The 70,861-nt window shown below is 44.0% G+C and overlaps 2 protein-coding genes and 1 long non-coding RNA gene across 5 annotated transcripts; 1 reads left to right on the forward strand and 2 right to left on the reverse strand.

Moving 5' to 3' along the window:
* The first annotated feature begins 5,963 nt into the window (after positions 1–5,963).
* Positions 5,964–46,621, forward strand: APOO (apolipoprotein O). 3 transcript variants are annotated; one of them, XM_071550023.1, is made up of 9 exons: positions 5,964–6,003; positions 10,544–10,651; positions 14,750–14,869; positions 17,538–17,592; positions 18,615–18,710; positions 21,007–21,098; positions 27,808–27,915; positions 42,951–43,046; positions 45,851–46,621. In XM_071550023.1, the coding sequence occupies exons 1-8, from the start codon at positions 5,995–5,997 to the stop codon at positions 43,017–43,019; spliced, it is 657 nt and encodes a 218-aa protein (XP_071406124.1). In that variant the 5' UTR covers positions 5,964–5,994; the 3' UTR covers positions 43,020–43,046; positions 45,851–46,621. The 3 variants fall into 3 exon arrangements, with proteins under 3 accessions (XP_071406124.1, XP_071406182.1, XP_071406244.1); XM_071550143.1 differs by lacking the exon at positions 5,964–6,003 and adding an exon at positions 8,708–8,825; XM_071550081.1 differs by lacking the exon at positions 45,851–46,621 and having other exon boundaries at positions 42,951–43,051.
* A 6,692-nt stretch (positions 46,622–53,313) lies between these two features.
* Positions 53,314–58,799, reverse strand: LOC139678532 (uncharacterized). Its single transcript, XR_011699046.1, has 3 exons — positions 58,556–58,799; positions 54,137–54,224; positions 53,314–53,577 (listed from the first exon to the last, which is right to left on the reverse strand). It is a non-coding gene; the product is annotated as an uncharacterized lncRNA (long non-coding RNA).
* A 5,287-nt stretch (positions 58,800–64,086) lies between these two features.
* On the reverse strand, positions 64,087–66,825 carry SAT1 (spermidine/spermine N1-acetyltransferase 1). Its single transcript, XM_071550281.1, has 6 exons — positions 66,581–66,825; positions 66,421–66,472; positions 66,256–66,339; positions 65,025–65,126; positions 64,896–64,936; positions 64,087–64,607 (listed from the first exon to the last, which is right to left on the reverse strand). Exons 1-6 carry the CDS (start codon positions 66,644–66,646, stop codon positions 64,437–64,439), a joined length of 516 nt encoding a protein of 171 aa, XP_071406382.1. The 5' UTR covers positions 66,647–66,825; the 3' UTR covers positions 64,087–64,436.
* Positions 66,826–70,861: the final 4,036 nt, after the last annotated feature.

Below are 70,861 nucleotides of genomic sequence, written 5' to 3' on the forward strand. Positions count from 1 at the left end.
CACCTACATCAAAGCTAAGATATTTGTATTGTTCTTTTCTGTAAAGGTTTTCACATTCTTTTTATATAGTCATATCAGTAATTTTAAAGATTAACTTTTACATTAAAGAAAAATTGCACTGAAGATGCTGGAGATAATAAAATTATTTGAATTAAAAAATTTTCTGAAACAACCATTTGTTCTTCAGATATTTATATCTATGTTACATAATTGCATCAGTAATTGCTGTATAGCCACTGAATATAAAGGTATAACAAAAATATGTATTTGTAATACACGCACCATTGTATATACAGAAACAATTGGAATTTTCTATTCACAGACCAAATTAAAAAAAGAATGTATTTGAAATATTCTTATGTCTGTCCTCTGCAAAACTGGGAAATAGTCACTCCTACCTCCAGCCTGGGACTTAGACTTGGTTGGGACCCAACCAGAGCAGACACTGTTACTCACCTTGATGCCATCACTCCTTCTGAATGCTCTCCTGTCATTTTCAGGTTTGAACATTTTCTTCCTATAACTCCTTAAGAATTAATAAAAATGCATCAAGAAATGAGACTACTTTGCTCACAACCCATTCACTCTCCACATGCTCACAAAACCACCATAAAATGCTGCAAAATGGATTTCCCACCAACCCTTGCCTCGCCCTGGCTGCTTCTATTCCACAAATAAAACTGACTGTGCAAAGCATAGTGCAGAAAGAGGCCCTTTAGTGTTCCTCACTCACTGGTCACTTATGTACATTTTAGGTATAACTCTTCCTTGCTAAAGAGGGAAGCTTTATATCCAAATCTGTGTCCTGGGTTGAGGTGGCAAATTGCCAACTGTCCAGGACAGAGTGAAAAGGGTCCCTCCTCCCCCCAACCAACCAAGGGAAAAAGAAGAGGGAGAGAGTGAAAAAAACCCACTTCTAAAGCAGGTTTATGCTGAAACCAATTACATGTATTTATACACAAAAGAGAAAAATAAGAGGAAACTACAATATAACACACACTTACACAAGTTACATATATATAACAAGGAATAACTTCCCACTCCCCAATTACTACAAAGCAAAGTCTATTGCACTAGATCTGTAAGTACTCTGAGAGACACATAGCAAGAAACAGAAAGAGTAACAACAAAAATGTTTCTACTTTCCTGAACGCAAACAAAATGCAAGCAGAGGCAGCAGGGGCAGAAGCAAGGCCTGCTTCAAGACAAAAGCTGGATCACGTCTGGCTTGTACCTCGGCCATGGCAGAACTGACTAAGCCACTCCCACACACTGGATTTTACACCCTTTGAGATGATGTAGCATGGTATGGAATACAATATTATTGGCTGGAAGAAGTCAGCTGTTAGCTAGCTCAGCCCAGCTCAGGTCATCTGACAATTTCAGGCCTAATCTGAATTTTAAAGACTAACTTCTTGGCCTACTTGGCTAAACCCATAACAATCTGTAATAAAATATCATTGTTTTCTGTTATCCCGTGTTTGGGTACTAAAGCTCATCTCATACTGTTCATGAAAATTCTGCTACTCTGCTAACTTGAAAGCAGCCTGTTGAGAAGCATTGCCCAGTTCTGCAAGGCAGTAGTTAAACATCCCCATTAGTATGGAAAATACTTTTTCCTGCCATAGCTGCTTCTAGCAGGCCTATAAAGAGACTGCAGTAAAGAAATGTAGGAATTTTCTTTAAGAATGAGCAACAAAAATTACCATCACAAAGAAAATATAAGCTTATACAAGGGTGCTTATCTCACCTCTCTGCCCACAATGCTTCTCCTGATCAACTGTTGCTACCATATTCTTCAGCTGCTTTACCTTTTGCATAAAAATTATTTTAATAATGTTTTAAAAATTATTTTAATAATGTTTTCCAGAACTAATAAGGTGTTATTATCCATATTTTAAAATGAATATTGACTCTTCTAAATTGTTACAGTATTTTTGTAACATGAAAAAAATCATAAAGAGAGGATCCATGTTATTTTCTTGGTGTTGTTCTGTGTTTCATTTGGAGGGTAGGCTTCTCTCTCAGTGGCAAGGAGGAGAAGGTGGTGAATGGTTGGACACAATGACCTTAAAGGTATTTTCCAACCTAATGATTCTATGATAGAGTTGCAGTTCCAAGTGAAATTCAGGTGCCCTGAATGCTCTGATGGAGCCCCGTCCTGTCCATCTTGAGGCAGGAGAGGCTGTTACGAAGTTTCAAAAGTTATGCAGCCTGAATCAACACAAGTCCTGATAGAACAGCCCCCTAACAGAACTGTGATGGCAAGTGTGTGGCACAGCCTATGGGAACCTCCCTTTTCCATACATAACAGTAAATCTACACAGAGAGTACACACTAATGTTTACAAGTATCAGGGTAATTTTTCACTGCTACCTAAAAACTGTCAGTATTTGGTAAAAGCAAGGCACTTGATTGCATTGAAATGTGGTGTTATGTGACCAAGATAGTAAGTATGAGGATAAATACCTTTTAAAATGTTAACAAGCACCAAGATCCACGTAACTGGTCAGAAAATGATGAGGTGAACATAACATGTCACCTGATTAGATGGACTTACTCTTTTCTTGCTAATATGTTTGTGGCCTTGGCGATGGGTGCTGTGGAAAATCATTAAACACAAAACCATGTGGAAACCCCTGACCAGAAAATCAGAAGAAACAAAGCGGCCGTTTATTTGCTCACCATATGAGAACAGATTTCCCATGATTTAAATGAGAACAGAGTATTGTCTTAGTTTATCTTATCACACAGTTATTTAGGTTGGAAAAGACCCTTAAGATCATCGTGTCCAACCTTTGGCTGATCCCCTCCTTGTCAACTAGACCATGGCACTAAGTGCCACATCCACTTGTTTGTTGAACACCTTCAGGGATGGTGACTCCACCACCTCCCTGGGCAGTCTGTTCCAGGTCCATTATCTGACAGGAATTTAATATTCATCTCCCACTTAGTTACATGACAGCATGGGATGTATACAAGACCCTTCCTCACAGCAGATATGAGTGAAAAAACTTGTACCCATCCAAACTCACTCAAGTGAGCTGGGAGATGCCACAGGTGATGCAGAGACCAAGGAGTGTAAAAAACACAGGGAAAAGGGTACTTGCTTTTTTGTTTTGGCTACCTGGTGATTACTAGCAAATCTCATAAGCACAGCCCACCCTCCCACTACCAGCCTCATAACAGAACTAACAATTATAATTGCCCTTTTCAACTGATCCACCTTCACCATCATCCTAACCAGAGCCACAACCCTACTAACCACATCCTACATCCTATTCATACTTGTCGTAACGCAGCGAGGAGTACCACCAACCTATCCATCTATCCAAAATTCAAACACATGAGAACATCTACTAATAACTCTCCACATTCTACCATCCCTCCTCCTAGTCCTAAAACCAGATCTAATTTCAGGAATCCCCTCATGCAGGCATAGTTTAAAGCCAAACATTAGATGTTTTTAATGAGATTAGAAAGGCACAGAACCCAATCCATACACGAGCCCCATTGTGCTGGGTTTGGCTGGGGAAAAGTTAATTTTCTTCACAGTGGCTGGTATGGGGCTGTGTTTTGGATTTGTGCTGAAAACAGTGTTGGTAATACAGAGATGTTTTTGTTACTGATGAGCAATGCTTACACAGAGCCAAGGCCTTTGCTGCTTTTTCTGTTGTCCCCGGGCAGGAGACTGGGGGTGCATGGGAGGTTGGGAAGAGACATGGCTGGGACAGGTGACCCCAACTGGCCACAGGGATATTGTGTGCCACATGACATCATGCTCAGTGTATAAAGCTGGAGGGAGGAAGAGGGTACATTTGCAGGGATAGTGTTTCTCTTCCCCAGATCTCTGTTATGTGTGATGGGGCCCTGCTCTCCTGGAGATGACTGAACTCCTGTCTGCCCATAGGTAGCTGTGAATTAATTCCTTGTTTTGCTTTGCTTGTGTGTGCAGCTTTTGCCTTCCCTGTTACACTGTCTTTATCTCAACCCAAGAGTTTTCTCACTTTTACCCTTCCGATTCTCTCACTGTTCCTGCTGGTGGGGGAGTGGAGTGAGCAAGTGGGTGCGTGGTGCGTAGCTGCCAGTTGGGCTTGAACCACAGCAGTGGTTTGCATGCTGAGCATGATGCCATGTGGTTGGAATATCCCTTTGGTCCATGGGGGTCACCTGTCCCGCCTGTGTCTTCTCCCAAATTCTCATTCACCTCCAACTTCTTTGAAAAGCAGCAAAGGCCTTGGCTCTATGCAAGCACTACTCAACAATAACAAAAACATCTCTGTATTATCAACACTGTTTCCAGCACAAATCCAAAACACAGCCCCATATCAGCCACTGTGGAGAAAATTAACTCTACCCCAGCCAAAACCAGCACATCCAACCAAATTATACTGGCAGTGAGACAGAAGGGCAGTAAAGCTGGTGAAGGGTCTGGAGCACAAGTCCTGTGAGGAGCAGCTGAGGGGGCTGAGGTTGTTTAGCCTGGAGAAGAGAAGGCTCAGGGGAGACTTAATTGCTCCCTACAACTGCCTGAAAGGAGGGTGTATCTGGGTAGAGGTCAGTCTCTTCTCCCAGTCCAGTAAGAGCACAGAGTCTTAAGCTGCACCAGGGGAGGTTTAGGTTGGACATCAGTATGAAACTCTTTACTGAAAGGGTGATTAGACATTGGAATGGGCTGCCCATAGGGTGGTCCCGTGGTGTAAAGGAGAGCACTCTGGACTCTGAATCCCAAGGTCCTGAGTTCCAGTCTCAGTGGGGACCGTCCCCTGGCAGTTCAATGCCTCCCTGCCATCCCATCCCATCCCATCCCATCCCGTCACATCTCGGATGCTCAGCAGGGTCAGCCCCGGTCAGTACCGGGTGCTGTGACAGTCCTGAGGACTTCCCTGTCACTGTCCAAGCTCGCTCGGCTGTGGCAGATGGACCTGAGGACTTGAACGGTGGGGCCAGTTCTGTGCATGCTGTGCCTCACCTAAAAAATCCACTGTGCAGGCTGGAAGGGCACACCCATGTGGGGAGAGCCCTTCCCAAATTTTCGCTTGCCAAGTCTGGCCATACATACGTACATATATACATGGGCTGCCCAGGGAGGTGGGGAGTCGCCGTCCCTGGAAGTGTTTAAGGAATGACTGCACGTGGCACTGAGTGCCATGGTCTGGCTGATAAGGTTCGTAGTAGGTTGGACTCTATGACTTGAGAGGTCTTTTCCAACCCAATTGATTTTGTGACCACTGAGCACCCGAATCCTCCTTGCAAACCCTGCTCGGCCCGCGCTGGGCCGGCGGCGGGGCTGGCGGGGGTGTGTGCGGCGCTTCGGCATTGCCCCACCTGCGTCCCGAGGAGACACCCCTGCACTGCAGTCACCGGCAATCCCAAGCCGGGACATTCCCCGTTCCTCCGGGCCATTCCCCGTTCCTCTGGGCCATTCCCGGTCCCTCCGGGCCATTCCCCGTCCCGCCGGGCCATTCCCGGTCCTCCGGGCCATTCCCGGTCCCTCCGGTCCATTCCCCGCTCCCTCCGGGCCATCCCCGTTCCTCCGGGCCATTCCCGGTTCCTCCGGGCCATTCCCGGTCCCTCCGAGCCATTCCCCGCTCCTCCGAGCCATTTCCCGGTCCCGCCGGGCCATTCCCGGTCCCTCCGGGCCATTCCCCGTTCCCTCCGGGCCATTCCCGGTCCCTCGGGGCCATTCCCGATCCCTCCGGGCCATTCCCGGTCCCGCCGGGCCATTCCCTGTTCCTCGGAGCCATTCCCGGTCCCTCCGGGCCATTCCTGGTCCCGCCGGGCCATTCCCCGTCCCTCCGGGCCATTCCCGATCCCTCCGGGCCATTCCCGGTCCCTCGGGGCCATTCCCCGTCCCTCCGGGCCATTCCCGGTCCCTCCGGGCTATTCCCGGTCCCGCCGGCCGGCGGCGGCACCAGGCGCGCGCTGCCCGCCCTCCCCGTGACGTCACGCCACCATGACGTCATCGCTCGTCCCCGCCCGCCCGGCGCCGCCATGTTCAAGGTGAGGGAATCGGGGATCATCCCCCAGTCCGTCCGTGCATCCATTCATCCATTCCCCGGCCCTGCTGCGCCGGCAGCGCCCGGGGCATCGATCCCGCGGAGGGGCGGCCGCACCGGGAGCTCCCGGCCCTGGGGGTCCCCGTTCCGCCCGCGGGGCTCGGTCCCTGCACCCTTCACAGGCTCCCGGTTCTGCTGTGGCTGCGGCCGCCCGATCGCTCCTTCCAGCGCCCCGGAGCCGCCTGTGGCGCGGGAGGAGCCGCGCTCCGGGGTGCGGGCGGCGCGGAGGGGCCGCAGGGCCGGGCATGGAGCGCGTTCCGTGTCCGGAGCTGCCGGGGCCGGGACTGCGGCACCCACTGCGGGTCGCGCAGGTGTCCCCTGAAAGTCACCTAAAAATGACAGCTCGGTTGTGGGAGGTCTCCCTTTAGTGCGTGAGGGTTGGCAGTGAAACCTGCGAAAAACACGATCTGCGGCTTTTTGTCTGAAAGGCCTTTGGCTCCTGTCAGAGGAGCCCCAAACAGACCCTTCAGGCCGAGGCGAGCGGTGTGTTCCGCTCGGGGGCTTGTCACGGCTGCTCCAGAAGCAGGAGGGCTTTTTAAAAAAAATTGTAATGCTCGATCTTGGTTCTCCTGGGTACTATTTTCTGTGTCAAATGTTGCTAGTCTGTATCATAGAATCATAGAGTCAATTGCGTTGGAAAAGACCTCCGAGATCATCAAGTCTAACCCTTAGTCCAACTCCAGTCCATTTACCAGATCATGGCACTCAGTGCCACGGCCAACCTCACCTTAAAAACCTCCAGGGATGGTGAATCCACCACCTCTCTGGGCAGCCCATTCCAATCCCTGAGCACTCTCTCTGCAAAGAATTTTTTTCTGATATCCAACTTAAATTTCCCCTGGCAGAGCTTGAGCCCATCGTGCCCCCTTGTCCTATTGCTGAGTGCCTGGGAGAAGAGACCAACCCCCACCTGGCCAGAACTTCCCTTCAGGGAGTTCTAGACAATGATGAGGTCACCTCTGAGCCTCCTCAACATACGAAATGCACTAATGTATCCTAAATATACTAATGTAACTAAAACACAAGTTCCATCATAACATGAGGAGAAGCTTCTTTCCCTGGAAGGCGGGAGAGCTCTGGAACAGGCTGCCCAGGGAGGTCATGGAGTCTCCCTCCTCAGAGACATTCAAAACCCACCTGGAAGTGTTCCCATGTCACCTGCTCCAGGTGATCCTGCCTTGGCAGTGGGGTTGGACTGGGTGATCTCCAGAAGTCCCTTCCAACACCAACATGTCTGTGATTCTGTGACACTGATCTGCTGAGCAGCCTTGCACCTGCTCTGCTCTTCCCCCAGCTTCTTTTTTCTTCTTGTGCATTGATGTTGTGACAGTTGCTGGAATTATTTGTGAGAATTTTATCTTACAATCACTGACAATTCCCTGATTGATATTGAATTGTCATTAAAGGGGTTATGTGGGTTCAGGCATCCTGCCTTATACTATTACTTTTATACATTGAGGTTAGGCAGATTTAGGTGCTTCAGGCCAACCTCATTTTATGCCTCTAAGAGCAAAAGGGGAAGGTGGCTTTTCATCCTTGATATTTGTGCTTCAGGAACAGGAGTACTCACGAGTTTGGGTTTTGGTTTTATGTTTTTATAGTTGGAGTTAAGAAATAAGAGGAGGAATAGGAAAAGAAGATTAAAATGCAGTGGCTTCATACAACAGGACAAATATCAGCCTTCTCAGAAGTGTGCTCAAGGGGTTTTTTTCTCTGCTGTTTTTCCTTTTCCTCCTGTTTTGACAGTGACAGTAACAGTAATAAGTAAATTGAGAAACCACAGACTAGAGGAAAGAAAAGTTCTACTTAATCTTTAGCTCTTTGTTCCCCTGTTTGTTTGAGAATGAATATGGGATTTATGCTTCCCATTATTCTTTTAGTTAAGAACTTTGAGAAAGAGACTAAAGCAAGACAATAGAAGATGAAATATCACAGCCCTTTTTTCCCTCCTGCTTTCTGATAGAATTTGCTTCTTTTGTGTCTGAAGATGAAGTTGAATTTTGTGGCTAGAGCAAGGAGTGAATGTAGCACCTTTTTTACTTACAGCCACTGCAGAGCTTTGCCAAGAGGAAGGAATGTCAGGTCTGCTCTGTTGATACCAACAGAGTAGTTGATACCAACAGAGTAGTTGTAAGACAGGCAGGTTGAAGATACATCTCAGTCAGTCAAAATGCTTTACTAAACCAATTGGTTTAGTAATGTATGGTTAGTACAGAATTAAGAAATGAGATCCTAAAGGGAATTTTGGAAACAGAAAGTGCAGTGGTTGATCTTTCATACTCCCAAATAAATATTTCCATGTGTGCAGTACTTGAGCACCAGTTCTGTCTGTCCCATAAAGCAGCTGATAGAGAGGACCATGACAGTCTGTCCTGACCAGCACATTTAAGAAGAGATGCAACTTTCACTTTTAGTGGTTAAGTTTATTTTGTTAAAAAGTAAAAAAAGTGGAAAAGGTGTGCATTTCAGTATCTCCATAGTATAAATGGTTGACGTTTTCAGTCTGAGTAGTTCTGTGATCACTGATACCTGTTTGTGTAACCAAAGTGCTTCCATTCTTGTGGTCTGCTGTTTGTGTCTTTATATAAAAATTTCAAATATTTAAAGCATTTGGAATTACTGTTTCTACTGTTGACAGCACCATTGACACTGTTTGAAAACATATTTCAGAATGAAAATGCATTTAGATTTTTGCCTTTTCAGTGACAGAACAATTTTGCAGTGAAAAAGGAAAGATTGAGGAAATAAACTCTACAGTTATTAATGGTTAGTAGTGTTTGTGCTTTTGTCTTGGCTAATGGAATTATGTGAAAAGTGTTTTAAGCAAACACTATTAGAGATTATTCTTGTCTTTCCTTGGCTGTGAAACAGCTGATCCAGTCATTGTGGTGTTTCATTTATAGTGCTGTAGTAATGCATCTGTAAATTCACATGAGGAAAAACTTCCATTTTGAGCAAGTTTTTCCATACCCTTTGAGCCCTCAGATCCCTTCCATCTTCCTGAAAAGCAATCTTGTGACCTGGCTCTTGTGTGCTGTTTCTCTGCACACAAATGAGAAGGAAGTTTGAGGAGCCTCTTCGTTACATTTAATAAACGTTCCATCTGCAAATGCTTATTTGTATACAGTAAGCTGATGTGGTCTGGATAATTTTAAGGCTATTTTCTAACAGTTCTGCAATGGTCACGAAGTTGCAGAGCAGTTGTCCTGTGACGAGGCCAGTTATCATCATCACAGCATGAGGGATGTTTTGGTCTGACCAAGGCCACACAAGCAGCTTGGTCTGTGCAAAGGACCCTCCTGTTTCTGAAAAGGTGCAGGGTTTGCTGCCTCCTCCTTTTTTCACCCCCCTTCCCTGGCCACACAGTTCCTCTCAGTCTGTTTCCTGGATGGGTTCAGCTTGCTAAGCCTGCACAAAGCTCTCCAGTTCTCCATCAGGACTGATCTTTTGCCAGACTGGTGAGGTGAAATTGCCTCATGGTGGGAGCATCGGGCCACCCGAGCTAGGGCAGGGTGAGCAGCAGGACTGCTGGGAGCCGGTGCTGGAGCAGAGCCAGGTGTTTCCAGTCTGGTGTTACATCCATTCACCTATAACCTGATACAGCAAAGCACAGGCTGTTGTAACTGCACTTTCCCTGAGCAGTAACAGGAATATGAGACACTGAGAGCTTTCCCATTTCAGTTATTGTTTCTGGAGTTACATTTTGCTGTTAATAAGGATAAACAGTTGTTGGAAGATGCTCACTGAGCATTCTGGATTTACTATGCAGTTATGGTTTTTATCTTCTGTTTGTTAAGTTGAAGCAGACTTTGCCATTAAGAAATACAGTTTAGTGCAGATCCTGAACATTGGGACAATTCTATCCACCTTACTGATGGTGGTTGTGTTGTGTGACTGGATTGAATCTGCAGTATTCAAGAACAGTTGTCAAGTAATTCAAGTTTCTAACAGAAAAGTAGAAGACATTCCTGAAATTCTTAGAAAGCAGTGATTGTGCTCTGATATTTTCACCTGTAGGTCTCATTCTTTTCCTCAAATCCAGCTGCAAATATTAACTATAAATAAAATGCTGAACTTCTGGGTACTGACTGAAAAAAAAGAGGTGTTATGGGCATTCACAAAATTGTTTATAATATGAATATAATATTAGTATTTATACTGAGAAAGTTAATAAAAGTTTCGTTTCAAATGAGAGAAAACAAGATGTTTTTGTGAGATGAAAACTGGTGAGATTGGCATTTATATTTACTGTCTCCTTTATCCTTAGGCTTTGCCAAACACCATCTGAATAATTTAGGTGTTACCATTTGTGTGCCTTAGATTGTGTACTGCTAACCCCCCTTTCTCCTAATTTCTAAACATCTCAATATATCACCTTTTACCATGTGTGGAGGTGCATAAACATTGTCTCCATGGGTGTGTTCAGATGTGTTGCCATTTTATTGGCTCCTAACCATGTCCTTGTCTTCCTGTGACGTTTCCAGGTAATTCGGCTGGGGGCCACCCCCGTCAGCCTGAGCTTGCTCTCTCTCCAGGTTTATGCTGCTTCCTCAGAGAAAACTTCCAAAAAGGAGTTGCTGAAAATCGAGGAGGTGAGTGTGGGTAGAGCCTTAGTGCTCTTCTATCTAAGGAATTCTGCAAGACATTATATTTTGTTGTGTGAAAGCCTTTAGGTGCATCTCTCCACCTTTTGTATTTTTGCCTTTGTCCTGGGTTGAGCTGGCAAAATGTCAACTGTCCAGGACAGGGTGAAGAGGGTTCCTCCTCCCCCCAACCAGCCAAGGGAAAAGAAGAGGGAGAGAAAGAAAAACCCTCAAAACCAGGTTTATGCTGAAACTCACTGCATGTATTTATACAGAAAAGAGAAAACTAAGAGGAAACTACAATATAACACACACTTACACAAGTTATATATAACAAGGAATAACCTCCCACTCCCCAATTAATACAAAGCCCATTACTCTAAATTCATAAGCACTCCAAAAGACACTCAGCAAGAAAGAGAAAGTATAAGAACAAAATATTTCTACTTCCCTGAATGCAAACAAAATGGAAGCAGAGGCAACAGGAGCAGGGCCTAGCATAGTAGAGGAGCTGCTAGATGTCCTCCTCTTAGTGCAGCCATGCTGGAACTAACCAAGCCACTCCCACACACTGGATTTTACACCCTTTGAGATGATGTAGTATGTTATGGAATACAATATTATTGGCTGGAAGAAGTCAGCTGTTGGCTAGCTCAGCTCAGCTCAAGTCAACTGACAATCTCAGGCTTAATCTGAACTTTAAAGCCTAACTTCTCGGCCTACTTGGCTAAACCCATAACAGCCTTTAAGTTTGGTTCCCAGTTTTCCATAATAGAGAGGTCTATGTAGTTCTGCTTCTTTTACCTGGGGGTTGCATTTGATGTTCTTCACTTGACAGCATCAGGCTTGTTTGTAAGATCCTTTTCCTATGTTAAAGCCTTCTGTTCTTCATTCAGAAATTATGTTTTTGTGTTTGTAGATTTGCTTGTGGTCATATTTCAAATCCACAGGAATATTTTCTTTGCTTTTTATCTGGGTAACACCACTTGTTTTTTTTTTACTTTAAGTACTGTTGGCAAATTCTAATAAAATTTCTTTTATATTCTCTACTAAATCAGAAAATGTTTTATTTCTAAAAATGTCCTCTTTCTTTTATGATCAAAATTCTTGTCTGGCAATGTTTTGAATCTGCTATAGTAACTTACAGAATTTTTTCAGTTTTCCTTTCTTTACAGTATTTGGACTTAAGCAACAAAAAATACAATAAGTAGTGGCAGTAAATACCTGTTACCTTTTTATTCTCCAAGATGTTGCAAACATCTTGTTTATATCATAAGTAGCACTCCAAAACACCCTGTCAAACTGTAGGCTCACCAGTGTTGTTGCATAGGCTTTTAAAAGCCTCCAGCATTAAAAAAAATGAAGTAGTTCATAACTAAATGCAGCTTTATAGCCACATTTTGTGTAGTTGTTTAAAAGTTTTAAGCACTTCAGTCCAAACTAAAGTGTTATTACATAAGGAGTGAAACTGAATGTGCTGGTTTAAAGGTAAACCAGCAGGAGAAATGAAACCAGCTCAGGAGAGATTATAAATCAGGGTTACAATTTAATAAAAATATTACAATAAATACAATGACACAAAGAGAAATTGCTTTTAACTGACAGAACCCAGTAGTATAACCTGGTGCCCTGGGGCACAAACACAAAGGGGTTTGTTAGCCCCTGTGCTGAACCCCACATGGTTCCCCTGAATCCAAAGCAAAAGGAGGTAAAAAACCTGTTGGTGCAGATGATGGTCGTAGTCTGGTGAAGAGTGATGTTTACAGTCTGATTGAGAGTGGTGGTCTCCTCCTGTCGAGGTTCTGGTCCTCCTCTGGGTCCAACAAGTGGTTCTCCTAGTCACAAAACCCTCAAGATTATACTTCTTCAGGTCCAGCTAGGACCACCCAGTACCTCCCCCAGGGCGGGGAATTGTACAATGGGTGATCTCAGTGTGTGTCATGGGGTATTTGGGATCACTGATGGCCCATTAGCAGACACGCCCCCTCTGGCTGGGTGTGCAGGTGCTAACAACTCCCTAGAGGGGGGTTATCACAGCTCTTATCTCACAGGTGTCTTTCACACCCAGCTCACATCCCCAGGGGTCAGGTGTGCCCTGGGCAGCTGCTGCAAATGGTCCATTGTTCTTGGGAAATGAATAGGGGGTGTAGAATACATAGCTTTGGTCACACCCACACAGTGATAAACTGGTCCCACCTGCTGAACTAGGACACTGAATTAAACTTATTTTTGCATATACTTCAGTCTTTTGGAGGTGTGTGAGTGGGCGGCTCACCTGTGCATTGTGGGGGCATTGATAATTGCAGAGCTCTGCTGGGGGCATCAGTAACTGCAGAGCTCTGCTGGGGACATCAGTAACTGCAGAGCTCTGCTGGGGACATTGATATTTGCAGAGCTCTGCAGGCTTCACCCCCCCGCGGTGACCTCGGTGTGGCTGGCGGGTGCCTGCCCCTCCCTGCTGTGAGTCAGTGCAGGGGCAGCGTGTGCAGGTCCTTGTGTGCCGAGTAATTGCCTTGCCTGTCAGCTCCAGCAAGGCAGAGTGTGCAAGCCGTGGAGTTCTGGCTGCCTTTCTTGCCATTCACAGAGCATTAGTTTGGATCTTGACTGTGTCAGCTGTCCAGTTGCATAAAATTTATGGGACTTTCCTTACTGCTAAGGCTTCTGTTCTTGTGCCAGACGTGGCTGTGAGGTTGTCCAACAGGATCCAGGTTCAACTGGTGACTGTGACTTCAGGGATGACCAGAGCTGGTAGGGAAATGACACTGAAAATGCTTGTCTTGTAAAGTGTTACAGGAAATCCAGCTACACAAGTTACTGAATTAGTGGACATATTCTATGTCATTATATATTTTGCTATGGTTAGCAGCTTTTTTATTAGGATAGAGATAGAATTCTTTTACAGATTATCATGAAGGGAAGTTCTGGCCAGGTGGGGTTGGTCTCTTCTCCCAGGCACTCAGCAATAGGACAAGGGGGCACAGGCTCAAGCTCTGCCAGGGCAAATTGAAGTTGGGTATGAGAAAAAAATTCTTTCTAGAGAGAGTAATCAGGCATTGGAATGGGCTGCCCAGAGAGGGGGTGGATTCCCCATCCCTGGAGGTTTTTAAGGTGAGATTGGCCGTGGTGCTGAGTGCCATGATCTGGTAAAGGGAGTGGAGTTGGACCAAGGGTTGGACTTGATGATCTCAGAGGTCTTTTCCAACCCAATCTATTCTATGATTCTATGAAAAGAGGGCTAGCTACACTTGAATGCAGCAGTATTTGTAAACATCAGTTTGTAATAAATTACTAAATGGACTATAAATATAGTGTGAAGTATAAGCTTTTTATACTAAACATCAGCATGGTGTATAAACTGCTAGAGATTGTAATAGATTTTGGGTTGATCTGAACTTTGCTGTGCATCTTCAACAGTATAGGTGTTAGTCTTTTTTTCTCTTTTTAATGCAATATGATTTTAAATATGCTTAAGTAATTTTAATAAATGTCATACTAAACCCTAAAGAGGGTGGTTTAGTATTTATTGTGTGAAGGTGCCCATTGTTGGTTACAGTTCCTCTCCCTCAGCCCCGGGGTGCTGTTAGTGCTGTCAGTTGCTGATGTGGTTAATGACCACAGCATAGAGATGTTGTACCATTTTCCTGCTCAGTAACAAACAGATACATTTGTATCGGATGTTACCTTTGTTAGAAGCTGCTCAGGCTCTTTGATGGTGTCTTGTGTGAATACAGAAAACCACGGCTTGTGATTTCTCGTACATTTACTATGTTAACTGGGAGCCAGAAGTGCTGATTAAGGCGAGAAACATTTTTCACAATCATGTTTTGTGTTCTTATTAAACTAGTTTAATATTAATTTATAACTTGTGACTTGGATCATATAGCAGCTATGAATGAATTGCATAGCAGTTAGAATTCTGTCACCTTCATCATAATTATGTACTGTATAATTAAACTTTGCTCATAATGGTTGTCTCACACCTGTGTGAATTTTTATTATGCATTGTTTATGTAGTAAGCACAGTGTTAGGTATTCTGTTCATGCCCTCAAGACCTACTTACACAATTAAACCTTTGGTTTTAACCTCTTGTTTGCTGATATTCACAGCTGTCACTCTACTCCTCTCCAGCTCGTGAGACTAAATATGTGGAGACTCCACAAACTGAATTGGAAGAGGGGGTTTCCCGTCTGCGGCGTGCTATGGAGCCATATACAGCCTGGTGTCAGGTATAATGGTTATATCACATCTGAGAGTGGCTCAGGGATAGGGATCAAGCTGGGATTGGCATTTTTTTTTCCAGAGATAGAATTAACAGGTAGCAGCACAGTAAAAGTTGATAGCTGTGAAAGCATTTGTCAAAAATGCTGCATTACTTAAAGTTTTCTGCATTAGTTAAAGTTTTCCACAGTTCAAGTCATAATGTCTACTCCATTCTCACACAAACCCAGTTGTTTCTTTCTACTAATTTGCTGCACTAAACCCCTGCATTTTTTAATTTTGTCTCCCTTCAAGAGAATTAAAATTGACTAAAGCATAGAATTTTTATCTGAAATTAACTTTATGCTTAAATATATCTAGGGATATCTGGATTTGGTACTGTCCTGTGGTGGAGGAAGGCAGTAGAGTGATAATCAAGTTTGCAGTTTCCATGCTTAAGGAGAAAGCCTTAAATTATCAAGTGTTGTGTTTTGGAGCAGCACTACTGAGTTACCCTCACTGCAACTGACAAAACACAACTTTGCAAAAAATAAATCAGTATTTGCTGAACTGGCAGTGGTAAACCCAGTCTCCAGACCTTACCCCAAAACTTTTCTCATACATATTTTATTAGGTAGCTTGTTTATAGTAAACAGTCATTAAATACAAAAAATAGTCTCTGGAGCACAGAGGAAAACCAAGATCTTTGTAATTAAGGCCTAAATTGTTGGTATTAGATTGCAAAGTTGTAGGATGACTTTCTTGCTCTTTCCTGGCACAGCAAATGTTGAGGCTCACTTGTGAAGCAAGGGAGGGCATCTTTGCCATCTGGTTGCCTCTTGGCAACTTTAGGCAGTTCTCTACTTTGGCCTCTGGCTGTTGTGAATCCTCGTAAGCTGCAAACTGTTTGTCCAGTTCTCCATAGAAAGCCAAGCTGTTCAGATCAGGGTGTCCTTTCTGCCTGGAGGGTTCATGTGGTGGTTCTGACCTCCTTTGGCAGAAATGAAACTTTTTTCCAGAGGTACTCAGTGTTACTCAGTGTAGTGATGTGTTTCTAAAGTGCCGCCAGCAGGAGCACTGGCTGCAGTTTGGAAGGTGGAGGGGGGTTTTCCACGGGGTAATTTGAGGTGTGACCTCCCAGAACACTTGGGTTCTGTTCTGGTAACCTTAACCTTAATCTCAAATGAAATTTGAGAGCAGCTGGGCTGCCCACTAGGACTGACTGCAGGTAAGCCTTGAGCCTTGTTTTATGTCTTGCTGGCCTGTTGTCATCCTATTTGTTTGGGGTTTTTTTGTCTGTGTGGTGATCATTTACATAAGATGTGCTCCTCTGCTCACACACAACAAGCCACTTCCTGGCAGTGGTTACTGACTCATTTTATGAGGTGGGCATGTCAGCTTCATGGGTTTGGGGTAGTTTTGTTTGCTTAACTGTAGTCATAGGTAGCTTTGGTTTTACACCACCCCCACCCTCTGCTATGCTGAAGAAAATAATAGTGAAGTGTGTCTCAGTTGCCTTTAAAATGAAAAACATAACCCAGGATAATGAGAATAAAATCAGTTGTGTTCATAGATCTGTTTCACTTTTTCAAAATTACTTAACTATAGTGAAAATTCAGTTCAAAACTCAGGTGTAGAAATGAGCCAGTGACAGAAGCTGTTCAGCTGTTACAGAAGATCAGTCTTAGTCTCTGGGGTCTTTAGAGCAAGTTCTTTTTAAATTGGCTTTTAATAAGACCAACATCCATTTAGGGTTACGTCACATGTCACGTGCTGACACTTTTATTTTCATGACAGATTGGGTTTGTTCACTTCACTCTTGCCAGTGAGGAAATGAAAGTTCTAAAAGTATTATCCCCATGCAGAATCCTAAACAAATGCTGTCACTTCTGCACAGATGCATCATAGGTGGAATTGTGAGAGCATTCTCTGCTTTTTTGGGGCATACAGGTTTATGAATTTGTGCCTAAATTATAGACAGCCTTACACTGTCTCTCTGAAGGATTATTAATATAAATAAGAATTAACAGTGTTCTTTTTATTGAGATTTTTTCCCTCTTTTTATAAAAGACAGTATGAATTCTTTTACTTCTTACATATTCTCAGTCTGAAAAAGATCTATAACTAGTCTGTGGGGTTGATGCAGAGCTCTTTGATTTACTTTGGGCATTGTATGGACATCTCATTTTCCAAGTCCCCTCAAAAGTGCAGTTTGATGAGTCTAAGACAGCCTCCTGGAAAGTGGAATTCATCACCTTGCAGAGAGCCTCATACCCCTGTGAAGTGCAGGGAAGGATTTATGGCAGTGTTGGACTTCTTTTCTTTGCATCACCTCAAGTATTTTTGCAATATCAATGCACGCTGAGAAACCTGAGCTAAGTCTTGAGTTTCAGCTACCTGACCTTAATAAAATATTGAGGTTGAGTTCTGCATTTTAAAGTATTAGATTTCATCTGTGTCCAAAGGCTGCTTTGGGAGAATCCATAAGTTATGCCAAATGTAACGTTGAGCAAGTGTAGCCCTACAAGGGAAGGGAATAAAAAGTGGGAATAAAAGAAGTTATTTTAGTGACCCAGCACTTTTTTCTTTCGTGTTTTGAGTTTGTTTTTTTCTTTTTTTGTCAGGTCAGTTACAGTTTATAGTTAATATTTTACTTACTTGGTATCTATTTACTGTTGTTCTCTTTTTTTTTTTTAGGATCTTTATGCCAAAGCTATGCCCAATTTAGAAAAAGCTGTTGAGCATGGTAGAGGTAAATCAGCTTAGTTTTCTTAACTAGCAATTTAAAATGCAGGACTGTACTATATCCTCTGTTAAAAGGGAATTCCAATAATCATCATTATATGTATAATTTCTAATGCATTTGGGACTACTTTATTTGCACTATGTATCTGTTTAAATTTCCTTTGTGACTTATGACACTGTATTTCTAAAGAATTAAAATCTAAGCATCTGAGTTTATCAGTGTCACTAAAAATTAGTTATACAGGAAAAAAGGGAAAAACCCTCGTAATTTATTCCCAGACAGTAGAATTTGCATGACCCAGCCTGGTAGCTGAAACTTCCTGTAATGATTATAACTTGTTGCAAATGTTAGGTCTTTTGTTTGTAATGTTTATCCTTTTCATTTTGGTTTACTTCCATGGATCTCCAAAGAATTTTGAATTAATCCAAAAGAACTTGTATTTGTTCTTATTTTTGTAAGTGTCCTTTCATAATGAGGCTTACCAGGACTGAGCAGGAATGCTGTGTGGAGCTCATTTCAGATACTACACCTCTTTTCCCTCATCTTAGCAGTCTCAGTCTTTTGAAGTCATTTGTATGGAAGATTTTTCATAGTTTTCCATTCCCCACTGCACTCAGATCTTGGAGTGAACTTTGTTTATGCTGTGTCTTTCCATTGTGCTGTGATTTGTGTTTTGTACAACGTTTTACTGAAACTAATTCTTGTTAACATGCAACTGTAAAACTCCACTTTGCAAAGGTTTTTAGCACTAATTTGAAAAAGATATGACTGAGATGCAAAAGAGCAAAGCTTTGAAAATGGGTAAATACAATCCAATAGAATACAATGTTCAGTTTCATTCACGTGTCACTAGAGAACATCTCAAAGGCTTTGAATTTTATGCCAGCAAGTCTAAAATGGGCATGATAGTTAAATGTGTTTTGATAACTCTTTGTGTTTTGTAACAATTACCAGTGTGTATTGATGATTCCTTATCACAAACACACTTTCACATTACATTAAAGCACTTTGTTCTGACTTCTTTTCAGAGGGCTATGAATTTCTCCAAAAACCCCCTGCTGGATTTTATCCAAGACTTGGTGTGATAGGTTTTGCTGGAATTATTGGATTGTTTCTTGCCAGAGGTAAGTGGGAACCTTTTGAACTGACATGTTATGATTTGGGAGAAGTCATTTATTTGTAGATTTTAATTTTCAATTGTGAAATGAGATCTGACTTAAATGTACAAGTGTGTTTCTACAATGTTCCTCCAATTATAAAGAAACTTCATCAATAACCATCCAATATTGTTTTATGAATGCTGTATTTGTTAACAGAATCTAGTCTGATATTTCCCTGTTCTAGCTTAGTGTGACAAAAATGAGAAAGGATTCATTTGTTGGTTTTTGACCAAAAAATCAATTATTTAAGTTCTTGATCACATATGTTAGTGTAGAAAACCACAGAGGAATGAATTATGGTAAAATACAGAAGTTCCTGAACTCTGGCAAGTGTCCAGTCAGTTGCATATTCCAGTTCCTTGTGTGTCCAGGCACAGAACTGCAGGGGTGATACTCACACTTGTGAACTCTGTATTAGAGATACCTGCACAGTTTGCTCTATAGAAAAGGGATACAGGTAGTTTCTTCACACCTGTTGAAGAAATGTTTATGCTTTCATAGACAGAAACAGTTTAAAAAATGTTATTTGTGAAAAAGTATTTTGTGTTTGTGTTGGGAGATTGATAATACAGTGAAATGAAATAACACAAGAAGAAAACTTGTAGGTAACAACTGTGAAGTTGTAGAATTTAAATACTAGTTAGGCCTTGCTTTGGATAAAAATACACCTTTGTGGAGCCTGAATGTATTGAAAAAAGTGTAAGTGTGTGCTTGGCTACATAGAAATAGAAAGTATTCTGTGAATATATACACTCCTCAAAATATTTCATTTTCTAGTGAAGATGGTGAAAGCAGTAGTTTGGTTTTTAACTTGCATATTTTTTAATGAAATCAAGGCCCCCAACTTTACCCATCTGAAGTTCTTTCTGTTCAAATTCCTGCTTCTCAAGCTGTGTGATCATGAATGAGATCAGCTTCCATCCTTTAGGACTGTTGCAAAATGGGGGCAGAAGGGGAAAGTGCAATCTTGGGGCTGGAACTGAAAGCTCAGAGGATCCTAAATTCAATAAAAATAAAAATACCTCATAATAAAAATGGTTTGTGAGCAGCAATAATTTGAAAACTTTTTGTCTGGTTATGCTTTACAATACTGAGTGTTATTTCCAGAAAGTATTCAAACTGTAGAAGGAAGTGCCCCTTAATTTTGATGCTACAGAAAGTTAGAAACAAATGTCCTGGGGCTTTTTATCACTTTCCCCCTTGGACTCACTGGAAAAACTGACCTCTTGAAAGGTACAGATAAAACCCTCCAGGTCTGACCATAACACTTGAAGATACAGCTGCCCATTAAGTGGAAAATGTGGTATTAGAGGTTTAATCATGTGAATATTGTGCAGTCATCCAGCTTGGTTTAAAGTGCCATCAAAGATAATTAGTTTCAACCTTGTTTTGCATATGGAGTCATGCACCTCACTCCTAGTGTCTTTATTGCTACAAAACAATGATTTAACAAGATTTGATGGCAAGGTACGTGGGGTTAGTTACTGCACAGAGAACAGGGTCAGCAAACTGTCTGGGGAGGATCCTCCTCTTGGGTCACAAGATTCAGAGACAACCTCCTTGCTTTCCAGACTCCTGTCCAGAGGGGTCGAGGTGCAGCTGGGTCCTGTCCGAGTCCCAGACTTGGGCAGCAGTTTATATCTGAAGGATTACATGTGCACAATCAGTCTAAGATACAACCTTAATGAAGCTGACAAAGTTTAGCAAACTGTTAGTTGCTCACTGAGGATTCGTTGCAGCAAGGAATCTCTCAGTGTCCAGGAGTGAGGGATCTCTGCAGCAGGTGTGACCTTGAGAGTGGTCCCCCCAGGGGAGAGCCTGTTGTGCAGCAGCTGCCGTGCAGGAGAGCTCAGAGGACTCCTGGGCTGCTCACTGACTATGGGGTAAGATCACAGAATCACAGTCCTGTTTGCACACTGACTGCAGGGGAGAGTTTCTGTCACCTTTGGCTTGAGCTGAACGTTGCCCCGCCCCTAAGCCCACCTTGGGCTGGATGCAGCCTTGACCAGAGGCATCCATATAGTTAGTTACAAGGTCATTTTCACCATGGAGAGATGTTAATAATATTGTCTTAAAAGGGTTAGAAGAATAATTATTGGTTAGAGTAGTCGTGTTTCTTAAGAAAACAGTAGGACTTGACAGAAAATATGCTAAACTATATCTAAGAAAATTGTTTATAAATAAAATGTTAGGGCCATTCAGCTGTCTTGGTTAAGGTATACTCTAACAATGTGTTTGGGTTTTTTTTGTTATGAAACAGGCTCAAAAATAAAGAAGTTGGTGTACCCTGCAGGTCTCATGGGTATCGCTACCTCCATGTATTACCCTCAGCAAGCGGCTGCCATTGCAAAGGTCAGTGATGACACCTTTCCTTGGAGAAGGGACTTTTACTTTGATCATTGCCTCCTAGCTTCAGATTTACTGGTAATCCATTTATAAAACCCATGTCAGTGTTCTTGGCACTTAACAGAATTAGAGTTATTTTGTCAGAGCACATACAGTCTGGGCTGAAGTCAGACATTCTGTTCCTTTTAGTGACATTTTTTTCCCAACATCTGCAGGAGTCTCTTCAGTTTGAGGAATATAATTTCCTTTCTAAATCTCTACCCTCAAATAGTATTAACATAAATATGCCTAGTGAGTACAGTTTCTGTGTTTACTTGCAATGCTAAGGAAACCTGAAATGTCTTGAGAGCAGATGAAAAGAAAGGGGAAAAAGATTCTATGGAGAAATCATAGGAACATTTTGAGATAAACATTATGGATATTTTCTGGGGTTTGTTGATTAGGGTTTTAAGAAAGGTAGCAATGCACATTCTAGAAGGGGGTAAGAATGCTGCTGCATAATTATTGGGTGGCTTTCCTTTTTATGGATTTGTTGGTTTCCTTTGAAAGAAAGAACTGAAGAGACCAGGTAATTGCTTGCAGCCCCTACTGATGTCTCAGATCACGTGCCTTGCTGTCCACGCTTAGTTGTACTGGCAGATTTCTCAGTTCTCCAACACTGTTTCAAATCCTGCTTTTAACCACTCCCAGTACACCTGTCTTAGTGTGTCAGAAATGCTTTATGTTTCAGCCTTTGGTAAATTTGCATCCAGTTATTGGCCACTTGTGAATGACTCTGAGGTATCAGAACGATAATAGGATATTCTCAAGAACTTGTGATGTTCTTTGAAAACTGGAAGGTCACTGATTTAGGGAGAGTCAAAGCTGCTGTGGTTGAGCTCTGCCAGCAGGGTGATACTCTGATCTCTCATGGAATCTTTTTTTAGTGCATCCAGGATTCAGATGCTCTAAATGCAGATAATTCTGTTGACTTATTCTCAGACAGTGAAAATTATGCAAGTGGCAGGAAAAAAAATCAAAATTTAAGAAGCTTAGACATTTTTGTTGGACATTTTTGTTGTATTAAAATTCTAGTTGCCTTCTGAACAAAGAAGTGGGAAGTGATTGAACGCTGTTCAAACTGGTGTTACTGTTTTGAGAGAAGCTCAGTTCAGTCTTAACTGTGGATTTGCTACTAACAGCTTCACAATACCTTGTTTATTTTATGGGAACTTTGAAGTGCATGGTTGCCCTTTGATTAATTCACAGTTCTTAGTTTGACTGTAATGAAAAATCTGATATGTGATTGGAACAGGTTTAGCTTTGTTGACTTGGTCAGGACACTAGACATATGAATTTGAAAACTTCAGTGAGGAGAGTGATATCCTCAGTACTGTTTTGGTTCCTCTAATCTCTCTTGTGCTTTTCTTTTCTTAAAAAAACAAAATTTTAAGCGTATCCTATCTTACCATCTGTAATTTTTACCCTTTGATCTGAAATTGGAAACATTTTGCCCTCTTACTAATTATTTTGAAATGTTCCATAGGCCTTTCAAAAAATTTCTGTAAGCCTAGGAAAGTTTGCCTGGAGTACAAAGCTCACCTGCCAAGTTAATACAACAGTACAAGAAATATTATGGAACATAAATTTAATTTTGTCTGTGATTTTTAAAAAATTTTCTTCCACATTTAAGTGCTTCATCACTGCTTTTTTATTTGTAGTTGTATAATTCATTGGGTCTTGTGCTGTTTTTATTTGGTGGGGTTTTTCCTTCGCACTTTTATTTCAGATTTTCCTTTGGAGAGCTGGAAATAAACGAAGCAAAATGTACTTGCAGTTGAGGTACAACACTTGATTCATCTGGAAGTAGACTTTTTTCTTCAATTAAAATGTATGAATTGCTAAATGAAGTTATAGCTATCAAATTCATCATTGATAATAGATTACAGACACTAATGATCTAACTGGAGAGGAAAGAAATGCCTGGACTATTATTTTTTTTCCCTTAATAAAGCATAATTTTTTAAGGGATTTATTTTTCACTGCAAGTATTACTTTCATTTTTATAACTTTGAACAAAAGGTCAGACTGTGTATGTGGTAGGGGAACTGAATTTAAAATTTATTTTTTCTTTGGAACTGGTATTTTGAAGCTGTATTGCTTTCCAGCTAATCTTAATATATTCAAAATATTTTGATTCACTGTGGCTTATCTTTCATCTGGAAAAAAATTTCCATTGTGTAGTTACTTAAATCACTTTATCATTAGAATTAAATTTTGCCCTTGTTATTAGAACCTTTCAGATTTCCTAAAGTACTGTGTGCTATGTTTTCCTCCTTCTTGAAAGAAAAAGAAGCTTCCTAATACACAAGTTTTGTTTCTTTGGCAAGAAGGCACATTATTTCTATGTCTTTTGAACTTACACCTCGTCCCTTGCCCAGTTCAGTCCATAAGGATTAACATCAGCACAGCTGGGAGTATGACAGGATTCTGGGAGCAGTGGGTTAAAAGGAGGAGTTGGGGTTGTTTGGTCCATGTTTGCTGCTGGATGCTTGTGTAATGGCTCTGTGACTGCTTTGGTAACAGTGTAAATGCATTAAAAACAGTGGGCTCTCAGTTAATGTCTCAGCATGCAGTGTAGATAAAGAATTGCTAATTATAATTCTGTATGTATGTAATTCTGTATAACATACAGTATAGTCAGGGCGGTCCCGTGGTGTAAAGGAGAGCACTCTGGACTCTGAATCCCAAGTACCTGAGTTCCAGTCTCAGTGGGACCGTCCCCTGGCAGTTCAAAGCCTCCCTGCCATCCCATCCCGTCACATCTTGGATGCTCAGCAGGGTCAGCCCCGGTCAGTACCAGGGGCTGTGACAGTCCCGAGGACTTCCCTGTCACTGTCCAAGCTCGCTCGGCCGTGGCAGATGAACCTGAGGAGTTAAACAGTGGGGCCAGTTCTGTGCACGCTGTGCCTCACCTAAAAAATCCACTGTGCAGGCTGGAAGGGCACGTGGGGAGAGCCCTGCCCAAATCTGTGTTTGCCAACTCTTGCCATACAGACATACATATATACATACAGTATAGTCAGGAAAACATTCTTATGGTCCTATGTGGAATTAGAATATGGAAGCTTATTTACATGCACGTGAGGCCTTGGAGAGCAGTGGTGCTACTCCAGCAGTGCCCAGTAAGGGGATTTGTAGCCCGGGGTGACTTCCAAACTTTTAGAGTCCCTGTTGAGCACCACTTGATCTGACTTTTGAACTTGTTTGAAAGGAAAATCAATATTTGTACAGTCTCTTTCCACTGTGTTTACATTTTTTTATTTCAATGGCAAGGAAATGCATTTTCTAATTAAATGATTTCTTCTCAGTCACAGGTGGTAGATATTAATTTGCCAAGCAAAATATTTTTGGTATTTTATTCTCATCTGTGTCCAGTATCCCCAATAAAAAGGAAGAGTAAAGTATATAGAGGGATAAATGTTAAACAAAAGGCAAGCCAATAAATAGTAAAGATGAAAAATTGTGACTTTGTTCTTCAAGTGCCTATAATATTTTTTAAAATTAATACAGCTTTGCACAGGAGGAAAAGTGATATTACATTGCACAGTGATGGTATTTCAGCACGTTGTAATTTAACACAAACAAGCTGGAAATTATCTTCCAGAAATTAAGAATTCCAGGTGACAGAATGGAAAACCTTGTCCTTTGAAAGGAACTCTTTGTATAGATGTTTGAATGAAGACTTTGAACAGTTGAATGAACTGTTTGTTTTGTTATTGTTCCTGTTACTTTTTCTGTTTGGAAGTGCCACTGCCAGGAGTAGTGGTGGCACCTGCAGTACCCACCTGCTTCCTCCTCAGCTGCTCCATGAGAGGTGTACAACACCAGCTCAGTGTGTGGCCTGTGTTCTCTTCATGAGAGGATACATTGGGTGGTTATAAAAATTCCATGCCTGTGTTCCTGCTGACCTTGTAACTTGCACTTACAGTCTGTCTAGAGCTGTATTTTTGTACCCATGCAAACTGGAGGTGTGTGTGGGTCCTGGCTCTTGGCAGGTGTGTACAGTGTTTCAACACTGGTTGTTTTGGGCAGACTGAACTGTCTGGATTGCTGTACCTTGTGGCGTAGCTACTTTAGCAACATGAATGACCAGTTTCTCATATCATGCAATTCATAAATCTCTTGGTTGTATGACTCCTATAATAAGAATATTTTAAAATTTGTACTGTTAGGCATTTAGTGTGTTTTTAAGTATTTTGACGGAGTACTTTTAAGCAGAAACAAATAATGGCTTAGAGATAGTTGTTTTTTTCTCATTTGATGTTGATAGCTGTGTCTTCAGTAACACTGCAGACAAAAAAACCCTTTTGTTTATTGTGGTTATTTTTCAGTCCTGGTGGGTTTGCACTGCTTGCACAAGGCATCACACCATCTTTCCAGACAAGCCAGCTAGTGTGCTGAAGTGCCTGAGAATGAACACTCCTGATACTGAAAAAGAAAATAACTGTCTGTACCTGTGTTATGGTTTGAGCTGGCAAATGCCAACTGCCTAGTACAGAGTCAAAGAGTCCCCTCCCAGGGAAAGGGAGTGAGGGGAAAAAATGCTTTGAAATGGTGAGGTTTTTATATTTACACAGAAGAGAAGAAAATTTAAAACAGAATATGATATAACACATATTGAAAAGAAATAATAACACCTCCACCGAGTTGCCCAGTTAATAACCCAGATTCCAACCACCCAAACCCCAGAAAACCTCCCAAAAACTGTTATCGAGAAACTTCCCAGCAAGAGAGAGAGAGAAATAAACAAGAAATGTTCACCTCCCTAGATAAACAACAGTGCAGAAGGGCCTAATTTCAGCAGTCAGAGCAGCACATCCTCTCAGGTCAGGAGCAGGGACTGAAAGAGACAGAAACTCCTCCTCCCTCTCTTATTGTACTCCTTGACACTTCTTGATGATGTCGGATGATATGAAATACCTCTTTGGTTACTTAAGTCAGGTGATGTTTGTCCCTTCTAATCTATGCCACATTCTTTGAGGCCTGCTAAAAACTGAGGCCTAAATAAGGCCTATACTGAAACTAAAGCCAAAACTACCACAACCTGTCATGTTTGACTTGAGCAGTTTGGAGATTCAGCTGATTCAATTGATGTGATTTTTCTGATGACTTTTATCACCTTGAACTATAGAGAGAACCTGGTGCATCCTACAGACTTGTTTAAAGCCAAAGTTGAACTGTAATTATCAAATATAGTGACAAATAGGCTACTTTGTATTTAAAAAACCCTATGTTTTGAGTTTAGTTGTGACTTGGAATTGTAGTTTCACAGACAGACCAATGAGAGATTCACAGACTATTCTGAGTTGGAAGGGACTCACAAGGATCATCAAGTCCAGCTCTTAAGTCAGTGGCCCACACAGGGGATTGAACCCATGACCTTGGCATTATTACAACCAAGTTTGATTTGGGCTTGTTTTCTTTTAATTCTGTTTATTAAATAGCCTCTTCTGTGAGGTAGAACATGATCTCTGCCCAGAAGCACATCCTGTACCCCCGTGGTATGTAACTGGTGCAATCAGTCTGGTTCAGACAAACAAGGGGAAGTGTTTTTTGCACCATGTGTGCCCCACAGTAGAACCCCTTGGCACAGGGTGTTGTGGGTGCTAAAAATTTACACTTCCCCTTGAATCCCATGCACAAAGTTCATTGGAGGGAAATTCCTTGGCCATTGTTACTCACATAGAAATCAGCTCTGGCTCAGGAACTCTCTGAGCAGTGAATTGATGGAGACTGGAAGAAACTTAAAATTGTAATTCGAAAACTTTTTCAGAAACATCAAGAAACAGTTTCAGAAACATCAAAAACAGTTTCAGAAACATTTGTGCTTGCCCTGTTCTCATAGTTTGGGTTTTCCAGCTTTGCCTGCTGTAGAAGATACAGCAACACCTTCTTATTTCTTGAGTTTCCTAAGGGTTTTTTTGTTTAATAGCTGTTTATGTTGGGCAAATTGTCCATTTTGCTGTTCTTTGTGCGAAAACTGATAGTGATTTGAAAATGAGTGTAGACCTGAGCCTTGCTACAAAAACCTGACACTCCTGAGTTTTAAAGGATGCTTTGAATACTACAGTTCCATATCACTTAAGGGTCAAGGGAAACTATTTTATTGGACTTAGGGATTTCTCCTGTTGTAAAATACCTGTTGGTGTAACAGAGCAAACACAGTATCATATTTCCTGGCTGTGTTCTGAGAGTTGACAGCTGGTTCTTCCTTTGAGCCATCTTATCCACCAGTTCTAGAAAGCAAATAAAAAGAAACAGAGGGATCAAAGCAGTGAAAATATAAAACAGCAAAATAATAACAAACTAAGTAGAGGTGGGTTTTTTGGTTCTTAAAATGAGTTTGGTCAAATTAAGTAGTAATTTGGATAAGTTAATTCTGTTGAATGTCAAATACTGAGCAAACCAGAATTGTTTCCATGCAGCATCACTTCACTCCTGTTTGTACAGATATATTTTCAGGTACTCTTCAAACAGTTTTTTAGCCAGCTGGGATTTTTTTTATTCCTCAGGTGTCATTTTTTTCAAGATGTTTTTTAATGCTGTACTCCCTGAGCTTGAACAGGACAAGTTAAACATGCTGTGTTTTGAGACCTTTTCCACTTAAACAAGAAGCAAAGTAATATTTTTCAGATCATTAAGTTCATGCTTTCTAAAACCTTCTGTTTCAAAGGTTGCTGGCACACAGCTCTATGATTGGAGTCTTCAAGGATATATTGCTGTAGAATCTCTTTGGAAGGATAATCCTAAGAAGAAGAAATCTGGGGAAAAAAGTGATAAGGTAAGAAGTGTGAGGAACTTCATTTTTGAATTTACCATTGCCTTTTCAGACAAAAAAATTACAAACAATAGTGTTTTTTTCCCCACTGTGATTTGGCTTTTATTCCTTACAACCAGTATTTCATTCTGTCTTTCTTAGCTGTGGAAAAATATTAAGCTTATTTCAAGTTAAACCTTCAGAAATGCTGTTTGTAAGTTTTCTTTAGTATAATCTGAAACAGATAACGCAAGCAGATTTCTAGGAAATACGTGGAGATGGCTTAGAGAAGCAGAGTGTGAAATACTGGAGAACTGTGCAAGGTGGTTCAGCGTGTGCCAGGGAGAGCCTGTAAGGTCTTTAAGGAATTTTTTTTTAACTGCCACTTAAAGAAGTAAGAATTGAGATGTGACATAAAACTTTCGTGGTTTTAAATTCAGTTCTAAACTCATTGTGACTCTAATTTCTGATTTCTGGGCAATATGCTTGTTCTATCAGTACAAACTGTGCCCTTGCTGCTGACTGCTTTCCATCTCTTACTGTAGTTGTTTAGTGTAGCCTGGCCAACCCAATAGGTGATTTGAAAACACCTTTGAACCAGTGGAAAGTCGTGGTCTTCTGCCTTGGCCCTTCTGATTGAGCCACAGGTCACAACTGGAAGCAGTTCAGGCTAACATCGAGGTACAGCTGCTGGGTTGCTGTAAACCAGAAGTCCTTTCTGACCAGAACATGGTGTTTTTAGCCTGGAGGCCCAAGATGTGAGGGGAATAACCACTGGGAGACAGATGTTTTGGAAAGGCACTTGAATAGACTGTGGATATGGGGCCAGTTCATAGAATCATGGAATCGATTGGGTTGGAAAAGACCTCTGAGATCATCAAGTCCAACCCTTAGTCCAACTCCAGTCCCTTTACCAGATCATGGCACTCAGTGCCATGGCCAATCTCAGTTTAAAAACCTCCAGGAATGGGGAATCCACCACCTCTCTGGGCAGGCCATTCCAATGCCTGATCACTCTCTCTGGAAAGAATTTTTTTCTGATCTCCAGCTTCAATTTCCCCTGGCAGAGCTTGAGCCCATCGTGCCCCCTTGTCCTATTGCTGAGTGCCTGGGAGAAGAGACCAGTTCTCTGGATAGGTCCAAGTGTAGGACCAGTTCCAAACAAGCTGGGTGGGAGAAATGCTTGTGTGTCTTGGCAGTTGATGAGTCATCTGAAAGTGGAGACTCATCCATGGAAGCTCACCCTGTATTGACTCAGGGCACTTCAGTAAATGCATTTGTGTAGCACTTTGAATAAAGAAACGTTAGTTAATGGTGCTGTACCTTTCCTAAAGCCTAGACTGTCAAAAAGAATCTCAGGAAAAAGGGCAGTGTTAAAATATTTCAGAAAGGCAAACTGACAACATAAGTAAAAAGTAGCTGAGATTTTTATTTTATTGTGTCTCAGCTTTCAAAAGGAAACATGTGGTTGTTATTGGAAGGAAAAAACTTTCGACACTTCCATCTTATTATAAGGCTTATTTAAGCACTTTCCAGCTCAGCAGAAAAATAAACAACATGCAGAATTGCAGAGACCACTAAGTAAACACACTTCTTTCTCTTCCTCCTTGCAGAGTCTTTAAATCACACCCCTTAGCTGCCAAAACATGTTACTTGCACAAAGGAGCAAAATGCCATTGCTTGGTGTCCTCCTGAAGTTCATCTCCTTGTTCAGATGTTCCTGACTGTTGCTGTGTAACTTGATGGATTAGGCAAGATTCAGAAATGCTGTGACTCAAGTGAAGAAACAGTAACAACTTGATAACATTGCCAGTGTTTCAGGTGTTCACTGACCTCCTACCACTGAGCCACTGAGCCTTACTGTGCTTTGTTCCTGAAGTTGTTGAAGGGAGGGTGTTCTCTCCCTGGTGTGTAGAGAGGCTGTTGTGAAAAGTCACGTTTTTGACTAGAATGGGCTGAGAGGTATTTCTAATGGAAGAAGTCTTCTCTGAAGCTTCCTTTGGTCTGTGTTGATGAAGCTGTGTAAAATTCTTAATTGAGACTTCAGATGGGTAAGGGTGGATTTGCTTTGTTTTGTTTTGTTGTTTTTTAAGATAGTGCTGTGATGTTTTATCAGGATGTGGTGTGCTGGTTTAAAGGTGAACCAGCAGGGGAAATGAACTCACCACGAGAGAGATTATAAGTCAGACCTAAAATTTAATAATAATATTACAATAGCAACACTGACACACAAGGGAAATTGCTTTCAACTCACAAAACCCCAGCAGTATAACCCAGTGTCCTGGGGCACAAACCCAAGGAGGTTTGTTTGCCCTTGTGCTGAGACCCCTGTGGTTCCCCCAAGTCCAGAGCAAAAGGAAAAGAAAAACCTGTTGGTGCAGGTGAGGGCTGTGGTCTGGGTGAGAGCGGGGATCTCCTCCTGTCGAGGTCCTGCTGCTGCTCTGGATCCGACGAGAGGTTCCCGAGGTCTTCTTACCCACCCCTTATGTACCCTCAGGGAGCTCTCAGTCCCTCCCCCTGGGCGGGGACTCACACAATGGGTGATTAACTCTGGGAGCCAGGGGGTGTTGAGCTGTTGATGGCCCATTAGCAGCTCCGCCCCCCTCAGGCTGGGTGTGAAGTGATAATGACTCCCTGGGCAGCTGCTGCTAATGGCCCATTGACCTTGGGGAATGAATAGAGGGGGTAGAATACACAGCTTTGATCACCCCCACACAGGGTTAGCTGGTCCCTCCTGCTGAACTAGGACATGTGGTCAGTCACAGTTAATGATAAAAGTCTGTACCTTTTCTATACATGCAAGCACTAGTATGTCCCTAATGTGAGCTGTGAGATGAGAAGTCTACCCTAGAAAAACTTTTCCAGTCTGTCTCTAGAGCAGTGTGGTTATATCAGTGCAAAAAAAGTAGCTTTTGTTCATATAGATGATGAGATCCACCCAATCAGTCCAGCAAAAGAATTTCTGTTTAAGTTCCATTTTTACTGGAGTTTTTACTGGTGCCGAAGTGACATGGAAGAAAATACTTTTAACTATCACCTACCAAAGTTGCAGAACATTCTAGGATAGGTTCTGGGACTTCTGTCTTAATTTGACAGCCCTGTGGAAGCTTTTCTGTTTGTATTTCCTGCTGTGATACTGGGCAGCTCGATTCCTTAACTAGGGAAGACAAATCTAAATGTTATTCTCAAGTTGTTGTTGCAGAAGATGTAACCAGTTTAATGAAACTACAACAGAGCAAAAGATACTATTTTTTGTTTTTGTGACATTTGCTCCAACATTTTCCCCTTGCTGCACAATGGATTCTTGCAAATAGTCAAGCAACATGTGGGTGGGTCTTCTTGGCTTCTGTCAATTTGTTGCATTGCTCCTAATTTGTTTGGTAAGTCATAGGTACCACAGCTGTGCATAACTTCATTTTTGTGCAGCAATATGTCATTAAATAAATGTGGTATGTTAATTTTCTGAAAGTTTTATGAAACTAAGGCCTGTGCCAAATTGAGGTCATATCCACTGAATTCGAACTTCTGCCAGGACAGATGAATTCCAGGACCTCCTGTGGCTGCGTTTCAACATACTGTGGCTGCAGCCCCTCCATCCATACAGCAAATCAGTTTTTAATATGCTGTTTTGTTGAAGGGTGCAGCTCTTCAGGATGTCAGGATGAAAGCCCTCTGCTAAAACTGCACAAGTGCTGTCAGCATACAAAGGTGTGAGTTCGGTGGTAAATCGTGGCGGCGAGAGAAGATTAATCAGGGCACAGCTTGCAGGTGTCACACAAAGACAGTTTATTAAATAACTCCCTGGAGAAAGCAAAGACAGGTCAAGGGCCAAACTAAAAAGCCTCCTCTAAATCCAAATTACCCAATATATTTTTCTAATTCCCACCCATAGCTCCATCTTATAGGTTGAATCACAGTGTCCATAAAACTCATCACAGCTCTTAATTGGATGACACTTTTAGATAAATGTTCACTTTGCCATGAGAACATTATCTCCCCAACATTCCATTCCCGTGGGCAGGATGACCCAAAGCCTTCCTATCTCCTTTGTTTTTGCTAGTTGTTGGTCTCACAGAACTAATCCTGCACCTGCCAGCAGGCCCTAGAACCTGTCTGCAATTCTAAAAACCCTTTTTCTCAACTCAAAAATCTTTGTTTCTCTCCACAAAGTGCCATAAGCAAAAATGAGTGTTCATACTTGTATTTCCAGAAGGATGAAACATTTTCCTGATAATGGACAGTGGGAGTAGTTTTTCAGCTTCTGTAATTTTTATTTCAGTATAAAGTGAGCAGCTTTTCTACTTCTTCCCCAAGGCAGAGGAGATGGTAGAAGAAATGTAACCCAACAGGTGGGAGGCCCAGGTGTATTTTAAGTGGGTTATCTTCTGAAAATCCTTTGCTTCCTGGAGTGATCTTCACTCACAAGAAGTGATTTGACAGAAGGCAGTGGAACTGGTATTAGCATTTATATTACCACTTCAGGGAAAGTGACAGTAAAATGGAACATGTGGCCATCAGACCTTGCTTACCTTAAACTTAGTGTGCAGAATTTGTAGAGAATCATGCTAATTCATGCCTTTATGCAGTTTTTTAAAATGATGTGCTTGAAACCCTTCTGAGAAGCCTTAGGTGGCATCAGGCTTTCATCACTGGGGTTTTGCAGTTATGAGGGCTAACCCCTGCATGCCTTCAGCTAGTCTGTGAGTAACTGGTCTCTGTTCTGCCCAATAATATCACAGTTCATGTAGGATCATCTTTTTCTAAATTTCTTTTCTACTGCACTTTTTTCCTTCCAGTGCATACAAAAGTGTTGAACTACCTGGACTGCTCAGCCAGGGAATTGCAGCTTTTTCCTCCCCTTTTGTTTCTCCCCCCAGCAATCTGTGTTTAATACTGTCTGGGTTTATCTGCTTTAATAGCTGTCCTTAGGTCAGAGGGGTGGGTGAACTGTAGCAGCTTGAGAATTTTGTGCAAGAGCATAAGCTTTTAGGACTGTGGTTTTCTATGCAAATGGATTTTAAGTTATTTACAGAAAACTGCTTCATGATAAATATTTCAGAGCCACAGTTCAATACATACCACCTGTAAGTTTGTAATAACTGGGCCTTGCTTGTCAATCAGTTAATTTGATGTTTATTTTAATGAAATGCAGCTTTTTTGCCATTCCTCTTCTGCCTCTCTTTCAATACTTCCATAATTTGTACTGTTGTATTAGAATCACAGAATCGATAGGGTTGGAAAAGACCTCCAAGACCATCAAGTCCAACCCTTAGTCCAACTCCAGTCCCTTTACCAGATCATGGCACTCAGTGCCATGGCCAAGCTCAGTTTAAAAACCTCCAGGGATGGTGAACCCACCACCTCTCTGGGCAGCCCATTCCAATGCCTGAGCACTCTCTCTGGAAAGAATTTTTTTCTGATCTCCAACTTCAATTTCCCCTGGCAGAGCTTGAGCCCATCGTGCCCCCTTGTCCTATTGCTGTGTTGTGCTGTAAGGTTTTGAGCTCTCAAACTGACGTAGTCTTCAAGTGACAAGGGCACGTGTTATGGCATCAGGTCACTTACAGATTTTGTTCCAGCCAGTGAGAAAACATGTACTGAAGCACATACAAAACCATTTTTCTTCAGTTAGTTTTCTCTTTGACTTGTCTATATACCAGTAAAAGACTTTTTCTGTATTTCCAGTAAGTCTTGATTCTCTCTCTTCCCACAACACTGAATTGGGCATCTTTTGTTTTTACTGAAGTGGCCAAATTGTGCAAAACCAGAACAGCATTAGAGCTCTAAAACCACCCTCCTTTTCATCTTGTTACTTTCTTCTTTCACATGCTCTCTCCCACTTTGGCCCAACTAGTAATCAGATGTCATAGAAGACTAATTTCCCTCTCACCTTCAGAGTCTGAAAGAAACTCTTATGGGTTATTATTTGGTTTCCATTCCTGTCTGGTCTGCTGATGGACACCACCAGTGACTTAGCAATAGTAATATATAATAGATATGGTTTTAAATCTATGTATGTTTTTATTTAAGTGCTAGCTGGTTACAGAGTGCTTCCAGGTTCAAAGAGGGCTCAGCTTTGGGTGCTGGTTTCCTGCACTTGATCAGAACAAACATCAAGGAAGTTGTGGACCTGAACCTTCCTCATCTGAAAGCTCTGATGGAAATTACGGTGTCAGTGTTTTGAGTGGGGAGCTTTAACATCAGCATCACAGACTGTGACTGTAGCAAACCTTAAAATGAGTTTTAAGAGAGTTTTTAAGTCACATTTGTTTTGATCATCTTTTAAAACACAACATAAGCAGCTGAGAGATCTTCTTTCTACAGAAAACACTTGTAAGACTTGTTGTCTTCAATAACTTCTGAACAGACAAGCAAAAGTTTGGTCATCTGAACTGAGTGATAAACATTACTTTGGGCAGAAGATGCTGTTTCCTGTTATATTGTGCCCTCCTTTCATTGGTTGATATTAAGAACAAGAGTCTAAAACTTCTAAAAAATATTCCTTCTTTTGTAATTGATCCTTAGTATGGGTAGTGAGGAATTAGATATGTTAGAGGTGGGAAAGACAGAACCTCCTTACAAAAAGTTGGTTTCTTTAAGGGAAACTTAGAGCAGCATTTTTGAAAGTGCTTCATATTTCTGTAAGAGTGAAGTTCAAGCTCAGCTTAAAGAAAAGAAGAATAATCCCCTGCAGCGCTCCAGGCTGGGCACAGAGTGGCTGGAGAGCAGCCAGGCAGAAAGGGACCTTGGGGTACTAATTGACAGGAAGCTCAACATGAGCCAACAGTGTGCCCAGGTGGCCAAGAAGGCCAATGGGATCCTGTGCTGTATCAAAAATAGCGTGGCCAGCAGGCCCAGGGCAGTGACCCTTCCCCTGGACTCTGCGTTGGTGAGGCCACACCTTGAGTGTTGTGTTCAGTTCTGGGCCCCTCAGTTCAGAAAGGATATTGAGGGGCTGGAGCGAGTCCAGAAAAGAGCAACAAGGCTGGTGAAGGGACTGGAGCACAAGCCCTATGGGGAGAGGCTGAGGGAGCTGGGAGTGTTTAGCCTGGAGAAGAGGAGGCTCAGAGGTGACCTCAGCACTGTCTAGAACTACCTGAAGGGAAGTTACAGCCAGGTGAGGGCTGGTCTCTTCTCCCAGGCACTCAGCAATAGGACAAGGGGGCACGATGGGCTCAAGCTCTGCCAGGGGAAATTGAAGTTGGATATCAGAAAAAAATTCCTTCCAGAGAGAGTGCTCAGGCATTGGAATGGGCTGCCCAGAGAGGTGGTGGATTCACCATCCCTGGAGATTTTTAAACGCAGATTGGCCGTGGCACTGAGTGCCCTGATCTGGTAAATGGACTGAAGTTGGACCAAGGGTTGGACTTGATGATCTCAGAGGTCTTTTCCAACCCAATCGATTCTATGATTCTATGATTCTAACTTTCTGATTGACTGGGGGAGGATGAATAAGGTAAGCCAGTGATGTTCTCTTTAATCTAAGCAATACATTGCAAACAAAAGAGGACAGAAGAAAAGGTAAATTATTAATCTGTGAGCCCGGATGAGCCTGTGTTTTTCTTGTGCAGCTGCTGAGGGTTTTTTTGGTGGCCAGTTTTTCCCTTTCAAGAGTTTTCATAAGCATAAGGGATGTATACCTACCCTTGAAGTTATAATTTCTAGGAGTAGGTGCCAGTGTGACAGGGCCTGGCCACCTGCAAGACTTTGTCAGAGGTGGCAACAGAAACTTCTGCACCTGTCTCGGCTGCTGTGTGAGGGCAAAGGGCACCACACATTTTGGGGGTTTGACATTGAGCTGGTTTGCTTTGGGGTGTTTCCTTTGTACGGAAGGAAGAGTTTCAGATAAATAATTGTGGGTTTTTTTAAAGTTTGTTGTTTGAAATTAAAGTCTCAAGGTATCTCTGTTAGATACTATGAGCTAAGTCAAGGTGTCTTTAAAGGACTCATGTACTGAAACTGTACAAAAAGCATTGTGTAATGTGAAAATGACAGTTATATAATTTTCAGTTTCAAACAATGACTTTTATTTTTAATCCCATGGAATCTCAATGTATGGAGCACTTCACAATCAATGTGTTTTGAAGATTTCTTATCAGTTGCCTTTCAACTGAAACTGTCAGAAGCAGAAGGCAAAATATTTCCCCCTGTGCTGTGGGATAGAGCTCTGATGTGTGAACTCCTCTGGCCACTCAGATTTGTTGTGGAGTGGTTGAGCCAGAAAGTAGAAGGACTGTCTTGAACATGTGCCTGCTTCTAATTATGAGAGGGCATCGTGGCACAGAAGAGATCTGTCTCCTGGGCCATTAATCGAAGCACATTTTTTGCTTCTAATCTGATTTATTTTGAGTGTGACTAGAGGACTGTTATAGTTTGGGCTGGCAAAATGCCAACTGCCTGGTACCCAGTCAAAAAGTCCACTCCCAGAGCAGGAGAGTGAGGGAAAACAGCAGAAACAAGGCTTTAAACACAGTGAGGTTTTTATATTTATACAGAGAAGAGGAGAGCTTAACACAGAATATGAAATAGCACATGGTGACAGGAAACAACAACAGGCTCACCGAGGTCGCCCCAGCTAACAGGTGAAACTCCGAACCAACCAAACCCCCTCCCCAAAGGAAACCTCCCAGCAAGAGGGAAAGAGGAATTAACAGGAATATGCTCACGTCCCCGGCTAAGCAGACGTGCCGACCGGCAGGAGGGCCTGATATCAGCAGTCAGGGAGCGGGAACCGTCCTGGTCAGAAGCAGGGACCAAAGAGAGCCGAGACTCCTCCCACCTTGCTTGTTATACTCCCCGACACTTCCTGATGATGTCAGATGATATGAAATACCTCTATGGCTGCTTAAGTCAGATGATGCCTGTCCCCTCTAATCTGTGTCACAACCTTTGAGGCCTGCTAAAAACTGAGGCCTAAATGGGGACCTATGCTGACTAAAGCCAAAACTACTACAACGTCCACCCCTTATTTCATATCATATGACATCAACGGCCCATATCCCACAGTAATCATTTATTTTTTTTCCGCGCTTATATGCACATATGTATAGTCCATATGCAGTCTTTCGAGGCAGGTGGCCTTTCATCAAGGATCAGCCCCAGCATCAGTTCAGCTTGGGTCCTTCGCCTTTTGGTTAAAGTCACAGTTCCAAGTTCAGGACTGGTTCACAGGTTAGGGCTGCCTTATCGTTGGACGTCATGGGATACCAGTATCAGCTTTGTTTGGGTCTTTCTCATCCGGTGTCTGGTTTCCTGCAAAACACAACTCAAGGCACACAATTAGGTTTTCCCCAAGGCTAGGTTGCCTTGGGGCACGCACTGGATCTCAGCATCTTGTCTCATCACCCACCAGGTATTCCCAGGCCCTTGGGCAAAAACAATCCCACGAATGGGTTTGCTTTCGCCCGAGGGAGAAGTAACCCAAACAGATTTCCCCAGTATGCCTCTCAGGTGAATTGCGGGAACTTTGTCTCCATCCACCGTGTGGAGGGATTCTGTTTGGGCAGGACCAGCTCGATTGATAGAGCCTCTAGTGTTAACCAACCAGGTGGCCTTGGCTAAGTGCTTATCCCAGTTCCTCAAAGTTCCTTCACCTAGTGCCTTTAGAGTTGTTTTTAACAGTCCATTGCACCTCTCAACCTTCCCAGCCGCAGGTGCATGATATGGAATGTGATATACCCATTCGATACCATGCTCCCGTGCCCAAGTGGCCACCAGATTGTTTTTGAAATGAGTCCCATTATCTGACTCAATGCGATCTGGAGTGCCATGCCTCCACAGGACCTGTTTCTCAAGGCCCAGGATAGTGTTCCGGGCTGTTGCATGTGATACCGAATAAGTCTCTAGCCATCCGGTAGTCGCTTCTACCATGGTAAGCACATGGCGCTTACCCTGGCGGGTCTGTGGCAATGTGATGTAGTCCACCTGCCAGGCTTCTCCGTATCTATACTTGTCCCAGCGTCCACCATACCAAAGGGGCTTCAACCTTTTTGCCTGCTTAATGGCAGCACAGGTTTCACAATCGCGGATAACCTGAGAGATAACGTCCATGGTTAAATCCACCCCTCGGTCTCGTGCCCATTTATAAGTTGCATCCCGGCCTTGGTGGCCTGAAGCATCATGGGCCCATCGAGCCAGGAACAATTCTCCCTTTTGCTGCCAGTCTAGGTCTACTTGAGACACCTCGATCTGTGCAGCTCGGTCTGCCTGTCTGTTATTATCATGTTCCTCATTAGCTCGACCTTTGGGCACATGGGCATCTACATGGCGGACTCTCACGTTCAGCTTCTTTACTCTGGCAGCAATGTCTTGCCACAGATCTGCGGCCCAGATGGGTTTCCCTCTACGTCTCCAATTCATTTTCTTCCACCGGTCTAGCCACCCCCAGAGGGCATTCGCTATCATCCATGAGTCAGTGTACAAGTAGAGCCTTGGCCATCCTTCTCTTTCTGCAATGTCTAGGGCCAATTGGACAGCTTTGAGTTCCGCAAACTGACTCGATTCGCCTTTCCCTTCAGTGGCTTCTGCCACCCGTCTGGTGGGACTCCACACAGCTGCTTTCCACTTCCGTGGGGAACTCTGTAAAGACTCCCTATACGGGTATGCCCCAGTCACACCTCCAAAGAGTCGCAACAACAAATTGCAATCGCCCTCTGTCTTTGCCATCTCCTTTTCAATTTTATCATCTCTTGCAATAGTGCCCAGGTGTTGTGTTTCTTGACCATTCAACACGTAAGACCCAGCTCCTCCATCTCGGCATCGGAGCACCCATGTAAGAATTCGTTCACCAGGCAGGCGCCTGTATTCCTTCCGTATGTCCCGAAGTTCTGCTGGGGTCAGTGATCTGGATATTATGGTCTCCTGTCTAATTTCCCTTGGCCGTTCCTGTTTCCCGGGTGATTGTTTGGCCCCCTCTGTTGAAGGTCCTGCACCTGTATCATCTGTCGAAAAGCTCGCACTTGTCCCCTCACCAGCTCCTTCCCCTACTGTTGCTCCCTCTGATGTCCCTATCCATGACTTCCTTTTCACTACAGGAGCAATAATAGTTTTTTGCTGATTGATCTGGGTACTTGTCTGGTTTGGGGTGTTTGTAGTGTCCTCCACAATCTGGGTCCCTGTGTCCTCCCTTGTACCTTTTTGGCAATGCTCTATTGCAGCTCGGTATGCATGGGCCAAACCCCAATAGAAGGCAAGCAGCTGGTGGTTTGGGTCAGAATAAGCAAGGCATCCTTCCTCCAGGCAATGTGCCAGCTTGTTAGGGTCGAGCACCTCCTCCGGAGTAAATTGCCAGGTAACAGGAGGTGTCAAACGTCCTATTAACATGCCCAGGCTACTCCATCTTCCCTGCCACCCAGGCAGTGACTTCTTCAAGGGACGTCCCAATAAGGGTCTATTAAAACCCCGATTTGAAGCTTGCTCTGTCCTGAACCGAAACCACCAGCATAACACCACCTTTCTCAAACCTATCAATGCACCTAGGGTTTTCACCAGTCCCACGATTGTCATCAAAAACACCAAGTAAGAATCCCCAAAAACTGTGTATGCTCCTGCTATGAAACCTTCTATGTTGAAATCAGGCAGATCTTGGAGGGAGAAAAGAAAATTGAAGTCAAAGGTTGTACCAGGCAGAGTAGCTCTCACCATGTGAAATAGTATAAGCACTATCACAGGCAAACTGACAGTTATAACTAAGAAAGGAATTAACAAAAGGCCTATTACCAATTTGCTCTCCATTTTGTTTTACGTTCAATGCCCAACGTGTTCCCAAAACACAAGATAATCTACACTAGTTTACCTAAACAATCCCCGGGAACACAGCCAAGCTCTCGGGAAACTTGCCAACACCCTTGGTCAGTTCCCGGGTTTCGGCACCAAAAGAATGTTATAGTTTGGGCTGGCAAAATGCCAACTGCCTGGTACCCAGTCAAAAAGTCCACTCCCAGAGCAGGAGAGTGAGGGAAAACAGCAGAAACAAGGCTTTAAACACAGTGAGGTTTTTATATTTATACAGAGAAGAGGAGAGCTTAACACAGAATATGAAATAGCACATGGTGACAGGAAACAACAACAGGCTCACCGAGGTCGCCCCAGCTAACAGGTGAAACTCCGAACCAACCAAACCCCCTCCCCAAAGGAAACCTCCCAGCAAGAGGGAAAGAGGAATTAACAGGAATATGCTCACGTCCCCGGCTAAGCAGACGTGCCGACCGGCAGGAGGGCCTGATATCAGCAGTCAGGGAGCGGGAACCGTCCTGGTCAGAAGCAGGGACCAAAGAGAGCCGAGACTCCTCCCACCTTGCTTGTTATACTCCCCGACACTTCCTGATGATGTCAGATGATATGAAATACCTCTATGGCTGCTTAAGTCAGATGATGCCTGTCCCCTCTAATCTGTGTCACAACCTTTGAGGCCTGCTAAAAACTGAGGCCTAAATGGGGACCTATGCTGACTAAAGCCAAAACTACTACAAGGACTTTGGCACCTTTCTGTAAATTGTGTGTGTGTATTTGCTGTGCCAGCTCAAAGGATGTCCTTTTCTGGCCAACCCATATTCCTGCTTGAGCAGTCTGGCTCAGGCTCACTGTTTACATGGTGGGCACATACAGTGGGTGGAGTTAAAAGTAATTCTTGGTTGCTAATTCAGCAATTGAATTTTTGTGAGGAATGACAGTTTACCAGTGGATTGTCTTGAATTAAATAACTCAGACTTAAGAGATCTAGTGAAGATAAGTGCTGTGTTGAGATCTACTGAGCTCACAGAAACAAAGGAACTTTTCAAGACCCTTGTTTTCTTGTGTAGGTGTGTGTGTGGCTTTGGATTTTTTTTCTGTTTCAGAACATTATAAAAAGCTTACTTAGATGATAATTACCTTTTAGAAGTTAAAACAAGCAACTGGATAAACAGACTTCTCTGTAAACAACTTATTTTTAGTTCATTTGTTCAGGATTGAGTAAACCCTGACACGAGGCATCGTTAGTCAGATTATTCATTATAAATTGTAATCAAATGTCATAACTTACAAGTTCCTGTACAGGAAAATGACAGAGTAGACCATTATTTTGAAATGGGTGTGGTTTGTGGATGTGTCTTCCTATACTATGAAATATCCAGAGTAATGATCAAAACAAAATGGGTTTTTGAAAGAAAGAAGTACCTTTCAAAGGTCTTGCTAGGCATTTTTTAATAAGAAATTTAAGAATTATCTTCATAATTGAGTCTTGATATATTGAGTCCATATCTCCAGCACAACATATGCAGGGTCTCATGGATTTGGGCCTTATTGTGTTTGGTTTGTAATGTATAAATTTGACCCATCCTGTGAAATATTTTTCAGTCTATTCTGGCTTCTTTTGTTACATTTTCCATCACATTTAGAATTATAGAATCACAGAATGGTTTGGATTGGAAGAGTCCCTGAAGATCATCCAGTTTCAACCCCCTGCCATGGGCAGGGGCACTTTCCACTAGACCAGGATGCTCAGAGCTTGATTCAGCCTTGCCTTGAGCACTTCCAGGGAAGGGACATCCACAACTTCTCTGGGCAACCTGTTCCAGTGCCTCACCACCCTCACAGTAAAGAATTTCTTCCCAATATCTAATCTAAACCTTCCCTCTTTCAGATTGAAGCCATTTCTGCTTGTCCTGTCACTGTCCAGGTCCCTCTGGATGGCAGCATTTCGACTGCACCACACAGCTTGGTGGTGTCAGCAAACTTCCCAGGTGTGGATTCAATCCCACTGTCCGTGTTGCTTACAAGAATGTTAGAGAGAGCCAGTCCCCACACTGACCCCTGAGAACGCCGCTCGTGGCTGCTCTCCCCTGGAACACCACACTCTTGGCTGCAGCTCTTCCAGGCATCCAGCCAATTCCTGATCCACCCGGGGCATAATCTGTTGTGTCCGTGTCTCTCCAGTTTATAGAGACAAGGATGCTGTGTGGGACAGTGTCAGATGCTTTGCACAAGTCCAGGTAGAGGACATCAGTCACTCTTCCCTCATCCACACCGCTGTCACCTTGTCACAGAAGGCCACCAGCTTTGTCAGGTGCTCTTTGCCATTATGAAGCCTTGTTGGCTGTCACAAATCCCCTCCTTATTTAAGTCATATTGGTAAAAATATCCCTCTAGAATAAGAAGGAAATGCCATTTAATTTTCATGTATAGAATTTAAGAGCAGTTGAGGCTGGGTGCCACCTCTGATTATTTCATCCAACCCCCTGTTCAAAGCAGAGGCAGCTTCAAAGTTAGATTTGGAGGCTCAGGCCTTGAGCTGAGTATTTCCAAGGGTGGAGATTTAGGAAGTTCTCTGCAAGACCTGCTCCAGTGATCAGTGATGTGATACATTTCTAATTTTCTGCCCTTTGGATCTAAGGGAAATTTGCCATGTTCCTGTGTCCTTTTCTCTGTACCCCTTTGGTGTGAACCTCTGAGAAGAACCTAACTCCTCAAATATGTAAATGCCCCCTTTGTCTGGTCTTTGCCAGGCTGGACAGACCCACATCTCAACCTGTCAGTTGCTTCAGTCCTTAAGCCATGTGTATGGCCCTTTAAGTATTTTTTTATTGATATCTATTTAAAACTATAATCAAATGCCTGTTTGTTATAGCATCTTGGCAAGGAGATAGACCAGACACTCTAACAGGCTTCTCTTCGTTCTTTGATTTCTCTCATTTATTTTGGGGAGAGTGTGAGAACACTCTCTCAAAGGATATGTGCAAAAAGAGACCTATTGTATAAATCCACACAGAATTCAAAGAATGCAAAATAACAACTGCTCTGTGGGTATTCATCCTCTGTTATTACTGCAGGCAAAATGAGTCAATTAAAGCACTTCTGTTGAACTACTTCTCTCAAATCCTCTAATTGCTCAGGGAGACTAAAGTCTAGAAAGTGTTTGGGAGATCATGTTTGAGTGTATTGTACTGAATTAGTCTCATCAACCACCACTTGATTCGCAAGACATTTTTGTTTCAGCTTTTGAAGAGGGTTTCTGTTCTGGCAAAAACATGAATCATGGATTGCCCCAGTTGAAATTTTATGCACATTTTTCACTCCTCAAGGGTGATGCAGTTGGTGACAAGCCCCTGGAAGTTCATGCTGCTTCAAACAAAGAACAAGCCCAGAAGTAAAACGCTGCATCACCTGGCATCAAACAGGTAAAGGATAAAGACTGATAATAATAGTTTGTAGCTACAGCAGCAAAGTAACCTGGAAAAGCAGAACATTTGCAACTTTGATTTGTAGTTTTGTTCTTCATGCTGATGAGGAAAAGAGGGGACAGATAGTTTTATTTGTTTTAACATTTGTCAAGAATATGCATGTTCTTTAACACCATTTGAGTAATCTAAGCTCTTTATTTTCAGAGCATAACAAGTAAATATGTATCTGCTGGGAGGGTTCTGAGTTAATTGTGATTGTGTTGTTGGTTGGGTTTGGTCTTTTTTATTGTCTTTCCCATTTCTTCCTCCCATACTAAAAACCTTTTTGCCTCCTTTGTCGCCCTTGTCTAAGTATGAACAAGGGGACAGAAACCTCCTTCTGGCTGATAAGTTTTCTCCAAAGATTTGTCAGTGCCAGAGTACAGTGTTGTCTTACAGCCTGTAACAGTCAACAATGTGCCTGACCTTGCAGTGATGCACTCCCCAAATGAGACGTGTTTCATCGGGTGGGAAATGGAGGCAGCATTTCCCAGTTCTCCAGGGCTGAAACTCGGCTGAGACACCAGTTCTGTTTTGGCTTGGCCTTGGGGCTGCTTTCTAAACTCAAGCAAGTCCTAACTCAAGCAAGTTTCAAGAAAAGCAAAACAAAAACATCCTCTCAACGTTTTTAAGATGGTTCAGTTTCATAGGACAAAAGTTGCTCTGTGTTTGAGGCTTATTATTAATAATTATAATGTAATTGGACATCATTTAGTACAGAATGTCAGATAATGTCTGCTCTGTTAGCAGTTGACAAAGGGTGTCTTTTATGAACATCTTTTCTACTTGCTTGTCTTTGCCCTGTGTTATTTTTGCATCATGTTAAAAACTGGGTTTTCATCAGAAAATGCTCCTGGCATTGTAGGGACTCCTCATTATTTTTGTATGCAGTGTTCCGTTTACTAGAAAAATTCTATTTTTTTCCTTCCTGCCAACTGTGTAAATAGAGCCCAGATTTACCAAACTGCACCACTTTTTTCTTCCATGCTCCACCACCAGTCCCACATGTTTGCAGATGTGATGGAATGCACACATCTGCTGAGCAACAGCGTCCACTGCTGCACAGCCAACTTTAAAAGCAAAATTATTTTTTAATGTTGTTTCCCTTAATGTATTTTTAATTGATATAGCTAATTTTCACAAGGGCAAAAAGGTATGTTGACTGGCTGATGTACTGGGCACATTAGCTGTTCCTTCAGACATTTGAATATAAAGCCTTTAAGAAAACATGTTTTCCAAGTATTTTGTAAAAAAGTCATGTGAAATAAACATTACAAAATAATAGGAAGAATTTTTTTTTTTTGCTTAAAGATACCCAGGGGAACCAAGAGGAAGAAAAGCCTCTCCAAAATTCACTGAAATATTATTGTGCTTATTCTCAACTGGGACAGAGCAACTAAATAATAAAAATCCAGGAAAACTGAACTTTTGTTTGGGACACTGCACAAATATCAAGGTTCATTTCAAGCAGAAATCCATAAATAGCTTTTATTTTCTTTTAGCATTACTTACTGTGTATATAATTTGTGTTAGGCCTTTGTTCACTTTTTGAAATGTCAGCTTTTTGCTTCAGGCACATTTTCTTTGTTTGGAGGAAGGTTTTAAGAGAGTGAAGATAAATTGCTCAGGTGCCTGAAGTACCTGAATGCTTCTGGGTTTAAGACCTACATGCTTCACCACATGTGGTTTCTGGGCGAGATACATAAGGGGAACTGATAGATTTTTGACCTCAAGCAACCACTTGGTGAAAGTTGAGTTCAGTATCAATTTCAGCTGTTCTGTGGGGGTGGCAATTTTTTACTTGTGCTTGAAATCAAATCCAGTTATTTAACTCCGTACCCAAGTCCAGATGTTTTGTTGGATTTGGCTGATCCCAAAGGTTGAGGAACACTGCTGTGATCTTTGAAAAGACACATTTTTTTTGTTCTGAATGAGATCAGTCCTGAAAGTCTCACTGTATTTTCAACTGTTGTTAATATTCCTAATTGAATGTGGTTACTAGAGTAAAGACAATCTCATTTCCTCAGTGATTTGAGTCTCTGAAGTGTGAATGGTCAGCCAAGGACAAAATCACTTCAGGCTGGAGACAGCAACATATTTCTCCATTCCAGAAACAAGCAGCATTGCACCTCCTTTGTTATAGTTTGTTTGTCATCAATAATTATAGACAACCTTAAGCTCAAACCACATCCTATTGTGGAAGAAGCAAACTGTAATTGTATCCAGCTGTTGTGTTGAGGAGTTGCATGGAAGTGAGGGGGTTTTGTGTTTTTCCATGAAGATAGCAAATCTCATTTTCACTCTGTTCTGGTTCCATCTTCACGTAATTCTTTTTCTTTGAGTTAAATTACCCTGGTCTTACCTCAGAGTAAGTAAGATTAGGGAAACACACACTTGATGGGAATTTTAAAGGATTCTTTTTGAGAAAGTGGCTTAATTATAGCAGATTCCAGTTGGTGTTTGGTTACTGTGAAATGTTCTTTCTCTTTTTTACTTCCACATATGTCAACTATGGGCTTCAAGTTCTCTACAGCAGACATCATCTTTAGTGCTCCAGTGTCAGTAATATGAACAGTTAAATATCTCTACTGCAAGTAAATTGGTATTGAGAATGTTCCTCAAATAGATTTTGATCAGTTTGCCACATCAAAGGAAAAATGTTTTAATGGCACTTTGACAACGGAAAGAAAAGGCCTATGATATTTAATTCTGTTTTGTCATTCCTTTCCCCCTTAACTTCTGTCCCCTTTGTCTGGCTATAGGTGAAAAAGAATATAGATATGAGCAACAATTTCCCAAGAGAAAGATGAAAACCATCTGAATCCATTTTGAATGTGACTAATCTGCCTTCTGCCTCAGGACAGTCTGGTGATGTGCTGCTTGGACTCCTGCTATGGATTCTGTGAAAGGACACTGTATTTTGGGTCAGTCTCGAGACCTTGTCCTCTGTTCTGCAGTGGGGCTCAAGTGTGCCCACGATTGTCCCATTGCAGGAGCAACACTGCAAATCTCAAAATCCCTCAGTCTCTTATTATTTATATATAAAATAAAATTCCAGATGCTCTAAATGGTCCAGTTTTTTCCCTCCTCCTGTCTTCTTTAAACTCATGGATGTGGTGTTTGCACAATCTGTGAGAGGTTCTGGAGATATTGACAGTGCCTGTATTTTTTACCAGTGAGGGGAAGCTGAAAGTAGCACAATGTTTTGGCTGCCACAGGCTCATGGCATTAGGAATGGGAACAATTACAATGACTCTTGTGTTTTGTGAGAGTCTCCCCGTCCTTTCTATACAAGTCTTCTGCCTCATCAGTGCCAGCAGGAGGTATATAATGAAGCATCTGTGAGTTCCTGTATCGTAGATGGATGGGAATGGAGCTGTTAATGTTTGTTCTTGTTTATGTTTGAATGCACAGCACGATGGGAACCAGAACGTTGTGGTGGTGGGAACCAGCTATAGAGTAACTTGGCTGTTTCCTTATTCCCAGCCAGGGGAGAGGAGGAAAAAGTGAAGCGAAGGGAAATACAAAAGGATTTCCAGCATTTTGAAATCTTTGCACAATAAAACCCTTTCATCATTTGTTGCCATTTCCATGAGTGTCTCTTTTGGAGCACGATGCTTCATGAGTTACTGTAGTCCAAGCAGCTCAGAGCATTTAAAGCTGTGTTGATGAGTCTTAAATGCTCCTTAATTAATCAGTTAATATGAGGAATGAGGGAAGGATATAATGAAATATGTGCTTGTATGATACATTAACTTTCTAAAAAGATCAAGGAAGAAAATACAAAGTAAATCACATTCAAAATGCTTTTAAATATCTTTATGATTGCATGGTTAGGTATTCCAGCTGAGCACGTTCCACAAACTTTTAGAGAAAAACAAACAGACCTTGGCAATGTGAGTGTGTGTGGGCATTGTAAAATGGGCCAGCTCTTTTTTAATACAGGCAGAAGGCATGTGGTTGCCTCAGGCAGAAAAACAGTGTCTCCCAACATGTTCAGTGCATGTTTTCATGATTGTTTTAGGCTGGTAAAGATGTGTGTTGATATGGCAAAGGGAGCAGAGGTTTTGCATGGGGTTTCAGAGGTGTGTGTGTGTAGTTTTGTTTTTACTTTACACTTGCCAACATAGTTCAAGCAGGCTTGGGAGGATCAAAGTGTTTCTGTCAGTAGTGGAAAGGAAACTTGGGAAATATCAATCAATAGTTGTAAGGGCTCTGTTACACCACTCCTGCAATACAAGCATAGATTTGTTTCATCCATTAAAGACAGTTCTTCACTTAGGAATTCTCACATCATATGGAGAATGAGGGAATTGGGAATACAGCTTTAGATGCCTGTATTTTTTCCAGTAATATTTGGCATATGCCACGTTGGCATTTAAGAACATGATTACTTGGTAATTCAGGTATTTTCACACTAGACTTCACCAAGAAGTGCTTTTGTCATTCTTATTTTTGATGCAGTTGTTAGCTGTTGGTCTGTTTCTTTTTATTGCTTGTGAGGCAGAGTGAAATTTTTCATGTCCAGCTTGTTTCATTCAAATGCAACAGCTGTTAATCTTTATTTGTTTACATATGTGTGTGTGTGCATGTTTAAAAAATCCTGGGTTAAACAAATATCACTTAAATGCTTTTCATTTGATCACATCTTCATGCTGCATATTTACACTGTTGTTTAAAAATGTCCCAAGTGATGGACATCAAACCAGAATGCTTTTATCTAGCAGGAAATGACTGCCTTCAAGCACCTGCATGCACACATGACAAGGAAATAGCTCCAAAATGTGAGCAAGACAGCTGAAATTCTTTCCTTAGGTCTTCTGTTTTTCAGAACTGCAGGAAATAAAAAGTTTCATGCTCATAAGAGCCAAAGAGATCATAAACATTCAACTCTCTTGGCACAGACTTTCCTAATGAGGAACAGGAGAGCAGTCAACCCTGTTGAGATATATATAAATATAAATATATTTGGATATGTGCACACATGCACAGAGGCACGGAATGTAACTGTGCATCCATGTGTTATCTTGCCAGACTGTGTGTGGGTATTACAAGGTAAGCTAAAAATAGTGTGCTCCCCACCCAAGCTTCATGTCAACAGTTTGGTCATCCTTTCACTTGAAGGCTGTTTGGCTTGGTAACGGGAGTCTGTGCAGCTTAAATGGTGTTCTCATCTCAGCATCCTCTGCTGCAGTGGCTGCCAGCAGATATGCTGGGGCCAGGTTGCAGTGCTGTCTCTCAAAAACATGATCTCTAATTGGCAGTGTGTGAAAATTGCAGAACTGGAGGTCATTGGGTTGGCCCTGTGTTGGGATCATGATCCTGTAGGCAATGTGTTGGTTGAGTGAAAGTGGACAGTGTAGCCTCTCCTTTGACTAGAAGGAACATCACCAGCCTGGAATAACCCTGTTAGCACAGGTAAATAGGCACAATTTTGCAGCCTTGGATAAAAACACAGGATTTTGCCACAAGTGGTCATTGACAAACCCTGTTTTAGACTCTGTGCTCCAACTACAGAAGGTCCCAGACACAGACTTATTATCAGAGGTTGTAACTGAAATGGTCTGGAGCACTTGTCGTTGCACCCGTCACCTTCAAGGAGAGTCACTGCAATAAAGAGCAGGATTGATGTGGAGGGAATTCTGTTTTACCTTGAAGAAAACAGTGCCCTGGGAGATGAAGGGAATTGCTCCTGCTTTGTTAATTAGCCCCAGCAGAAAACCCTCATTTTGAGCATATTAACTTCAGGACAAATATAAACTGCTGCTGGATATGTTTCTTTGTTTGTTTGTTTTGCTAAGGTTATTTCTGTGTCTTCCTACAAATTCTGAGCTACTGCTAAAACCAATTTCATCATAATAAACTGCTCTTGACAAAGAACATTTTGGCTCTTCAGCCTTGCTGGGGAGGCCAGCGTGGCTTCCTGCTGGACCTTCTGGGATGCAGCATCTCAGAGCAGTGTTGGCTGTTGCACCTGGATGGCCTGGCAGCTGGCTGGGTCAGCCTCACTGCTGAGGGATTTGGACAGGTACAAAACCTTCTTGTTTACATGGAAAACCTGTGATAACAATGTCTTAACTACAAAGCAGAAGTTGTTTTGGCAGGAAAAAATATGTTTCCAATTGTGCAACAACCTCCTGTCCTTTGAAGTCTGTACCATTAGCTGATTCTTGTGTTTATTGACTGTGGGTGGTTCTTACTGACTGGAGGTGGCAGTTTTCTCAGGGTCCCACTGGAAGACATGTTGGTATATTGATGCAGTTGTATTGTTTTCTCCTATTTCATGTCAGTGAAGCTCATCACTGGTCCCTCTGTTTAAAGACTAAAATCTGACCTGGACTTTCATCCTGTCCTGAAGTTCACGATTCCTCCATAATGCTGCCCTCACAGCCAGGTTTTTGAGCTGGTGTTACTGGTAGCCATTGCATTGGTGTTGAAAGCTGGTGAAATCAAAGGTGGGATGAGGATGTCTTATAGCTGGTTACCAATCTTCTTCCTCTAAAAATACCTTTCTGCGTGGAGAATGGACTTACAATGCCTGCACCAGACTAACCTGTCAGGCTCTGCTTTTTTTAAAGGATTAAACTACCAATTAACCCACAAAACCAGTCAGTTGTGTGGGCCGTGTCCAGTCATGGCAGGTAAACTGGATGCCCCATCACCAGCCCCAGTTACTGAGGAATGATCGTGTTATAGGTAAGCTTTGCTGGATCTTTTGGAGAGAGAAAGATAGATCCAGCTGATTTGCTTCTGTGTGCCTGGGAGTAGCCTCGAGCTGTGCTAAGTCGTGCTCAGATCCCACAATCTTTGAGCCCACCATGAAAGCAGCAGTGGGGGCAATGGGACAAGTTGGTCAGGGAACTTCTCTTTTTGTTTGTAGTGTGAATATAAACCTTCACAAGACTCCAGGATTTAATTTGTTAGAGAGTAAAGGTGAAGGATTACGTTATGTATAGTCTGAGTGTCTGGATCTTGCTCAGCAATGCTAACCTGAAGTTTGTAAGACAGCCTATAAAGTAACAAGATGGGTCACTTGCTTCACACCTTTTGGCTGAGGGGTCGATGCTGTGTCAGGAAGGCTGTTGCTGCAATTCTTTCCCAACCTGAGTCCATGAGTCCTACCCGAGGAAGGTGGCCTGCAGCGCTGGGCAGGCGAGTGCTGGAGGGCAACACCTCCTCCTCCTTCAGGGGCTTGCCCAATGTGCATTTTAAGGTAGCAGTGAGTTCAGCCACTGCATGCCTGGATAAATAATAACCTCAGGAGTAGAGCCTAAGTTCTTCCTGCCTTGGCCATTACGGTGTGAAGGCCACAAGGACCATACCACGTCCCGTACCAAAATCCCACGGCATCTGGGTCTTGCATGTCGTCACCTGAAGTACCTTCGCTCAACTCCAGGGCGCAGCACCCGTACCCCTGAGTAGTGATCAGTTCCTTTGAACTGAAAGTGAGCCACATCCAGCACTTGGCTGGGAGTGCTGAGCAGCCCTGTTGTGCCCCCGCTCCGCGGGCAGCTGGCTCTGGAGACAGAGGAGGAGGGAAGGATGCCTCGAGCAGAGGTGCGCGGTGATGCTCCCTCCATGCCAACCCACGTCTTTACCTCAGACGTAGGAAAGCTCTCACTGTCCCGGCGATGGGGGGCACGCTGGGGCGTGAAGCCAGAAGAGTCTTCGTGACTCTGTGCACGTACCAGCTAAGGATCATAGGCAGGCAGCTGTGAGAGAGCCCGCACCATCGCAGTTCTGGCCCCTTCAACTTCTTTGTTGTTGTTGTTTAAAACTGTGTACAGAAAAAAGGGATTCTTCCCCTCCCCCCATCCCCTGCCCCAGATTAAGTTCACCAACGTCCTTTTTGTAAATTTAGCAAAGCTTCAGACTCACTTCCTTTTGTCAGGAGACCTGAAAGAGCCATTTCCTGATTCGTACAGGGCTCTTGTATGCGCACACTAAGTGCTCATTCATGCCGTGAATCACTAAGGTCACCTCAGTTCAAAGCACTGCGCTGATACTTCGGCGTCGGACAAAAAGAAAAAGAGTTTTGTAATTGAACAGTTTCGAAATTCAGCGAAGGCCTCTGAAGTCATCTTTGCATTTACTGAGGAGCCGCACCAGTGGTTCTGATCTTCGGTCTTAAAAGCGTCGTTTACAAACTGCCCAAGCTAAAACCGGCTCGTGAAAGCACCAAAGCCAGCCCAAGGGAATATGTTTACTATCGTGTGCCAGGCTTGACGCATTTTCCATATCCTGCCAGAAATGAGGAATGGCATGGGGAGCTGGGGGTGAGTCAGCCGGGCCCCCGGCTCGGTGCCAGGCATGGAGCGGGCACAGGAGCTGCGGCGGGGCAGGCTCGGGGCTCAGCACTGCTGCACTGAAGGAAGATGCTGGAGAAAACTCAGCTTCTACCACGAGCAAAGGACTTACTCTCCTGTCTGTGGTTCTGTGGGAGATCAGTGAGGCACGGCCTGCTGTGTTTATGCCTCCTGTACTCACCCCCGAGTTCATCTGACAGTAAAAGGGATGAGCTGTTACTGGCTGAAGGAAATGCACACTGCTCGCTCCCTCCATCCCTGCCAAGCAGGAGAGTGAGCCAATTCATACTTAATATTGGAGTACTCTGCCATTTAGCAGCTTTTGCACAGCATCCAACTGTACAAGGACATGTCCCTAGAGTCAAGCAACCTTTGGCTGTACTTTTGCCTTGATGGAGCAAGATCAGGATGATCTCTCCTTGTAGAAGAGAGCAAAACACACAGATGCTAAAATCAGCAACTGTGTTTTGACCAAAAAGAAAACAGTAAAGGGGAAGAAGGCTTAGCTTGTGGAAAAAAAAAAGAGGTAACATAAATGTGAGTGCACTTTCTTTTACTATCACAACCCTTCTTGAACTCTTTAAAAAGCCAGATATTGACCAGTTGCTTTTCAGCATTATTGTTTGTACACTACTGTCCTATTTGCAGATGAGGTTAACCTGCTAAAGAGAGTCTCTTGTTGAGGAATGGTAGAAGAGCAGTGATGTAAAAGCACCCTCAGCCCAGGGCTAGTCAGCCCAGGGTGACTCACACCCAAAAGTAACAGAACTGTGAGCAAAAACCCCAAGCCTAAGCTAAAGTGCAACATAGGTGTGCAGAACTCCTTACATACCTCAGGCCACAAGTCTCAGCTAAGAACGTGCTGTGCTGTGCTCAAAGCACAGTTTTTGTCCTGAAAAGGTACTGCCATGAATAAACCAATAGCCATCAGTTGTAAGTGAACTGCCACAAATAAAATCATAACCACCAGGGAGATATGAAGTGGTAATTTTAATTAGTAGTCCTGTGAGACTTGCTGTATGTTTGTATTTTCCTTGTGGAGTGAAAAGTGTAAGTGGAGCAGTTTTATTTGCACACGAGTTCTCCCCTCTGCTTGCAGCTGGAAAACAGCTCTGCCTGCAACAGCACTGAGGAGCATCATGTGACCCATCTGGCTCACCTGCCAGCTCCAGGGGATGCTTCTGGAGCATGGATGAGCTCAGCCCCATATGTCCCAGCTGGACTCTTTCTGCCCATGTCTGCAGGAACTCAGCACTGGGGTCCCTAGTCAGAAGATCCTGTAATGTTTTCATACTTGATCGTTGACTTCGTTGTCTGCACCAATTTGCTTCCTCTCAGCTTTCTCCTCTCACTGCATTTGTGATCCCTCTTTCTGGTGCTTTTCTGGCTTTGCCCAGAGCACCTCCCTGGCCTGAGGGTCCTGCTGAAGTCTTCCCTACATTTTTCTCTCACCTCAGTAATTTTCTTGAATTCTGACACCTCATCATTCCTGCTTTCAAGGTTTCTTCTATACGGATTCTTCAAACTCCTTCTCATGTATGGTTACCACTAGCAGCTTTTGTCACTGATTTTGGGACAGTATTTCCTTAAAACCTGGTCAATTACTATTTTCAGAGCTAGAGAACAGTAGGCTCACTCTTTTTTAAAATGTAATTTATTTTACACATCAAGGTTTTGAGCCAGGTTAAGTTTTAGCGGTGATGGCTGTGCTGGGCCCATGGCCTCACCTGACCCATTACAGGGGACCTTGGCTCTGCACTGGCATGTCTGGAGGACTCTTTGTGCTCCCAGAGCCCTTATTCCTATAGACATGGTGTGTGGGGCCGTGGGACATCACCCAGTGCCGACAGGGCTACGTGCAGGTTGTCTCCCCAGCAGCCTCTCCTGCCTCATGGGAGAGGCTGCAGGTCCAGGTGGCTGTCCCTCAAAGCCTGGCAACAGCAGCTTTGCAGCACTTCTGGCCCCCAGCAGCTGTGAAAGGGTGTTCCAGTGTGCCTTGCATAACAGGGGCATACTGGAAGGTTATGAGTGTTTATTTATGAAGAGGTTGGCATCACAGTTGTTTTTCTAAGGTTCAGTTTCCTGCTCACGTGAAGGCAGTTTCAGGGGACAGCTGTCCTGACCAGTGGGACGTACGTGCTTGTACCTTTGGCCAGGAGAGGTCTTCAGATCTGCCCTGCCCTCTGTGGTGGGTGTGGAGATGAGGACAAAAAGAAAAAAGAAACATCAAAGCAAGAGAGAGCAGAAGTGTGCACTGTGGTTTGAAAAGCACACAGTGAAATCATGCAAAAAAACTATGGTAGATTTTTTTATACATGCTCTCTACTATTGATTTTCTTCCCCCAGCAGTAAGGATTGGTTTATGACCATCCCTTTCTCCTTTCTCCCCTTTCCTACTCCCAGCTCAGCAGTACAGCTGGAGGGGGCCACATGCTCCTCCTCAGGTTAAAGCTTAAGGGATACTTTTGTGGGTGACTTCCAGCTGTATAGGAGGAAAACTTGTTTCTCCAGGATACACAAGGCTGGGGATGGTCAAGCACCCAGGGACACAGCCATCCCAGCCTTGGTTTCACTCAAGGTGCTACAGTAGCCCCAAAGTCTTGTTATTATATTTCATAATGAGTTTTCTTTTGATTGCTTTAGGTGATATATTCTTTAAACATTTTGATGTTTAAACATTTAGACTTTGGGAAAAGGGAATTAATATGAGATTTTTTAAAAAATTCATAGAGAACAACTTACTTGTAGCAAGGCAATCAGAAGAGCTCCTGGGTTCTCCTGGTATGAAGATTTAGGCACTGATTTATTAATCTGATCTATTTCATTTGTCCTAAAAAATGAAAGGGAAGAGACAAGCAAAATTGTGTTTATAACAGAGGAGTTAAATGGGCCTCTCCAAGCCTGAGCCATTGTTATCTTACTGAAAACACAGGTAGATTCATTGAAATAGTATGGCACATGATAGCCCCAGTTCAGTGGTGCGTTTTGGATTGATAAATATTAACAGTTTGTTGGAAAACCGCACTGGATGTTCTTCCTGGTGCATTCTTGAAGGTTAGCATTGATCAGCAACAGCAGAGGTGAGGGTTTCCTGCTGAGTGCCAAGTTACCTGGGCATTATTTACTCTCAGATGAGTCAGTGGAATGAGGGATTGTCACAGGGCAGGAAAGAACAGATAAATCGAGTGTCGTGGAGCCTCTGACTAAAAAGAAACTGGCTGCTGTTGGGTGCCTGACCGGTATTTTTAGGGCTCCCTTGCAGGAAGCTGGTATTGCTGGCAGTGCTGGTGTGACCTCACTGTGTCAGGCTGCTCTGAGGCCTCTCCTGACGTGATAGCCCAAGAAAGGTGATCCTGAAATGATGCTGAGACACCAGACATCAGGCAACACAGGCAGCCCAGAGGCTTACTGGAGGACTTCCTCCCTTTTTTAGAAAAAAAAAGCCATGAAAATAGCCCAAACAGCACCCACCCACTGCCCTGCAGGAAAAGAGTGGAGACTGGCTCACTGTAAGCAAACAGGATTGCAGTAGAGACGTGGATCAGCCATTAGTCAGCCCTACCACAGGGCTCAGTGGGATGTGGGTTCTCCTCCCATGCCAAAAAGCCCTGTAACACCTGTAGGGAGGCAGCTGGCAGGGGCACTCTGGGGCTGCTGGTCCTTGCTGTGGGGACCAGGCCCTCACCCTGTGGCACACAATGGGCAGCATGCTGTGGCTGCTGGTTGGAGCATGTCTTCCTTGGCTGGGCAAAGAACACAAAACATGGCACTTGGTTGCAATGGCCAGGAATTCCTGAAACAGATGGTATAGTACACACTTATTGGTGGTTGTAATAGTCTCTAATTCTCTAATCCTACAGTTGAGTGTCTCAAGAATAAAACACTTAGAATAAATTGCTTTAGACATAAATTCAGTGTTTAGTGTCTTCAACACACTTTCTGTAGACTTCCTTATGATACAGAATAGTATAGAACAGAACAGAACTATCTCAGTTGGGAAGGACCTACACGGAAGATCTAGTCCAACAGCCTGACCACTTCAGGGAGACCATAAGTCAAAGCACATTGTCCAAATGCCTCTTAAACACTGACAGACTTGGGACATCAGCTACCTCTCCAGGAAGCCCGTTCCAGGGTTTGACCACCCTCTTGGCAAAGAAGTGATTCCTAATGTCCAGTGTAGGATGCATCATCAGGGGATGATGCAACTTTGAACTGTTCCCATGTATCCTATCACTGGATTCTGGGGAGAAGAGGTTAGCACCTCCCTCTCCACCTCTCCTCCACAGTTTGCTGTAGAGAGCAGTGAGGTTGCCCCTCAGCCTCCTTTTCTCCAAACCAGACAGCCCCAACAGTTCTGCCCATTGAACAGGCCCTAGAATTGAGCCCTGAGGAGCACCACTGGTGTCCAGTCACCAGACAGATGCAGCCCCATTCACTGCAACCCTTTGAGCCCTGCCCTTCACCAGTTCACCCAGTGCACTGCAAGCACTTTCATTCCACAGCTGGATATGGGCATTAGAAGTTCACTGTTACTCCTTTAATAGAAACTACACAAAAAATCGTATCAGATCAGGTGCAACTTGTGTACTATTTATGCACATTATCACTCAGGTACTGAGCTGTATTTGCTGTGAATGAAGTAAAATTCCACTATATCTCTGGGAAAAGCCTTTTAACTGCAGCTTTAATAGAGCAGAAGAGCTCTCATACGTGTGCTCACTCACACATGGTGTGAGTCACACATAACTATGGGACTATGTGACTATATAAACTACCTTGAAGAAAAGGGGATGCAGTAAATGGTGGCAGCTTTGCCTGATGTTCATGGAGGTTGTTCCCGGTGTTGAGTGAAGGCTGATTTGAGGTCAGCCCTGGACATCAACCCAGCTGTACTTTCCCAGCCAGGGGTGGTGACTCAGTTTACAGGGTTTTGGTAAAAGAGACTCTCTGGAAAAAGTATTCATGTTTCACGCCAGCTGTGTTGCAGAGAGTTGTTTTGGGGAACATTTGTTGTTTTACTGTAGGGCACTGTATGCTTCACCCACTGTGCCAGGAAGCAGCCTGTGAGACAGGCAGCCAAATGTGCATCCACAGAGCCGTAACACACCCTTTGCCTGTCACGTTCAAGTCCAAAAGCCTCCTCATACAAGATATTTCCCTGTCTGAAGGAGAAGTGTGAGCTTCCTCTCCCTGTGATGTAAAATAGCTGCTGAGAGGGCCTGGCAGCAGAGCCCTCCCACTGCCAGCCCTCCCCTGCCCTCGGCATGCCCAAAAGCCTGAGGAGGGATGAACCCATGTCTGCTCCCCATGCCTGCTCCCCACATCTGCAGTGTTTTCCTCAGTGGGTTTCTCCTCCATCACACTCCTACCACAGACCACAGCAAGCTCACGGCCACAAGTCTGGCTGTGGTGTCCCAGCAGGCACTAAATCTTGCCTACCACAGCTCACCCACTGCTGAGAAGCAGTCTCAGACAAACCCAGGCTCTTGCCAAATACAGTTTGTCATGCCATGAAACTGCTGGGGCTCAGCCTTGCTGGAAGAGGATGTTTGAGCTCTGGCTGGCATGGTGTGTGTCTGTGTGGTGTGTTGGCCACACATGAGTGCAAGGAAGGTGTCCCCCACGCTGCAATCAGGCAGGCTTTGCTGGCTACAGTGTCACCAGAGATGGCACCATGAGAATTTGACACTTGGAGTTGTCTGTGGTCATTTCCCCAGGCATCTCAGCGGGACTTCCAGTCCAGAGCACCAGGGGTTTGAGGGCTTCCAGCTGCTCACAGACATCTCCATGCCCCTCTCTCCTATGCCAGTTCACACAGAAACTCTTCTGAAACTTCTGCTGCAGCACCTGTGATGAGTTTGTGGGTGCTGTTTGAAGCTGAGTAAAGTAAGACCACAATGGCTGAATTTAGAAAAGGCCACAAAAGAGGACAGCTGGAAGTGCTACTTGTCCCCATGATGTGTAGCTGTGAAGTGTGCAGGGCAGCTGGGGCTGCACCCTGACAAGTGGTGAGGGCTGACCCAGAACAGCCCACAGCACACTTGTATTTCTAACCTTTTATTGGAGCTGCACATGCTTTAGGGGGATTTACATTTGGTTTACATTCTTTACTTCTGCAAACAAGACCACCTGATGCTTTGTATCTTAAATGAAAGGACCAACAGTTCTTGGATCCAAAAGGCTCAACAGCTTCTCTAAGAATGAACAGGAGGTAATGCCACATCCTGCTCTACACCTTTTCTTGATTTTAGACCTCTGTTAAAAGGACCTTTTGTTTTTGCAGGCCTGTGCTTATTCCAGAAAATACCCTAGCTGAGAAACCAGATGGCACATGGCTATTGGGGTCTAGAGGCAAACTGATCTTGCCAGGAAGTGAAGCAGGAATGTCTGCCTATGTTGAACTGCAGGGGTGAAAAGTACTTTGGCCATTAACAGCAGAAAATAATAGCTCGCTGACACCAAGCCTAAATGGCAAGAAAAGGAGCTCTGGGGTTCTGGGTCCCTGCAGGACTTCTGTAATCAAATTTCAGACAAATCTTAGTGAGGGCAAACCCAGCATGAAAACACAGAATAATTTTATTACTTTCCTGGGCTGAGAAGGTAGTCAACTCATGCCTATAAATCCTGAGTACTTGCTTACATAAATTATTTTAGTTTTCCTCTGGGATTCTTTAACCTTGTCCTGACTTCACTGTCATTTGTACCAGCTGTACTTTGTAATTTGGTGAACTTTGGTTTATCACCCGTTTTTACAATCTGACAGCTTTACAGCCTTCAGAGATATGTAGTTACATAAAACGGGTGTGTTTCCTGGCCTGGCTAAGGAACAGCACACATTGATGGCCACTATCCCTCAAATTTTCAGCTGGTTTTGTTTTTGTTTAGAGCTGGATTAATAAGCTGTCATTTCTTTGATGCTAGCACTTGCTTCTGCCTCTCTCTGCCTGTTGCTCTTCAGCTACAAATAATTTCTGCTCCTACACCACTAAATCCAGTGCTTGCTAATCCATGAGTTATGGCTAATGAGATCAATGGGAGGTAAAAATAATGCAGAAATTATTAATGTATCCCAGGAATTTACCTTTGAGACTTCTGAGTATGAGAAATAAGAGTCTTCTAGTTTCTTTTGAGTACATTATCTGAAAGAATAAAGCCTACCTTGTTTCTCTTGATGCCGCTTTCTCCATCGGGTGCGTGGCCTCCTGTGGCAGGCTGTGGTCAGTCCCTGTACCTGCCCTTCTTCAGTGCTGCAGACCTCTCCTCCTGCCTCCTCTTTAATGTACATTTTCTGCCTCAATGGCAAAGCTACAGCTCTGCTCAGAGGTTATTACCTCTAGAAGTGGTGAATGCAGATTTTGTTCCATCCCTCCGTATTAATTGTGGAAAGAAAGACCCATGTGCCTGCAAGTGTAGCTAAAACACATTGAGGCTGTAGTGGGAAATGTTCTTGTATATTTTTGCCACCCCATGGTAAGAAGTTGGCTGGGGAAGAAACCCAAGTTCTATCATGTGAACTGATTGCAAAAGGCACAAGACTGTAGACCAAAACTACAAGTCTTTTTTTTTCTTGCTGTGCATGCTGTGGGGTGATGTTTGTGTGTCAGTGACTCAAGTGGGTCAGATCTGAAAGTTCAGGGAGTTCATCGAGAGTCCAGACTGGACTTTGCTCCTCATGAGAGCAATAAAGAGAGACTGCTCAAAGTCACATTCGCAGTGGTATCTGTGTGCCTAATTATAGTAACCAGCTTTGAAAAATCTCACTGTGCACTTTTATCAGTGTGCTTTGAAAACAACACTGCAATACCCAGTTCCTCGGAAACATTAATGGGCTTTCGTGTGGAAAGCTACCATCTTTCTCATGCTTTTTCCCCATGTGGTGGAAGGTTTCTAAATTAGGAATTTCAGGAATTAATGTCCCATCCCTGCTCACTGGGTTCCTGTGAGGTGATTTGGGAGATGTGAAGCTGCCTCATCATGCTGTACAGAAAGCTTTCAGGAGAGGATGGGCTTCCGGTTTCATCTTACCAAAGCAGGTTCTTTGTTTTGATGGAGAGTTCAAGGAAATTGAGATTCCTTTTCCCTTTGAGTGGGTGTGACCAGCTGACACCTGCTATACGAACAATCAAAATATGCAAAGTTCAAAACACAAATAAACAAAAATATTTACTGGAGAGCAGTTTCCGAACAGGGTGTTTGTTTTCCATCCTCATGAACTAATTATCTCCTGGGGCGTTTTGTCTCCTGCTTTGGCCTGGAGCAAATCTGTGAAATGAAACCGAAGCTGATTTGAATGTGCCGTGTCCTCCCCCTCCCTCACTATTTTCAGCTGAGGTGTGTACCTGTGCTTTATTCTGTTATCGACCACGAGGAGCATTTCTGGTTGCAGGAAAAGTCAGAGCACAGTAGGGTGAGTCCTGAGGGCTGGGAGATGAGTCTCTCACGGAGCTGCCCTGGTGTTGGGCTGTACTCCTACCCCAGAGCCCATGTCCACCCTCTTCAGCCTTACACCCCCTCCTCCACCAGCTCCCTGTGGCGGCTGGTCTGAGCTCCTGATGGGTTCTGAAGCCCTCCATCAAGACTGAATTTACCAAAAACCTGCTGGACAGCAAAAAATGTTAGGCTGGGGGGGCAGGGCAAGCAAGATTCCTGTGAGGCAGTCGTGCCTGGATAGTGAAATTAGAACCTGCTTTGATTTTGCAGTGAGATTAAACATTAGCAGCAGGCACGCTGCTGATGTGCTGCTTTGTTTCAGAGAGCAGCTGATGCCTTTATTTAAATAGCGGCCACTTCTCTGAAACCTGACTTACTAAAAAAGAAAAAAAAAAAAGAATATTTAAACAATCCTGACCAAGCGAGAAAAACAACAGGGCAAAGCCGAGTCTGTTACGTGAGGTGAATTATTTAACGCCAGGCAGGTTTCCTGGGCGCTGCCATCGGTCGGGGTGTTCGCGGTGCCGCCGTCGGTGCGTTCCGGCTGCTCAGCTTTTGTTCCCCTGAGGGATGCGCAGGGAGAGCCCAGGAGAGCGAGCGCTGCGAGGAGGAAACTTGTGCAAACTGAAGGAAATAAACCTTCTGGTCAGCTCAAAGAAAGGGAGGCATGACGCTCACCTCTGGGCTGGCCTCCAGCCCGAGGCAACGCTGTGTGGCGGGGAATTATGCAAAGGTCTCCCGAGACCCTCTCCATACGTAGCTGGTGTTTTCCCTGCAGCTGAGACCTCCGCATCCAGCGGGCCAGGCTCCAGCACGGCGAGTCTCCCAGGACAAAACACCGCGTGCAGGAATGCAATAAAGCCCCCATATGCGATTCGGAGGAAAAGTTTGCATTGGCTTTTTGAATTACATTGACAGCAAAGGGTCTTTACTAAAAGGGGGGAGGGGGAAGGGTTGTTTTCCTTTCATATGTTTTGTTTTAACTTATGTGGACAAAAAAGCCTCCTTCCATGCCGTCGCTATGGCTACGGCTCAGATCATTGTGCAGGAGCCTGTGAACAGGAAAAGGCCAAGTGGAGAGAGAGGGGGCGGCGAGCCCGACGGTCCTGCTTCCAGTCAGGTGTGATCCTCTGACGCATCCTCCGGCCGCAAGTTTGTCCAGGGCCACCTCTCTGTGCCCACCCGACGGGAGCGTGGAAACGGCAATTGCGAAATCTGCCGGCTTGCTCAGCGTTGGGAGGATTTACCGGGTCATGAGTTTGAGAGCGAGAGCGAGGAGCAGCTTTGCACCTCTCCTCACTGGAGATGTTATCAGCGCAGTCATCAACACCGCCTCTCTAACTCTTCCCCCGAGGCTGCAGCAGGGAACAGGGTGACGCTGACACACCTGCAGGCCACACGCAAGATCGGTGCCTCTGCTGTGTTGGGATCTCACTGGTGAGATACCAAAGACCAGCTCAAAGCCATTGCTTAGCCCCCAACATTTGCTCGCACTGCAGCTTGGTGGTGTGATCGTGGTCCTGGAACCAAAGAAAGCCACACCAGGTGAGGTTTCTCCATCTCAAGCCACAGAAAATACTCTGCTGTGTCTCTCAATTGTAGTTCCAGAGTCACTTTGGTCCCCTGGTAGCTTAAAAAAGCTATGGAGGGAATTTAAATTGTTCTTTTCTTGACACATGGCATTACCACATCACTGCTGAAGACTGCTACCAAAACTGTGAAAATAGTTCTGCTGGTTTTAAAAACCTTACCTCTTAATAGGATCTCAGCAAAAGTCACATCTGAAAGTTTATTCTATGTCTTTCCTTTCATGTGTGAATGTTTGAAAGTATCACCAGTGACTAGAAAATGTCTTTTCATGTAGCACTGCCTCACTGGTTTTCTGTGACTCCCAGAGAATCTATTTCATCACAATCTGTTTAGAAAATGCAATGGTAGAAAATGAACAAGATATGATAAACAATTCTAAATTCATTGAGAATTTGACTAAGCTGCTTATTTTCCTAATTATAATGCCTAATTAGTTAGCTTGTTCCATTCAGTCATGCAGCTTTGATAGCTTTATTGTGCTTCAGAAGTCTGGGGCCTGAGACTGAAGTAGGTCTGGCCTAGATATCTAATGAACTGTTAATTTCAAAATAAAAACATTCTTAAACTGCTCTACTAGCAATCACCTTCTGGTCTGATACACAGAGCCAGAAACACAGAAGCACCAGCTTAAAATAACTTCAAAACAGATTGCACTAGGACTGAGATGCACAAGTGGGTTAATGTAGCCAACAGAGCAAACAGTGAAAGTTCAGCTTAACCAAGGAGAAGAGACAAACACCCTCATGCTCAGTGGGAGCTGCTGGAGACCATCTTGTGCTTCCCATTCCACCTCCATCACCAGCTACTAGGCCAGGGCTTTGGGTGGGCTTCTTCTCACCTCCTTTGGCCTGCTGAATTGCAGAAGAGTACAGGCTCGGCAAGAGCAAGTAGGGGGGTTTGTAGCCTGGCATTTAATCTTTGGCCAAGGAAGAAACACATATTTCTGTTCCCCTTGGGTAGGAGAGTGATTTGAAGCTCAGGCTTCTGTGCATGTGGTATGAATGCTCTCACAGCAGCTGAGGCACCGCAGACATGGGCAGTATCTGGAACTGACTCCTTCTTACACAGTACCTGACCTAATCAATCAAGATAATTTTTGTGACAGATTCTGCACTCAGTCCACATAGAATTTGTCCAGACAACCACTTGGATCTATCACAGAATGGTTTAAGTTGAAAGGGGCCTCACAGACCAACCAGTTCCAACCCCCTACCATTGTGAGGGATTCCACCTGCTAGACCACATTGCTCAGACCCTCATCCAGTCTGACCTTGAACACTTCAAGGGATGAGACATCCACAGCTTCCCCCGACAACCTGTTCCAGGGCCTCACCACCCTCACAGGAAAGAATTTCTCAACAGCCAATCTAAACATGCCCTCCTACAGCTTAAAGCTGGTTCACTTTGTCCTATCAGCACATGCTCTTGTGAAAAGTTTCTCTCCAGCTTTCTTGTAGCCCCTTCAGGTACTGGAAGGCTGCTAGAAGGTCTCCCAGAGTCTTCTCCAGGCTGAGCAGTCCCTACTCTCTCAGCTTGACTTCACAGGTGAAGTGTTACAGCCCTCTGATAATCTTTGTGGCCTCCATTGGACTCACTCCAGCAGCTCTGTATCCTTCTTATGTTTGGGACCTCAGAAGTGGACTCAGCACTGCTGGTTTGGTGTCACAACAGCCAACTGGAGAGGCAGAATCCCCTCCCATACTGCTTTAGATGCAGCCCGGGACACGTTTGGTTTTCTGGGGTGAACAAACATTGATAAGACAATGTCAAGCTTCTGATCCTCCAACACAGCCAAGGAAGAGCTACCACCTGCTCTCTTTCAAGAGCTCCTGTATTTTTTCTTAGTCTTCTCATTCTTGAGGCAACAGCTGACAGCCATGCCTCACATCGGGGCAGAGCTGGCTCGCTGCTGACAACCCAGAGTTGAAGCAGTCACTGCCCTCTGCTCTCTAGTGACAATTAGATTTATGCAAGGTTTAAAACCTTGCTTTGTTTAAACCAGTTAGTGTTATAAGGCAGATAAGTCTCTTCCCTTCCGTTGAAGCAAAAGCAGTGCTAGCCAAAAAAAGCCTTTTATTCTAGAGTTACCACAGGGAAAGGGAGCAGCATAAAGCTTGCATGCATCCACTTTCACCATCAGCTTAAGAGAAGGGCCAACACAGTACTGCAAAGTTGTTGATTTGTTTCAAAAGGAAACTAAAAAATTGCTGAGCAGCACTGCTTTCACCTACTGCTTTTCAAATGCTTGAACACACAGTATCTGTTTCTAGTGCTTAATACAGCACTTAATTTCAGGCAGCTCAGCATCACCACTGACTACACAACACTGAAGCACATACAGAAACCCACTTTCTGGAGCTGCTTTCCAGAGAGAAGAAATCTAATTTAGGTTTCTAAATAACTGTACCTGAAAATGCAGTTCACAAGACAGGATGCCCTGCAACACACAGGAAGTTGGGGTTGATCTCAAACCCCTCCAAACACTCAGGTGCTCAAAACCTTGCCCTGAGGCTCCACAGGCACACAAATGTACCCTTTCATCCCACTGGGACCACGGTAAATAGTTTCACTTGTGAAAATGTTTGGGTGAATCACAGCAAGTCTTTTATTAATTTGCATGTTATTTAGCTGAAATCTATATGTGAGAATTAAAGTCAAAAGTACTGCCATGAAGTGAAAACACAATTTATTTTTATAAAAGGCAATAATTAAAACAAACCCTACCAGTGTGTACATTGTACACATTTGAATGACACTTACAAGAATGAAGTTTCCATATACAAAGGATTACAAGCCCACACTGGTAAAGGATGCACACAAGCACATACTGAACTTCACAGATGCTTCGACTCCAGATCACAGTACCAATTACTCTATGACCACACCTGCATAGCATTGTCATTATTAGCATCCACACTACTTTATTCCACTACAACATGTACACACACAGAAAGCAAGAAGGAGTTTATTCAGAGAGCACATATATTCGCAGAAAGAAGTTATTCGCTGGAATAATCTCTCACTCTTCTGTTGCCATCTTCAAGAGATACTCTTTGTCGATTTTGAAGAGCCTCCACCCCTCCTCAGTGGACAGATCAGAGGCACCCCTCCTCTTGTAGAACCTGATGGACGGTTCGTTCCACTCGGCCACGAGGAAGTGCATGCTGCTGCAGCGGCACTTCACAGCCACCTGCAAGGCAGGACACACCACAGGCTCAAACAGCAGCCCCGGGTCACCAGCCGGGCAAGAACTCGAGAGGTTACTCAGCAATTGTGTATCAGCAGTCACTGAGTTCATTCTGTCTTTCACTGGGGCTCCTCTCACTGTTTCCCAGACTCTAGACAATGTTTTAAGCTGTCTAGTGTCCTGTCACCTCTAAGTCAAAGCAGTGCTGAAGCAGAAGCCCCACACAGTTAACAGAGAAGAACTCTGCTTTGTTCTCAGTTCTGGTTGTTTAGACTTATCACTTAGACATACCTGACTCAAGTTCTTCAGAATTTCTGACCCAATACCAAGTCCTAAAAAACCAAAAAGCAACAAGACATGTAAGTTTTAAATTTATAAAACCCCTATGAGAAGGAACTCATCTGATTCTGTAATATCTACCTCTATACTCAGCCATCACATAAAAATCTTCAAGATACAGCAGTTTTCCAATCCATGGATCGTAAGTGAAGTAATACATGGCAAAGCCCACAACGCATGTTTCTGAAACAAAGGGTGTAACTTCAGCTAGTCTGAATTCAAAAGGCAAAAATATTAAGTCTTACATGCATGTTTAAACATACAGATTCTTTGTGACATGCAAATATTCAATAAAAGTTACAATTAAAAATGAAGTTTGCAAGTAAGCACACAATTGAAAATATGAGTTCTGACAAACTGGTATATCAGCTTAACAGAACAAAGTCAGCCCTAGCCACAGCCTGAAGTCCTCAAAAGCACTATCATAGTCTACCATGGTAAGTGCTAACACAGGGCTTTTTTTTCCTACAAGTAATGCACACCCTACTGATTTATCAGTATTTCCATTCTGGAATACAAGAATTTTACACAGCAGCTCACAATCTGGATGACTGCCCCAGCTCTGCTTCCTTAGCAGCCAGAACAGTCTGTCTGTGAACATTCCTCAATAACTACACTGAGAACACCTGCTCCCAGGCCACCTTTACAGCACCTCCACTTATGCTTCCACTGTTTCATTTACCTTCAGCACCACAAAGTCAAGATAAGTAAAGCTGTAGCTTCAATTATAATTCTGTGGCTCAACACAGAAGAAAAGCAACTCTTACAGCAACAGCCCACTCAAACATAAACTTGAGTATTTTAACTATTTCTGCACATACTGTAAGAGAAGTGTGCGAACAGGTTTCTGATCTACTGTGTCTTTGGTAAAGGTTTGGGAACAGCACTTGTCCCTGTAGACCTTACCTCATATTATGATCATCTACTTTATTGTGTAACGGATCTTTTAGTTACCTCCCCGCCCATCCATGTACACAGAAGGGCCATGTACATGGCGAAGCTAGAGACTGTAACCTGAAGATTGGGGACAAATTAAAGAAAAAAATGTGATTTAACAGAATTACATAAAGGTAAGTCAGGGTCAAACAAGAAAAGCCATTTAATTAACTGGAGTCAAGTATATTATGGTACACTTGATCTTCCCACGCTTCCAGGATTAGCAACCACTTCAGCAGAGCATCACTATACATTACTGCGTTTACCAGTCAACCTACTCCTCCTACCCCAGTTCACTGGTGGAACAATCGACCACATTAACCATACGATGCCTCTGTGTATCTAGCATCCAAAAATAAGCATCGGGAAGCCTCACCTTCAGACGACCACTGGTCTTTCGGCACTTCAGCAACCAGACAGTGGTAGAAAGGGTGCTCGCCAAACCCATCCTCAAGCAGTTCTGGAAGAGCAGAACACAGGGCACCTGAGCAACAGACACCGTCACTCGGCCGACAACCCGGCGAGCTGACCCGCCTCGTACCTTTCTCAGTTAGCACCACTTGGTCCTCCATGTCCTCGTACTTGGCTAGTTCCTGGAAGAGAAGGAGCCGTGAGCGGCCTCTGCCCGCCCCCGCCCTTGCGCAACAGCTTGTTTTGCTGGGGCAGCGCTGCCCCGCGCCCGCTCCGCGCCCCGCCCGCACCTTGATCAGTCGCAGCAGGTCGGGGCAGTCCTCGGGACGCGCGGCGCGGATGCTGAACGATGCCATTTTCGGCGGCGCTTCCCCCTGCGGCCCCCTCGGCTGACGAGTCCCCGGTGTGTGAACAGGAGGAGCAGCTGCTTCTTCATTCGTGTCCCGGGCGCGGCGGCCACCTGCGGTCAGTCAGGCTGCGAGCATGTCCCGGCGGCGTTCGGCGATGCGGTTCCCACCCGTCCCCTCTGCCCCGCGGGTCGAATAATGCGGCCCGCCCCCCCAGCACGCTTATTTATAGACGCCTGGCTCCGCCTCCCTCGGCGCGCAAGCCAATGGACGCGCCCACAGGGCTTGCCCTCAGCCAATGGGCGACCCGCCGCTCTCGCCCTCAGCCAATGGGCGCGCCCCGCCCGGGCCCTGCCCCGGCCCTGCCGGCAGCAGCCGGGGGGGGGTCTCGTGACTCTCGCTCCCCTCGCGCGGGGGCGCCCCCTGGCGGAGCCGCAGGGCCGGACCCGCCTGTGCCCCCGGGGCGGGAGCGGCCCCGGCACCCCCGGGAAACCCGGGATCTCTGGGACCCCCGGGACCCCCGGGATCTCTGGGACCCCCCCGGGAGCTCCGGGACCCCCGGGATCTCTGGGAGTGCCGGGATCGCTGGGACCCCCCGGGAGCTCCGGGACCCCCGGGATCTCTGGGAGTGCCGGGATCTCTGGGACCCCCCCGGGAGCTCCGGGACCCCCGGGATCTTTGGGTCCCCCGGGAGTTCCGGGACCCTCGGGATCTTTGGGAGCGCCGGGATCCCCGGGAGCTCCGGGACCCCCGGGATCTCTGGGAGTGCCGGGATCTCTGGGACCCCCCCGGGAGCTCCGGGACCCCCGGGATCTTTGGGTCCCTCGGGATCTTTGGGAGCGCCGGGATCCCCGGAAGCTCTGGGACCCCCGAGACCGCCGGGATCTCGGGAACCCCCGGGATCTTTGGATGCGCCAGGATCTCTGGGACCCCCGGGAGCTCCGGGACCCCCGGGATCTCTGAGACCCCCGAGATCTCTGGGACCCCCGGGAGCTCCAGGGTCTCCGGGACCCCTGGGATCTCTGGGACCCCCGGGATCCCCGGAAGCTCTGGGATCTCTGGGACCCCCGGGTTCTCCGGGCCCCCCGCCCCGCCTCTGCCAGGGCAGGCGTTGCCCCCAGCTCGGGCTGTCCTCGCTGGGTCCGGCCCCGCCCGGGCGCGTTGGGCGCGCTTTGTCCGCCGCTGCGGGGAGAGGGGAGAACAACTCGGTATTCGCTCGAGAGACGGAGCAATGATCCGTATCCAGTGCTGGGGCGCAGCGGAGGGTGTCTGGCACCAGGGTGCGCCCCTGGCAGGAGCGCCTGTTGGAAAAGGGCTCAAAATACTGAAGTTTAACCTTAGGATCGGGACGTCTTTCAGCCTGGAACAGGCACCGTGACCCGCCTGACCGGAGGGGAAGGGGCAGTGCTGGGAGAAGCACAAAGGACACGAGTGGTTTCAGAACTGGGATCTGCCAAAGGTCTGCCCTGAGGGAGGCTGGGATGCCATCACAGTAGAGGTATGGGTGTGCCTGAGAAGAGTGGGGGGTACGATGAGGAAAGTCCATGTGCATAGACTCCCCAAAACGACTTTGGGGTATGAAAGGATTGAGGAATTATCTCCAGCCCTGCTCTTCCTCTGGACATGGCCTACAGATGTGGACGTATGTGAAGGAATGAGTCAGATCATGATTTCCATGACCACGTGGTCTATGGACCCAGCTGGGCCAGCCAGAGAAATGCCATTCTGTGCATATATGAGCTTTTCTTTTCACTCTCTTCTATTGCTGTACAACTACCACATCCATTCCTAGATACTGTAAAGGAGCTCTTGATCTTAGATTTATTTATCTTGTTTAAGAGTGCATTGGGATACACGAAGGCACCAAGTTGTGCTGCTCTCACAACACTGACACCCTGTTTTTCAGTGGATCCAACATCTGACAAGGTTCTCCTTTATTTAGACAGAAGGGACAGCATGGAACATGATACTGCAAGGGAATTGTATATAGAAGTGTATATTTTGGTGGTTGGTGTTAGCCAAGAAAACCCTTTGACGTACAGTGGAAAGTGCCTGGAGCGCTGGAAGAGTAATTTAGGATTTATAAAACACCCTAATTGGCTCAGTTTGTCCTCTAGTGGAGCAACAAGGGAGATGCCCATAGATCAGAAGCATTTCCAAATCACAAAGCAACAGCCAATGGTTAGTGGTAGAAAAGCTGAGATTTATTTCATGGGTTGTGGATTCTTCAGGACAGGGCTTTTGGTAGGGAGAATAGATCTGAATAAACTAGCAAAGAACAGACTGAACCTAACTTCATACATTTAATGAAAATACAATTTTTTTTCAATTCCTAGAAATGATCAGAAATGGGGAATACTGTCTCTGTGAAAGACAGCAGTGTTTGTGTTGTCTCAACTCTTTTTGTTTTGTATCTCACAATGAGGAAGTCATGCTATCAGGAAACATACTGTTGTATGACAGCAGAAAGTGCCTGGTTTCTTTCTTCTCAACTCAGAGAAGTCACATGATTTTAGAAGTTGAAGTTGCAGCAAAAAAACCCCCAAACAACAAAACCCAAACATTTTCCACCTTAACTGTTTTTGAAAGACCTGCTTTAACTTGCTCAGAAATTTGCTGCTACCGTGTTAACCCAGATAATACAGTTCATTGGATTTAGCTTTCAAATTCCCAAGGCCAAAAGAAAAAATAGAAAAAAAAACCCTTAAAGTATAAAAAATAGTTTCCTAAACAATAGGAAATGCAGTGAATTAAAACAAAAAAAAAAAAAGAAAGAAAAACATCTAATTGAGATATCTGGATCTCAGAGACTATGATGCAATTAATTTAGTTACATATCACTAGAGGTATTTTTCCAGAACAAGTAAGATGAAGAAGAATGGTAAGAATATTTTACAAAGAGATTCTAAAAGAACTCAGTTTTGTGAATTAATCAGACTGAATCAGACTGATGGGACTTGTATTCTACAGCTTCTTCATTTTGTCTCAGGTCTGTTTGTCTTTGAGCAGGTTTTGTGTCATCTTGACATAGCTGAGGCCAGTGATGAAATCTGTAATGACCTGCACAGGGCTCAGATTTTATCCTTGAGTGGTCACAGCCTGTTCATCTGCGCTTCTTTTGAAGGGAATGAGTAGTGGCAAGTCTCCTGAAAAGGATCAAAGTTTTCTCAAATTATGCAAGTGTCTTGGGTTGAGCTGGCAAAATGCCAACTGTCCAGGACAGAGTGAAAAGGGTTCCTCCTTCCCCCAACCAGCTAAGGGAAAAAGAAGAGGGAGAGGAAAAAAACCCTCAAAACCAGGTTTATGCTGAAACTAACTACATGTATTTATACAGATGATGCCAAAGGGGTTTTTGTTCTGATTTTCACATTTTGTAGATTTTAGGAACACAGTAGTTGTGGATTTTTAGAGGGTTAATATTTCTAACAGTTTAAGTTTAATGCCTTTCTATCACTGCCCCTGTCCCAGAACAGGGAGCTCAAATTCCTTTAGTTAATTAATCTTGTTTCCAAGGTAGAGCTGAAGGATATCAGAAGGCCTACAGAATGAAACATAAACACAGGTCAGAGGGACCCAAAAGCAGAACTGGATGAACTCCAAGAGACCTTTGTGTGCCTGAGGAAGAAGAGTTGATGAAGACAGAGGGTCTTGATGACCCCAGACCCAATTCCAGGGGTTGGACCAGAGGTGGGACTGGGGCTGGACTGAGAAATGTGTAAAGCAATGATTGGAGGGATCTTATTATAAAAGCCATGGAAACAAGAACTGAGACACATGCATGTCATCCTGTATTCCTGTGGGCTGTAGGCCCTGTGATATTAAAGGACCTTTACTTTTTATCTTACCCTACACTAACGTGGCTCGAAGTCCTGTTTTTGGGGGGAAGGGTCATTCATGGCATCACAGAAAAGAGAGAATTAAGAGGAAACTACAATATAACACACACTTACACAAGTTATACATATATAACAAGAAATAACTTCCCACTCCCCAGTTAATACAAAGTGTATTACTCTAAATCTATGAGTACTGTAAAAGACACCCTGCAAGAAAGAGAAAATATAACAACAAAATATTTCTGCTTCCCTGAACTCAAACAAAATGCAAGCAGAGGCAGCAGAAGCAGGGCCCAGCATAGTAGACGAGCTGCCAGACGTCCTCCTCTTAGTGCAGCCATGATGGAACTGAACTAACACCTCCCACTGCTGCCCCATATCTTAAGTT

Source organism: Pithys albifrons, chromosome 1 (assembly GCF_047495875.1).
Source record: "Pithys albifrons albifrons isolate INPA30051 chromosome 1, PitAlb_v1, whole genome shotgun sequence".
NCBI lineage: Eukaryota > Metazoa > Chordata > Aves > Passeriformes > Thamnophilidae > Pithys > Pithys albifrons.

Bases quoted from the DNA above. Each gene is read 5' to 3' on its own strand.
- APOO (XM_071550023.1), top strand. The intron at 17,593-18,614 runs GTAAATCAGCTT...ACTTCTTTTCAG, and splicing joins AGCTGTTGAGCATGGTAGAG to AGGGCTATGAATTTCTCCAA. The intron at 18,711-21,006 runs GTAAGTGGGAAC...GTTATGAAACAG, and splicing joins TGGATTGTTTCTTGCCAGAG to GCTCAAAAATAAAGAAGTTG.
- SAT1 (XM_071550281.1), bottom strand. From the start codon at position 66,646: ATGGCATCGTTCAGCATCCGCGCCGCGCGTCCCGAGGACTGCCCCGAC. The intron at 66,340-66,420 runs GTACGAGGCGGG...CTGCTCTTCCAG, and splicing joins AGTGGTGCTAACTGAGAAAG to AACTGCTTGAGGATGGGTTT. The intron at 64,937-65,024 runs GTAGATATTACA...TTGGTTTTTTAG, and splicing joins TGTGATGGCTGAGTATAGAG to GACTTGGTATTGGGTCAGAA.